General features: G+C 40.5%; 1 pseudogene; it reads right to left on the reverse strand.

Moving 5' to 3' along the window:
- Positions 1-32,654: 32,654 nt before the first annotated feature.
- On the reverse strand, positions 32,655-41,219 carry LOC114272231 (tetrahydroberberine oxidase-like; annotated as a pseudogene).
- Between the last annotated feature and the right edge of the window lie 30,870 nt (positions 41,220-72,089).

Genomic DNA, 72,089 nt, shown 5'->3' on the forward strand with positions numbered 1-72,089 from the left:
TTAGTACTCTTTGTTGTAACCAAGTGTTAACTTGGAAAGCTGTAAGCCCGTAGGGCATTTTGTTATGATGTTAACATGTAATACTTATGTAATGAAACCCTGATGAATAGAAGAATGTTGTTATTTCATATGTTAATGAATATTTTATTTGATGGGTTTATTGTTATTATTTTGAGGGCGTTACATTACTCCTCTTTTCCTTTTCCTTTCTTGTCATTTTCTTGACTCATTTTGTCGCAATTAGTCCCGTGAGTGAGTCCCAAAAATCTCCAAAATTTGGACCGGCATCTGCTGGCTCTTGTGATTCACCTGCCAGTATTGTAAATTCATTTTCATCCTCATAAGGATCAGTATGACCTTCATCTGGATTGCCGTGGCTGGTACCAGATTTCATGCTGGTATCATCACGGTTAAATGACTGAAGAAATTATTCTTTCATGTAGTCCATACTTTTGATGACTAATTCTTGTTCCGAATGTGCTGGATATTTTTGTCATAATTCATTTTGAATTTGGACCAATGGATTCTGGACTATAGGTGCAGCTGGGATAAGCTTTGGAGTAGCATCCCAGCAAGCCTGTGTATGACCTTTGATTTTCTGGAGAAGTTCTTGATGAGGTTTGGGATCATCCATTTTATTCCACCATTTATAAAAGAAAACTCGTTTTAAACTGGAAATTTTATTCTGGAAGTCACATTGGAAATCCCATTTCCAAATCCAGGGGATACCAAAGCGGATAACAAAATGGACTGTAGATTTAGACATAGATATGTCCTTGTATCCTGGAAGGTGGCTGTATGCAATCTGCCATTCTTTGAATGCATTGCAAACATCTTCTGGAAATGCATCAATCTGAATACCAAATTTATCCCACCAAACGAGAAACTAGTTTGGGAGATCGTTTTGTAAAAGTTCGGGAAGGACACGAATGAACCAAGAATGGTTCCGTGGGGGATTCATATAATAAAATGCTTGAGAAAAAGCATTAATATAATCCCAATAGCTGTAACGAGATTCCTTATTATGGATCTCAAGGGTACGGGTAACATGAGGATGCATGCCCTAGGCCGGCATGGGCAAGATCTGCTAGATAGTTGCTTTGCTATAATTAATTGGACTAGCTGTGCGATTAGGCTCAGCAAGAGTATGTTTGAAATTGACAGAGGTAGTATCAACAAGGATCTGCTCATAGATGTATCTGTACTGATCAAAGTGGGGTAATGAATGTTGAGTAGTCAAATACCTCCTTTTAATTTCCCATGGATCCTTCATCCATTGAATATCGAAATTTTCAATGTAGAGGACAGTTTCCTCAATGATAAAATTCTGGACATATGGTACTGGAGTGAGGAGGACATCTTTAGCCGAACGGCTTGATTCCCCTTTTTTTTACTGGAAGTGGCATATAGCCCTAGAAATTCTGTAGTGTAGGGGTTGCCCCTACCGCGACCCCGTCTGCCGGAGCATCGGCTCGTATTCTGCGTTAGGGACCTACAAATATTCGCGGGTTAGAAAGTCTAGAAGAAAATTAGTTTCGCCTCTGATATATTCAATATCAAAATCAAAAACTAAAAGTTGGCCCTGCCAAGTGGCAAAAATTTGTTTTTCGGGTAGATTTTTAACATCTTTTTTAAAAATCTGTTTTGCTGCAGAACAATCAACTCTGATTAAAAAATGTTGATTTAATAAATCATCCTGGAATTCTAAGACACATTTAACAATAGCTAAACATTCTTGTTTAATTGTCGAATAATTTTTAGCAGCTTGATGCCAAATACCAGAAGTAAATCTTAAAAGTTCTTCTTTGTCACTGTTGGGATTAAATTGTTTAATTATGCCACCATAACCGAAGTTAGAAGTATCAGTTTCTACAATTTTTTTCCATTCGGGATTTGGTAAAAAAAGACAAGGTAGAGGTTTAACTCCAGCCTTAATCTTTTGAACAGCATCTGTATGTTCTGGTCCCTAAGGAGGAGGATTTTTCCGAACTCTGGAATATAAAATAGATGCATCTGTAGCAAGGTTAGGATAGTAATCATGAATATAATTTAAACTTCCTAAAAATCTCTCCAATTGAGTTTTGTCTTTAATTTCATCTGGAAATTTAGATGCAAATTCCATGCTTCTATTTATGGGAATAATAGTACCATTGTGAATATTATGACCCAAAAATCTGATTGTAGTCTGAAAAAGTTGCATTTTTGATGCAGAAACAACTAAACCATTTTTAATAATGACATGCTTAAAAATGTTAAGATGTTCCATGTGCTGGTCAATTGATGAGGAAAAGATTAAAACATCATCAATATAACAAATGGAAAATTCTGTATAAGGATTAGAAATATCATTCATTATATGCTGGAATTCAAATGGAGCATTTTTTAAACCAAATGGCATAACATTCCATTCAAAATGCCCAAAAGGTACTGTAAAAGCAGTTTTGTATCTGTCTGGTTCAGCGATTTGGACTTGCCAATATCCTGATTTCATGTCAAATTTAGAAAATATGACTTCATCCTGAAGACGATCTAAAAGATCTTTTTTGTTGGGAACTGGATACCTTATCCATTGTAAGGCTTCATTAAGAGGTTTATAGTTAATTGCCAATCTTGGCACACCTCTTTCAATTTCTGCATTTTTATTAACATAAAAGGCTGTACAACTCCAAGGAGATCGACTGGATCGAATAAGCTTTTTCTGGAGGAGAGTGTTAATTTCTGATTTACAGAGTTCTAAATACTCTTTTTTCATTTGACTTGGTCGAGCGCGAGTAGGGATTTTCCGCTCATCATAACCTGGTTCATAAGGAAGAGAAACTATGTGTTTCTTCCTATTCCAAAAAGCATTTGGAATATCACTGCGGATTTCATGTTGAAATTCTTGTTCAAGTGATTTGATTTTTTGCTGGAAAGAAGACTGTTGAAGTCGTTGTTCCGTAGTTAAAAAGCTAATTTCCTTCTGGAGGAAATTAATTTGTTTTTCTTTGAAATTAAGTAGATCATTAATCTGATCTAATTCTTTTGTATAAGGTTCTGTAATGAATTCAAAAATAATCGGTTAATTATTTAAGGTTGTGTGTATGCCAATAGAATCAATTTTAGAAATTGGCATACGCAAACACAAAAATGGTGTTCCTAGGATTATAGCTTGAGACATATTTTTAATAAGAACAAAAGAAGTCGGAAGACATAATCCTTAATTACAAATTAATACTTCTGGAAGTTTATACTTGATATATAAAGAATTACCACTTGCACTTGTAAGTGATTGGGTTGTTTTATGAAAGTATTTAGTAGGAATTAATCCTTCCTGAATACAATTCATATCAGCACCGCTATCGACAAGGGCAATGGCATCTTTTATAATAAAATCGGGTTTTATCATAAAAGTAATTCTGATATACCATTTCTGAAAAGTAACTGTACTCATGAGCATGAGGTAATTAGGCTCTTTAGTTTCTAATACTGGAATAGATTCAGAAGTAGATTCATTAATTATGATTCCCTTTTCCTTATTCTGGATCTTACTATTAATCTTTTTAATTTCAGAATTAATAGTAATATTAGAAGTTTGCAAATGTTTGATTTCAACTTTTAAAGCATTGACTTCCATTTTTAAGTCCTGGATAGTTAAAGGCTTTGCTTTAGTAAGAGGTTGAAGTCGTTGAAAGACTTCCTTCACACTGTAATGTTGAGGGGGAACAATTTCCTCCTTTTTGTGATGCTGCAAACATAATTCCAAGAATTTTAATTTCATTTCTGGATTAGAAATCTGATCAGCAAAAGTAATCATATTTTGTCCTTCTTCTGTAAGGACATTGATACTGGGTCCTCCAATATCAAGTCCATTCATTTCAACTATAGCTTTCCAATAGTTGACTTCATCAGATATCTGATTTATGTGAGTTTTACATTCACAAATTTCTGAAGAGTTATCAGACTCATTCCCACTGTCTAAGGAGTATAAAGCTACAATTTCATCTTCTTCATTAAAAGAAGTGTCTGATTCATCAGAAAGTATTCTAAGAATCTGTTGCTGAATATCATTATCTATTGATAGGTCATTAAAAAAGGAATTAACACATTCATGACAGAATCAAAGAAAAATGGTTATAGCTAGATGCAAAAACTATTTTCATACTGATTTGAAACATTATTGCATTTTGAACAGATCATTTGGGAAATAAGGGAGAGAAAAAAAGGAATTAACACATTAAGGACAGAATCAAAGAAAAATTGTTAGAGCTAGATGCAAAAACTATGGGGCACACAACGTTATGTGGGTGTTTGGGAAGTGGGTTTTTATGTAGGTTTTTTTAGTTGTAGGATATTATTGGATAAATTTTTTTTGGTGTTTGGGAAGATAGTTGGGTTTTTTTTGTGGTTGGATGTGATGTTTATGAGAGAAAAAGTGAAATGATTATGGGGTTGGATGTGATATTTTGTTTGGATTTGTTTTTTTTTTTGGTTTTGCAAAATTTTTATCATTTAGTGAAAAAAATAAAAAAAAAAACCCAAACCTAAAACTTGCCAAACACCACCTATAAAACAACAAATTCACCTCAAGTCTAAGTGTGACGGGTTATAACATTTGAGGCACAGCCACGAAGTGAACTGTCACTCCTCGAGGTTTGCCTCATGCCCAGTTATGATCTGAACAACTACACCAGCTTCCAGTAAGCAATTAAAATTCTTTTCCCTCATAGTTTTGTTGATTTATTTCAACTAACATGCTATTTATAACTATGCAGCACATTCAAAGTTTTTAAAGCCCATTCAACTGTTATTTGACACCAGGAATTGCCAGATAAACTTTAATCAGTGATGCAGAAAATAATTCCTTACAAAGTCAAGGGACAACAAAGCCACATATGCCTGAAAGAAAAAAGAAATGACATTATCATGATGGATATGCCGGAATCATAAAATAATTATGTTAAGAATCTACCACCTGCATGCTCAACCAGAGTAGAAACAAGAATGGGTAGATCCTAGATACTTGCAAGTCAACAGAATGTCAGAATCTATAACGGTGCATTTCACTGGTTAATATCAAAACCTCAGTGTAATTGCAAGCTACCTGAGATTGGAGATGACCCCCAAATATATGTTGAATAAGGGTTGTTTCTTGAGTGCTAGGATGAAGGGCCTTCGCTCCCCGAAATTCATCTAGGCACACTGATTGCATAGCATCGATAGCAAACCTGCCAAATGAATGAACTTAAGGATCCATTTGTTTTGACGTAAAATGTTTTTGTCTAAAAAATTTAACTCATTTTCCGTTGTGCAGCTGAACCAAAAACAAGTAAAATATTTTTGAAGGAAAATATTTTTGCATCATTTTCTCAAAAATGACTTACCTTTAAAAATTTTGCAAGTCAAGTTTTACAAAGTTAACTCTCACTCACTACCTTTTCGACATGTTTAGCCTATTCAAATAAATATCTTAGCTCACTAAAAAATCATAAATGACACTTTATTGGATCAAAATTTCTCTTTTAGGCACTAAAATGTTTTTGTTTCAAGTGTCAACCAAACGCCGAAAACCAAAAAGAAAAATATTTTTTCTATGTAAAATAAATTTACAAGAAAAATATTTTTTTGTGAAAATATTTTAGGTTGAAACAAATGGAGCCTAAATCAAAATGAAACGTGTAAAATTTGTTATTGAAATCAGAAAAACTTTATCATATTAAACCAACACTGGCCATCAAATACACGAGGGTTCATGATAAAGTTTTCTTCATAGATAGAGACAAACTACGTTAAACTAGGAGTAAAGGAAGTAATAGGACCTCATGAACTCATGCGCATCCTCTTGTTTTCCATAGCCAAGGTCACCACCAATATTAGGTAACCGCGAGAGAATATTAATTGGTGAAAAGGGATGCCAACTTTCACTGGATCTTTCGACATGGGCTTGAAATTCACAAAGGAAGCACCAATCATTCCGTCTGTCTGAGCAACAAGAAACAACAAACAAAAGAGTGAGAAATTGTTTGATCATCCATAAAATATAGGCCACAAAACGTTCTGGTCTGCATTTACATTCTTTCCGATGGCCTTTCTCCAACAAATAGGCAACAAGGGGCCGAGTGTACACAAGACATTGTAGAACCACATTAGCAAAGCAGCTGCACAAATACAATTACAATATAGCACATTGTGAGTTAAAACTTGATACTTAAGCATGTGCACTTTATGCAATTGAAGCTCTCAAGCCAGTGAAACCATCTGAACAATAAGTTTAGAACAAATAATGGAATGGTAAACACAAACCTGTTTCCACAATGAAGAAGCCCACATGGAGGAAATCCTCGCTTGTCCCAATTAAATAGTTCCGCAAAATCCTCATAGGGGAAAAGAATCTGAAATGTTACTGCACATTACAGGTGTCCTTCCCAACCAAAAGGCATACTAAAATATATGAATATAAAGATCAATAAAAAGGAAATTACTTACCTCTTTTGACTGTTTGGTAATATTAACGGTTCCACTAGAAGGAACCAGTGCAACTGCACTAGAATCTCTCCGTCCATGCTGCATATATGTAGACTGCATTGATTTTACCTGCCCAAATAATTGAAAATCCTTGCATTTTGTCTTATGCCCAGATTTCCAATGGGAAGTTTGGCAAGCTCCGAAGCTGGGATAAAGGAAGAAAGATTTAAAACATTAAAAACTCGTATGAAATATATAAAGGCAAACCTAGCAACAAGTCACGTGCAAGAAAGCAAGAAGACAAGATCAAACTCTTATGACAAAGAAGTGGGAATTAAGATGAAGCAGCAATATATAAAACCATAGGTTAATTACAAAAGATCCTGAGGTTAATACCAAGAACAGAAAATAATACAGGAAACTTAAAGAGGAATAAATAAAAATAGAAAGTTCTGCCAAATAAGCTTATAGCAATAACCTCCTGAACAAAAAAACAAAAGCAAGACACACACTGAAATTTCTTCCGCGGGAGTCCCTTCTCAGGGTGTGTTAACGAAGGAACAAGAAAAGGTCCACATAAAAAAGAAATGTCTGCCCAGAAGGATCAAAATGATTAAGGTCCTTATTCAGACTAGTTGGTGATGATTGTTGACCAACCTAAAACTTCTAACTAGTAGCATTTTTTTCTTCTTTTTTTGATAAGTTCATCTAATCCAATATCAAATCCATACTATTACCTCAATAGTAAACAGTTATCGAGAATGGTTTTGTCTTCACTGTTCATCAAATTTTATAAAGCAAAATTTAATGTTTGAGGAAGAAAGGCAATTTAAACCTTTGGCAAAATATCACCGACAGTTGTACAAATAACATCAGTTATTTAAAGCCAGTAGTTTCCTTTTAAGGACATCCTGCCCCATGAAAACGCTTGTCTCTTCAATTTGAAAGAAGCCAATTGGATTGGGACACAATGATAAATCTAGGTTTTCAAATTAACCAGCTGAGCTGCTCAATAAGTAGCCAATCTGACTCTTGAAGGTGAGGGTAGAGCTTATCAACAGCTATGGCATGCTTTTAGGACATTAACTGAAACATAAACTTTAAACTTATTGACAAGTATAGCTAGTATTGTACTGCCTACATCATCACTTCTATTCAATATATACTTTGAAAATGAATTTATTTCTTTTTTCTCAAGTAACTCACACAGTGTATCTAGAAAATGTTTTGCACCAAATTACCATAGCACAGAATCTATAACCGTGGTTGGCAATCAAATTAAACAAATCAAAAAATAATCGTCGCCAACACATAAAATTCCCATCAAACTATAACTTACAGCTATGTACTTTAATACTTCTCTCATATCTTTGCCTTCTTTATAAAGGATGCATCCTCCTTTCTATCTCCATTTTGTTCAATTTACCTCTTTTTAGAACAGAAAAGAGAAATAAACATAAAAAAGAAACATACTTTGATACAGCACGGAGTAGTAATAGATCGTGATGCTCTTTCCAAAACCTTCCACTCTTCAATCCTGGGAAACGAGATACTATGCCATCTGGAAAAGAGGGAGTGCCTGGCTTTTCCGATGCAGCCTTCACCTAGCATTGTACAAAAAGGTTTATAGTCAAAATTTTAAATAAAATTACCACGACAGTTTTAAGATTCAATATATGATATTTCTAGATCTTCATTGAAGCAACATTTACATTTAAGGACTACTTGATAGATGTTGAGGAGGGCATACCATGATACTACCAATGGAAAGGTTTATAATTTTTTAGACTTCTGTGGAATGAATTAGCATTTCAAAATTAAGGTTCTACGCATTTTTCAATCCATGCCAATGTGCATACATGGATTGCTTCAACTAAGAGTTCAGCTTATTGTAATTCTTTTTCAAATTGAATTTTTTAAATGAAAAACACCAATGCTTAAGACTCATGTCACGCATCCTAGACCTATATGTTAGGAAGTTAAAAATGGAAAAACCAGGCTTTCACCATTTAAACACTATTTGAAATAAGGAGGGATAGGAGAACAACAATCCACACAAATCATAGCATTAAGATGATTCCCAAGTTGACCACCCTTTTAAAAATCCAAAGCTACAAAAGCACTAACCAACCAAGTGGAACTCTTTCATCAAGTATACAAAACTTACTTTGTCCCTTATCAGAAGTGACACTGCAATCCTACCAAGTACATCTTCTATCCTTAGTCCTTTGAGAACACCATCTGCAGCAAAATAATGAGTGAAAACAAAAAATTAATAGCAGACAAAAAAAAAAAAAAAAGAGGAGAGAGAGAGAGAGAGAAATTAAGGTCATAAAAGATGTAGAAAGAGCAGCAGAAAAACTAATTATAAGGGACAAACTGATCAGTGGGTGCACTTACTGATCACTTGTGGTAACTGATTACTAGTTTGAGAATCAATATCCATGGAGCATGGGCTTGGTATATCGAGAACCTTGGCTTCAGTCTCCGGCTCTTCAATATGAGTCTCATTTGCTTTTGTGTCACCCTACAATAACATCAAATAATAAAGAGAAACCATATGAGTTAAGTATTGCTTCATTGCAGTTAACTAAGAATGCAATTTATGCAGTCTATTTCGCTAGCAACTCTTTCATATAGAACCATATTTAGAGTTCGTAGCGATTAACTCACATAGGAAGATGAAATAAACAAACCGTCAAACAAGAATTAGGATGGTATGCTTTTGATTTTTGATTAACAAAATAATCAAAAAGAAATAAACCTAAACAGAAGATAAATTGCTTCATTTTTCTTTGGCTGGTCAAAAAGTATTTTGGAAATTCCAACCAAACCGTGCCAAAATATTTTTTTCAACATTAACATACCAACGAGAAGAATATGCAGGAAGTAAAACTTGTGAATGAACTTACAAAAACTTCTTTTTGGTATTCTTTGTTTAGTAATTTCTCCAGAAAAGAACCTTTTTCTTGATAAATTCAACCTGTCTTCTCTGCATCTCTCTATAATGATGTAATGGCGAAGAATCTTGAAATAACTGTGATCGGTTTGCAGCGTCAGGTGCTCTATTTGTAGCATCAACTGCTAAATCGTTCCCCACAACAATTCCCTTTGTCTCATTCATAGGAGTTTCAGCACTAACCACATTTGCACCATCTTGTGATTGAGATGCCCCTGGTACAGGGAGAGTTACAACCGGAAGATTCAGCTCCTGACAAATGACCTCTTGAACCTTCAAGTCCTTGTCATCAACAATAGCTTGCCACCTTCCATAGCCATGCCTTCACATCCAACCATATTAGTTATGAACATAGATTGTTAATATCTATCATATATAAACTGTGAGCACTTATCTTACGACTAATCCTATCAAAGTTTGGGCTTGTTTGGTGCAGCTTACGGAGTTTCTTATAGATTTTTAATTTCGGAAACTTGTGCCAGAATGTTTGGGGTTTGGCACTCACATAAAACATTGGGGGTGTGACATGCTATGGAAATGCGACTTGCCCTATAGTTCTGGAAAAATAGTGCACATGACACAAACATTTACTCATAAACACACAAGTACTTCCATAGATGCATAAATTCACATATAAAAAATGTATTTCTTGTCACGTCTTTGTATTTAGTCAAAATCCACTTTTGAAATTATTCAAGTACACAAGGCTTGAGCCTATCCAATGACCATTTTATTTCCAATATCAAAAAGCAACCAAAAAATGCTTGTCAGAGAAACATACATAAAATCAGAAGCTCATGGTTAACAATAAACATTAGTAAAAATAAACATATGAATGATAAGCAATACAATCATTTGCCATAGAATGTTATCAGCAAGAGTCCATCATATCAAAGATGTGGAAGCCAACATCCAAAAATGAAATTAAAATTCTTGGAATTATGTTTACAGCATCACAAAAAGGAGGAAATTCTTCCCCCTCAACATTACAATATGAAGGAAGTCTTTCAACGACTTCAACCTCTTACTGAAGAAAAGCCTTTAACTATCCAGGACTTAAAAATGGAAGTCAATGCTTTAAAAGTTGAAATCAAACATTTGCAAACTTCTAATATTACTATTAATTCTGAAATTAAAAACATTAATGTAAGATCCAGAATAAGGAAAAGGGAATCATAATTAATGAATCTACTTCTGAATCTATTCCAGTATCAGAAACTAAAGAGCCTGATTACCTCATGCTCATGAGTATAGTTACTTTTTAGAAATGGTATATCAGAATTACTTTTATGATAAAGCCAGATTTTATTATAAAAGATGCCATTGCCCTTGTCGATAGTGGTGCTGATATGAATTGTATTCAGGAAGGATTAATTCCTACTAAATACTTTCATAAAACAACCCAATCTCTTACAAGTGCAAGTGGTAATTCTTTATATATCCAGTATAAACTTCCAGAAGTATTAATTTGTAATTAAGGATTATGTCTTCCGACTTCTTTTGTTCTTATTAAAAATATGTCTCAAGCTATAATCGTAGGAACACCTTTTCTGTGTTTGCTTATGCCAATTTCCAAAATTGATTCTATTGGCATACACACAACCTTAAATAATCAACCGATTATTTTTGAGTTCATTACAAAACCTTATACAGAAGAATTAGATCAGATTAAGGATCTAGTTAATTTCAAAGAAAAACAAATTAATTTCCTCCAGAAGGAAATTAGCTTTTTAACTACGGAACAACGACTTCAACAGTCTTCTTTCCAGCAAAAAATCAAATCACTTGAACAAGAATTTCAACATAAAATCTGCAGTGATATTCCAAATGCTTTTTGGAATAGGAAGAAATTAATACTCTCCTCGAGAAAAAAGCTTATTTGATCCAGTCGATCTCCTTGGAGTTGTACAGCCTTTTATGTTAATAAAAATGCAAAAATTGAAAGAGGTGTGCCAAGATTGGTAATTAACTGTAAACCTCTTAATGAAGCCTTACAATGGATAAGGTATCTAGTTCCCAACAAAAAAAATCTTTTAGATCGTCTTCAGGATGTAGTCATATTATCTAAATTTGACATGAAATCAGGATATTGGCAAGACCAAATCGCTGAACTAGACAGATACAAAACTGCTTTTACAGTACCTTTTGGGCATTTTGAATGGAATGCTATGCCATTTGGTTTAAAAAATGCTCCATCTGAATTCTACCATATAATGAATGGCATTTTTAATCCTTATACAGAATTTTCCATTTGTTATATTGATGATGTTTTAATCTTTTCCTCATCAATTGACCAGCACATGAAACATCTTAACATTTTTAAGCATGTTATTATTAAAAATGGTTTAGTTGTTTCTGCATCAAAAATACAACTTTTTCAGACTACAATCAGATTTTTAGGTCATAATATTCACAATGGTACTATTATTCCCATAAATAGAAGCATGGAATTTGCATCTAAATTTCCAGATGAAATTAAAGACAAAACTTAATTGCGGAGATTTTTAGGAAGTTTAAATTATATTCATGATTACTATCCGAACCTTGCTACAAATGCAGCAATTTTATATTCCAGACTTCGGAAAAATCCTCCTCCTTGGGGACCAGAACATACAGATGCTGTTCAAAAGGAGGAGGATTTTTCCGAAGTCTGGAATATAAAATTGCTGCATCTGTAGCAAGGTTAGGTTAGTTATCATGAATATAATTTAAACTTCCTAAAAATCTACGCAATTGAGTTTTGTCTTTAATTTCATCTGGAAATTTAGATGCAAATTCCATGCTTCTATTTATGGGAATAATAGTACCATTGTGAATATTATGACCCAAAAATCTGATTGTAGTCTGAAAAAGTTGCATTTTTGATGCAGGAACAACTAAACCATTTTTAATAATAACATGCTTAAAAATGTTAAGATGTTTCATGTGCTGGTCAATTGATGAGGAAAAGATTAAAACATCATCAATTTAACAAATGGAAAATTTTGTATAAGGATTAAAAATATCATTCATTATATGCTGGAATTCAGATGGGGCATTTTTTAAACCAAATGGCATAACATTCCATTCAAAATGCCCAAAAGGTACTGTAAAAGCAGTTTTGTATCTGTCTAGTTCAGTGATTTGGACTTGCCAATATCCTGATTTCATGTCAATTTTAGAAAATATGACTACATCCTGAAGACGATCTAAAAGATCTTTTTTGTTGGGAACTGGATACCTTATCCATTGTAATGCTTCATTAAGAGATCTATAGTTAATTACCAATCTTGGCACACCTCTTCCAATTTCTGCATTTTTATTAACATAAAAGGCTGTACAACTCCAAGGAGATCGACTGGATCGAATAAGCTTTTTCTGGAGGAGAGTATTAATTTCTTATTTACAGAGTTCTAAATACTCTTTTTTCATTTGACTTGGTCGAGCACGAGTAGGGATTTTCCGCTCATCATAACCTGGTTACTTACCATTTCTGATATACCATTTCTGAAAAGTAACTGTACTCATGAGCATGAGGTAATCAGGCTTTTTAGTTTCTGATACTGGAATAGATTCAGAAGTAGATTCATTAATTATGATTCCCTTTTCCTTATTCTGGATCTTACTATTAATCTTTTTAATTTCAGAATTAATAGTGATATTAGAAGTTTGCAAATGTTTGATTTCAACTTTTAAAGCATTGACTTCCATTTTTAAGTCCTGGATAGTTAAAGGCTTTTCTTTGGTAAGAGGTTGAAGTCGTTAAAAGACTTCCTTCATACTGTAATGTTGAGGGGGAAGAATTTCCTCCTTTTTGTGATGCTGCAAACATAATTCCAAGAATTTTAATTTCATTTCTAGATTAAAAATCTGATCAGCAAAAGTAATCATATTATGTTCTTCTTCTGTAAGTAACCAGGTTATGATGAGCGGAATGTTTTTTAGCTGAACCAGACAGATGCAAAACTGCTTTTACAGTACCTTTTGGGCATTTTGAATGGAATGTTATGCCATTTGGTTTAAAAAATGCTCTATTTGAATTTCAGCATATAATGAATGATATTTTTAATCCTTATACAGAATTTTTCATTTGTTATATTGACGATGTTTTAATCTTTTCCTCATCAATTGACCAGCACATGAAACATCTTAACATTTTTAGGCATGTTATTATTAAAAATGGTTTAGTTGTTTCTGCATCAAAAATGCAACTTTTTCAGACTACAATCAGATTTTTGGGTCATAATATTCACAATGGTACTATTATTCCCATAAATAGAAGCATGGAATTTGCATCTAAATTTCCAGATGAAATTAAAGACAAAACTCAATTGCAGAGATTTTTAGGAAGTTTAAATTATATTCACGATTACTATCCTAACCTTGCTACAGATGCAGCTATTTTATATTCCAGACTTCGGAAAAAACCTCCTCCTTGGGGACCAGAACATACAGATGCTGTTCGAAAGATTAAGGCTAGAGTTAAAACTCTACCTTGTCTTTCTTTACCAAATTCCGAATGGAAAAAAATTTGTAGAAACTGATGCTTCTAACTTAGGTTATGGTGGCATACTTAAACAATTTAATCCCAACAGTAATAAAGAAGAACTTTTAAGATTTACTTCTGGCATTTGGCATCAAGCTGCTAAAAATTATCCGACAATTAAATAAGAATGTTTAGCTATTGTTAAATGTGTCTTAAAATTCCAGGATGATTTATTAAATCAACATTTTTTAATCAGAGTTGATTGTTCTGCAGCAAATCAGATTTTTTTAAAAAATGTTAAAAATCTGGCCCAAAAACAAATTTTTGCCAATTGGCAGGGCCAACTTTCAATTTTTTATTTTGATATTGAATATATCAAAGGAGAAACTAATTCTCTTCGAGACTTTCTAACCCACGAATATTTACAGGCTCCTAATGCAGAATAGGGGCCCAGGCTCCGGCAGACGGGGCCGCAGTAGGGGCAACCCCTACACTACAGAATTTCCAGGGCTATATGCCACTTCCAGTAAAAAAGCAAAATCAAGCCGTTCGGCCAAAGATGTCCTCCTCACTCCAGTACCATATGTCCAGAATTTTATCATTGAGGAAATTCCTCTACATTGAAAATTCCGATATTCAATGGATGAAGAATCCATGGGAAATTAAAAGGAGGTATTTGACTACTCAACATTCATTACCCCACTTTGATCAGTACAGATACATCTATGAGCAGATCCTTTTTGATACTGCCTCTGTCGATTTCAAACATACTCTTGCTGAGCCTAATCGCACAGCTAGTCCAATTAATTACAGCAAAGCTACTATCCAGCAGATCTTACCCATGCCGGCCTGGGGCATGCATCCTCATGTTCCCCGTACCCTTGAGATCCGTAATAAGGAATCTCGTTATAGCTATTGGAATTATATTAATGCTTTTTCTCAAGCATTTTATTATATGAATCCCCCACGGAACCATTCTTGGTTCATTCGTGTCCTTCCCGAACTTTTACAAAACGATCTCCCAAACTGGTTTCTCGTTTGGTGGGATAAACTTGGTATTCAGATTGATGTATTTTCAGAAGATGTTCGCAATGCATTCAAAGAATGACAGATTGCATACAGCCACCTTCTAGGATACAAGGACATATCTATGTCTAAATCTACAGTCCATTTTGTTATCCGCTTTGGTATCCCCTGGATTTGGAAATGGGATTTCCAATGTGACTTCCAGAATAAAATTCCCTGTTTGAAACGAGTTTTCTTTTATAAATGGTGGAATAAAATGGATGATCCCAAACCTCATCAAGAACTTCTCCAGAAAATCAAAGGTCATACACAGGCTTGCTGGGATGCTACTCCCAAGCTTATCCCAGCTGCACCTATAGTCCAGAATCCATTTGTCCAAATTCAAAATGAATTACGACAAAAATATCCAGCACTTTCGGAACAAGAATTAGTCATCAAAAGTATGGACTACATGAAAGAACAATTTCTTCAGTCATTTAACCGTGATGATACCAGCATGAAATCTGGTACCAGTCACGACGATCCAGATGAAGGTCATACTGATCCTTATGAGGATGAAAATGAATTTACAGTACTGGCAGGCGAATCACAAGAGCCAGCAGATGCCGATCCAAATTTTGGAGATTTTTGGGACTCACTCACGGGATTAATTGCTGACAAAATGAGTCAAGAAAAGGACAAGAAAGGAAAAGGAAAAGAGGAGTAATGCGCCACTTTGTCCTTGTAACGCCCTCAAAATAATAACATTAAACCCAACAAATAAGACAAGCGTTGATAGATAAACTAACCACCTTCTATCATTCATTAGAATTCCATTACATAAGTATTACATGTTAATCTCATAACAAAATGCCCTACGGGCTTACAGCTTTCCAAGTTAACACTTGGTTACAACAAAGAGTTCTAACTCGTTTACACATTAAGCCCTTGGCTTGAAATTACATGTAATACATCAAAAGTAAAACGACAAAACTATACCCGCCACTAGCCTCCCAGCTATGTCCTTGGAGGTGGCATGCTTCCTGCACCTGAAAATGATGTTCCCATATAGGGTGAGCCACAGCCCAGTAGAAATACACTAAACCAACCATGGACAATGACTAAAACATTAGCAATTGATAGTTGGTCAACACTGATACAATCACATAAATTACATATTTATGTCAACGACTTACAAGTCCCATTTACTTTTCATTTTCCCTTTTTCAACAGATAAGCATGCTAGCTCTATCATCATTTCCACAGATATGTATAAAAACTATATCTCACATTCAGATAAGCATAAAAGCTATATCCACAATCTCAACAGATATGTATATCAACAATATCCACAGATAAGCATACAAGCTGTATCCACACTTCACAACAGATATGTATATCAACAATATCCACAGACAAGCATACAAGCTGTATCCACACTTCACAAAGATAATCATATGAGCTCTATCTTCACTTCTCTAGACAAGCATATGAGCTCTGTCTACGGAGTACATCCCCTATCTCCTCCAAATACCTATCCGGTTTAGAGGTCCATCCCCTATCTTCCCCTAAACCGCGGAGTACATCCCCTATCTCCTCCTCTACACATAACGTATATAAACACATTGGTTCTATATACAATCACACAATACAAACAATTAATGTATTCTAGCAACTGTCAAGTTTCATAACACATTCCATTGATTAGTTTCAGTTTGCCTAATCAACATACATTGTCTACAACAATCACGACTATCCTCCACCGATAGCCCAAAGCAGTTATTTCTAAAACAGAAAATAAATGCACAAATGGATATTCAATCAACATTTCATTTCCTCATTTCTCATCAATTAATTATCCCAATTAATTAAACAATGTAATTAGGCCATTTTCCATAATTACCATTTCAACCCTTAGGTCCCATTTTCTTCAATGACTCAACAATCATTCCATTTTTTCATGCCAACCACGCATCTAGGTTTATTATGAATGAAACCCCGACTTTTGTATAATTGCACAAAAGCCCCAAACTTTCACAAAATTACCAAACCAAGCCCAACATCTCAAAATACCAAAATTCAAAGACAAAACCCATAGAGAGGAGTAGGATATCCCTACCTCAAATTCGGAGTCCCAAAGGAGAAGACGACAAAACCCAACGTGCTCCAAAACCTGAGATTTTCAGATTAAAATGAAGCCCTCGACGATCAACAACTTTTTTGTAAAGGCCAAAGGTGAGTAAATCACTCCTACTAGATCAAAACCTAGAGAGAAGGTAGAGTCTAGAGTGAGAGGCTCAACAATGGTGATTTTGGAAAAGTAAGAGAGAGAAGAGAAAGTGAAAAAGTGATTTAAAGAGTCACAAATTCGGGACTTTAACCCAGGTCTCCGCTCGAGCGTAAAACACCCCGCTCGAGCGGCCACTCACAACCTCCCGCTCGAGCGGCCAACCTCCCGCTCGAGCGCAGAATGCACTCGCTCAGCACTTTTGCAAAACCAGACCTCCGCTCGAGCTCCCAACCCTACGCTCGAGCGTACAACGCTGCACAGGAAAATACTGAAAAGGGTGTAATCTCCGCTCGAGCGCCAAAATCCCCGCTCGAGCGTACAGGCCAAAAATCTGGGCAACTAGTTTTGGTTTCTAAACTCAACCAACCTGAAACAAATCCGCCCAACACATCCTATAACTCAAATACGAAGTAAAAAGGATGTAAACAAGATAATAAACAACTACTAACATCCACGGACACATGTCCGGATCACGGTATAACAAGGGTAAACCCGGGATCGCTATAACCTCCCCCCCTTAAAGAATTTCGTCCCCGAAATTAAACACAAGTTTTCAAAAACAAGTTTTCCTCCATTTTAAACAATGTTACACTTTAACATTCAACAATTCGACCCATTACCGGTCATCCCATCCCTTAAACAAGAGACATATCACAATATGTAAACAACATATGTACTATTAACATGCACCAACATTATGCACTAACTTTCCAATGTCAACAATATATTCAACATATATAGTGTTACATCCAACTACCATATGAGGCAAGTTCCAAAACATGCTTCCAATAATCAAAACATTCTCAATGTTTTACAACTTAAGACATATATAAAAGCTCTTAAGTTCAACATAATGTAAAATTTAAATACAAGATCACACATCAACAAACAAGTCCGGATATTTCTCACGGACTTCCAACTCACGTTCCCATGTGGCTTCCTCCACTTCGTGATGTTTCCACAAGACTTTCACCAAAGGAATGGTCTTACCACGCAGGACCTGATCCCGCCTATCCAAGACCCGAACCGGTCTCTCCTCATACGAGGCATCCTCATCTACCTCTAAATCGGTCCAATCCAACACATGTGATGGATCTGGCTCATACTTCCGAAGCATACTCACATGAAACACGTCATGTACTCCGGACAACTGCGGCGGTAAGGCTAAGCGATAAGCAACCTCACCAACCCTCTCAAGGATCTCAAAAGGACCAATAAACCGAGGGGATAACTTCCCACTCTTCCCAAACCTCATCAAACCTCGCCTAGGTGATATCTTCAGAAAGACATGATCACCTACCTCAAACACCAAAGGCCTCCTCCTACGGTCGGCATAACTCTTTTGTCGACTCTGGGCTGTAACAAGCCTCCTACGGATAAGCTCAACTTTCTCCGTCGTCTCCCTAACCAACTCCGGACCCAACAAAGGTGCATCACCCACCTCGGCCCAACAAACTGGGGACCTACACGGTCGGCCATACAAGGCCTCAAACGGTGCCATACCGATGCTAGACTGAAAACTGTTGTTGTAGGCAAACTCTACCAATGGCAAGTGCCTGTCCCACGTCCCACTGAAATCCAGGACACAACCCCGAAGCATATCCTCGAGGATCTGAATAGTACGCTCGGACTGCCCGTCAGTCTGAGGATGATAAGCCGTACTAAAGGTCAACTTAGTGCCCAAGGCACTCTGCAAACTCTGCCACAACCTAGCAGTAAAACGAGGATCTCTATCTGAGACGATCGTCACTGGGACCCCGTGCAATCTCACTACGTCCCGAATATACAAATCGGCAAGATGATCTACCGAATCTCTCACGCGCATAGGAATAAAGTGCGCCGACTTAGTCAACCGGTCTACAACCACCCAAATAGCATCACTACCCCGCTGAGTCCTCGGAAGACCTACAACGAAGTCCATAGTGACATGCTCCCACTTCCACTCGGCAATAGGCAAGGGTTGTAACAAACCCGCTGGCCTCTGATGCTCGGCCTTCACTTGCTGGCAAGTAAGGCACTTCGATACGAAAACAGCCACATCTCTCTTCATACCCCGCCACCAAAACTGGCGACCCAAATCCTGATACATTTTAGTACCTCCCGGATGCACCGCAAGGCGCGAATGATGAAACTCTCGGAGTACCTCTTCTCGGCAAGCCTCCGGTACAAACAAACGGTCCCGGTATCTCACACTCAGGTCGGGATACACCGTCAAACCCTTCTCAACTGTCCCACTGGAGATCTTCTCTCGGAGGGATTCTACCTCAAGGTCACCTCTCTGTGCCTCTAACACTCTAATCACAAGTGTAGGCTGCGCAACAACAGAAAACAAGGCTGCAGCCTCGACAGATTCGCCCAGTAGCAAATCAAACTCGCCAAGTGCTCCCAACATCTCCCATTCCCGGATGGCTACATCACTAATGGTTTTCCTACTAAGGGCATCGGCCACAACATTGGCCTTTCCCGGATGATAATGCAACTCAAAATCATAATCCTCGATGAACTCCATCCATCTCCTCTGCCTCAGACTCAAGTCTCTCTGTGTAAACAGATACTTCAAACTCTTATGATCCGAGAATACCTCGAACCTCTCACCATAAAGGTAGTGCCTCCAGATTTTCAAGGCAAAGATCACAGCTGCTAACTCTAGGTCGTGTGTGGGGTAATTCTTCTCGTGTATTTTCAACTGACGTGAGCCATAAGCTACCACTTTCCCCTCTTGCATCAACACACAGCCCAAACCCTCTCGTGAGGCATCACAATAAACCGCATAACCCAACCCTCTCTCCGGAATAATCAACACCGGAGCGGTGGTCAATCTAACTTTCAGCTCTTGGAACGACTTTTCACAAGTCTCACTCCACTCAAACTTGACTCCCTTCCGAGTCAGTCTCGTCAACGGTGACGCTAACCTGGAGAAATCTTTCACAAACCGACGGTAATACCCAGCTAATCCCAGAAAACTGCGGATCTCAAACACACTCTTAGGCTGTGCCCAATCTTGCACTGCCTCAACCTTGGACGTATCAACAGACACCCCTTCCCCGGATACCACGTGGCCTAAGAATTTGACTTCCCTCAGCCAGAACTCACACTTCCCAAACTTGGCATATAGCCTATGGGCTCTAAGCAACTCAAGCACCACTCTCAAGTGTTCCTCGTGCTCCTCCTCAGTAGGCGAATAAATAAGAATGTCGTCCACGAAGACGACCACAAATCTGTCTAAGAACTCCCGAAAAATCCGGTTCATCAAGTCCATAAAGACTGCCGGTGCATTGGTAAGCCCAAATGGCATCACCAGAAACTCATAATGGCCATACCGCGTACGGAATGCCGTTTTCGGAATATCCTCATCCCTGACCCTCAACTGGTGGTAACCCGATCTCAAGTCTATCTTAGAGAAACAACGGGAACCCTTCAATTGGTCAAACAAATCATCTATACGGGGCATAGGATACTTATTCTTAACCGTAGCCCGATTCAACTTCCGATAGTCAATACACAATCTCAAGGCACCATCTTTCTTTTTAACAAAGAGGGCCGGCGCTCCCCACGGCGAAACACTAGGGCGAACAAAACCCTTATCTAGCAATTCCCGGAGCTGAACTTTCAACTCAACCAACTCTGCTGGAGCAAAACGGTAAGGTGCCATAGAAATCGGCGCCGTACCAGGCACTAAATCAATAGAGAACTCTATCTCTCGGTGAGGTGGCAAACTAACAAGATCTTCGGGAAAGACATCCGAATACTCACAAACCACCCTTGGCAACACACTCTGAGTCTCAACACACTCGCTACTCTCAAGGCTAGCAAGTAAACCACTAAGCTCACTTCGCCCTCGCGAATCATACCCCGGTGGCAAAACACTACCAACCCGGTCTCCCAAGAAATGGAACCACTCCCCGCTCAAGGTACACAATGTAACCCTCTGGCGGTAGCAATCAATAACAGCCCGGTATGACGATAGCCAGTCCATACCCAAAATAACATCAAAACCCTTCATGGGCATGACAACAAACGGAAAAGGAAGCCTATAGTCGGCGACCTCTATATCACATCCTCTAACACCCTGTTTCAGGATCAACTCACCGCCCAAAGGCGATACCACACATATAGGAGATGCTAACTGTGCTAACTCCAATTCCAAAACAGATGCAAATGCAGCAGATACAAAAGAATGAGATGCACCCGTGTCTATCAACACATTAGCAACCGAGTTGCAAAACAGAAAAGTACCTCTCACTACTGATGGAGCTGGTACTAAATCCTGCGCGGTAACCGCATACACGCGCCCCGTAGGCCCCTGGTCTACCTGCTCACCTCTCGGAGCAAAAGACTGCTGCACAGACTGGGATGACGAAGCTCCCAGATTGGCCCTCGAGACCTGCACAGACTGAGCTGGCTGAAAACCCTGCGTCTGCCTAGAACCAGACGCTCCCGAAGTGGCACTCAACTGTGGGCAAAACCTCTTCATGTGCCCAGGTTGTCCACACTGATAACAAATCAAGAGCTGCCCCCTGCCCAAACTCTGACTCGGCGGTCTAGCTGAAGAAGAAGCAGCTTTCTGACCCCCACCCTTCTGCGGGCAAACAGAAACCTTGTGACCCAGCTGGCCACACTTGTAACAGGTGAATTCCCCCTGACCACCTCTCCCGGAGCCTGCACTCGGCACTGGGAAGGTCGATCTAGCAACACTACCCTGCGACTGCTGAGGGTTAGAACCCCTCTGCCTCCTGCCATCACCCTGACTATCCTGGCTCCTCTTGGAGCCTCTCTGGCCCTCATCCTCCTCCTGCATCATAAGCTCCACATGAGCTGCAGCGTCCACTAGGTGTCTATACTCTCGAATATAAGACCCACCAATTCTCAACTTGAGGCCCCGCCTCAACTTCCGCTCAAACTCATAGCAACGGCGTTCCTCAGACGCCACCAGTTCAGGTGCAAACCTAGACAGACTGGTAAAAGTAGCCTCAAACTCGGCCACTGACAAGCCCTGCTGATTAAGCCGGCTAAACTGATCCCTCAGCTTCTCTCTAGCTGCTGCAGACAAAAACCTCTCCTGAAAAGCATTCACAAATGCCTCCCAAGTACCACCAACACGAGCCTTCTCGTATTTCCACCATTGACCCGCATCTCCCTTCAGTTGGAAGGATGCCAAGGTCACTTTCAGTGCTCCGTCCTCGATGCCAAGCATCTCAAACGTCTTCGTTGTCTGTTCGAGCCATTCATCTGCCTTAAGCGGCTCTTTAGGATCCCCGATAAACTCGTCCGGATTACACCGAAAGAACTCCCTCTTCAAGAAGGAAGGCCCTGTCTCAACTGCCTGATTCCCAGCCCTAAGAATACCCAAAGCTCCTGCTAACTCTCTGGCCAAGGCACCCATAGCCTGCTGACCTACTGGCTCGGCCACATTGGCCTGCCCCACTCCCTCCTGCACTGCCGGAATCTCACCCTGTAACGGTGCTTCCTGCCTCGCAGGTCTACCACGCCTAGCACCTCTTCCTCGTCCTGACATCCTAATAAAGGCAACACAGAACGTTAGCACATTCATAGGTGTGCCGAAACTAAACACTCACGTCCTAATGCATGGACAAGTGTAATTCACTCCACATAAGCACATAAACACATAAGCACTTACGAATTTCATTTCCGGATAAAGATAGTCCCGAGACGTTACTAGAGTTCCGGTTAGAAATAGCATTGATCAAGTGTTTTTCCAACAAGACTCCTAGAAACTCAAGGATCCACTCTACATCCTAGAAATTAAATCCCATACCCACATAGTCACATAAGCATGTTATCAAATAAACACATAGCATATGGTACTACATCTAAGTCTCTATCAAGCGAGACAAACCCATTGTGATCCTAATCACTTCCCACGTACCCAAAGTATTCGAACCCAGTACGCTCTGATACCAAGTTGTAACGCCCTCAAAATAATAACATTAAACCCAACAAATAAGACAAGCGTTGATAGATAAACTAACCACCTTCTATCATTCATTAGAATTCCATTACATAAGTATTACATGTTAATCTCATAACAAAATGCCCTACGGGCTTACAGCTTTCCAAGTTAACACTTGGTTACAACAAAGAGTTCTAACTCGTTTACACATTAAGCCCTTGGCTTGAAATTACATGTAATACATCAAAAGTAAAACGACAAAACTATACCCGCCACTAGCCTCCCAGCTATGTCCTTGGAGGTGGCATGCTTCCTGCACCTGAAAATGATGTTCCCATATAGGGTGAGCCACAGCCCAGTAGAAATACACTAAACCAACCATGGACAATGACTAAAACATTAGCAATTGATAGTTGGTCAACACTGATACAATCACATAAATTACATATTTATGTCAACGACTTACAAGTCCCATTTACTTTTCATTTTCCCTTTTTCAACAGATAAGCATGCTAGCTCTATCATCATTTCCACAGATATGTATAAAAACTATATCTCACATTCAGATAAGCATAAAAGCTATATCCACAATCTCAACAGATATGTATATCAACAATATCCACAGATAAGCATACAAGCTGTATCCACACTTCACAACAGATATGTATATCAACAATATCCACAGACAAGCATACAAGCTGTATCCACACTTCACAAAGATAAGCATATGAGCTCTATCTTCACTTCTCTAGACAAGCATATGAGCTCTGTCTACGGAGTACATCCCCTATCTCCTCCAAATACCTATCCGGTTTAGAGGTCCATCCCCTATCTTCCCCTAAACCGCGGAGTACATCCCCTATCTCCTCCTCTACACATAACATATATAAACACATTGGTTCTATATACAATCACACAATACAAACAATTAATGTATTCTAGCAACTGTCAAGTTTCATAACACATTCCATTGATTAGTTTCAGTTTGCCTAATCAACATACATTGTCTACAACAATCACGACTATCCTCCACCGATAGCCCAAAGCAGTTATTTCTAAAACAGAAAATAAATGCACAAATGGATATTCAATCAACATTTCATTTCCTCATTTCTCATCAATTAATTATCCCAATTAATTAAACAATGTAATTAGGCCATTTTCCATAATTACCATTTCAACCCTTAGGTCCCATTTTCTTCAATGACTCAACAATCATTCCATTTTTTCATGCCAACCACGCATCTAGGTTTATTATGAATGAAACCCCGACTTTTGTATAATTGCACAAAAGCCCCAAACTTTCACAAAATTACCAAACCAAGCCCAACATCTCAAAATACCAAAATTCAAAGACAAAACCCATAGAGAGGAGTAGGATATCCCTACCTCAAATTCGGAGTCCCAAAGGAGAAGACGACAAAACCCAACGTGCTCCAAAACCCGAGATTTTCAGATTAAAATGAAGCCCTCGACGATCAACAACTTTTTTGTAAAGGCCAAAGGTGAGTAAATCACTCCTACTAGATCAAAACCTAGAGAGAAGGTAGAGTCTAGAGTGAGAGGCTCAACAATGGTGATTTTGGAAAAGTAAGAGAGAGAAGAGAAAGTGAAAAAGTGATTTAAAGAGTCACAAATTCGGGACTTTAACCCAGGTCTCCGCTCGAGCGTAAAACACCCCGCTCGAGCGGCCACTCACAACCTCCCGCTCGAGCGGCCAACCTCCCGCTCGAGCGCAGAATGCACTCGCTCAGCACTTTTGCAAAACCAGACCTCCGCTCGAGCTCCCAACCCTACGCTCGAGCGTACAACGCTGCACAGGAAAATACTGAAAGGGTGTAATCTCCGCTCGAGCGCCAAAATCCCCGCTCGAGCGTACAGGCCAAAAATCTGGGCAACTAGTTTTGGTTTCTAAACTCAACCAACCTGAAACAAATCCGCCCAACACATCCTATAACTCAAATACGAAGTAAAAAGGATGTAAACAAGATAATAAACAACTACTAACATCCACGGACACATGTCCGGATCACGGTATAACAAGGGTAAACCCGGGATCGCTATAGTCCTCCATTAATCCAGCACTGCTTTCCAGCTTCATATAACGACAAATCTACTTTCGGCTAAAGTAGATTACTTATCATACCAACTGGCCATCCAGCTGGCTTTTGCCGACACTAAGTGATAAGGGAATCTTGAGGAGATAAGATAATCGACTCCACCACTAACCGGGACACGCCACTTGTCTCGCTCATCCTTATTCATTATCTTTTATTTTATTATATAAGGGATGCCTCACCCTTGTTGAAGGCACGCTTTGAATTTTTAAGTTTTTCAGTTTATAAGTCTGTACTGTAACGCCCTCAAAATAATATCATTAAACCCATCAAATAAGACATGCGTTGACATATAAACAAATCCACCTTCTATTATTCATTAGCGTCTCATTACACAAGTATTACATGTTAGCATCATAACAAATGCCCTACGGGCTTACAGCTTTCCAAGTTAACACTTGGTTACAACAAAGAGTACTAACTCGATACACATTAAGCCCTTGGCTTGAAGTTACATGTAATACATCAAAAGTAAAACAACAAAACATGTCCGCCTCTAGCCTCCCAGCTATGTCCTTGGAGGTGGCATGCTTCCTGCTCCTGAAAATGATATTCCCATATAGGGTGAGCCACAGCCCAGTAGAAATACACTAAACCAACCATGGACAATGACTAAAACATTAGCAATTGATAGTTGGTCAACACTGATACAATCACATAAATTACATATTTCTGTCAACGACTTACAAGTCCCAATTACTTTTCATTTTCCCTTTTTCAACAGATAAGCATGCTAGCTCTATCATTATTTCCACAGATATGTATAAAAACTATATCTCACATTCAGATAAGCATACAAGCTGTATCCACATTCTACAACAGATATGTATATCAACAATATCCACAGATAAGCATACAAGCTGTATCCACACTTCACAAAGATAAGCATATGAGCTCTATCTTCACTTCTCTAGACAAGCATATGAGCTCTGTCTACGGAGTTCATCCCCTATCTCCTCCCAATACCTATCCGGTTTAGAGGTACATCCCCTATCTTCCCCTAAACCGCGGAGTACATCCCCTATCTCCTCCTCTACACATAACGTATATAAACACATTGGTTCTATATACAATCACACAATACATACAATTAATGTATTCAATTAACCGTCAAGTTCCATGACACATTTCATTGATTAGTTTCAGTTTACCTAATCATCATGCATTGTCTACAACAATCACGACTATCCTCCACCGATAGCCCAAAGCAGTTATTTCTAAACAGAAAGTAAACGCACAATGGATATTCAATCAACATTTCATTCCTCATTCTTCTCAATTAATTATCCCAATTAATTAAACAATGTAATTAGGTCAATTCCCATAATTAACATTTCAACCCTTAGGTTCCATTTTCATCAATGATTCAACAATCATTCCATTTTTCTATGCCAAACATGCATCTAGGTTTATTATGAATAAAACCCCAACTTTTGTAAAATTACACAAAAGCCCCAAACTTTTACAAAATTACCAAACCAAGCCCAACATCTCAAAATACCAAAATTTAAAGACAAAACCCATAGAGAGGAGTAGGATATCCCTACCTTGAAATTTAAGCCACAAAGGAGATGAAGACTCCAAGATCAACTTGCTCCAAATCCAAACTTTTTCAGATTAAATCGAAGCTCTCAACACCCTCTATCTTTTTAACAAAGGCCCTAGGCTAGATTCACACTCTAGGGAGATCAAATCTTAGAGAGAATATAATTTTAGAGAGAGAGAGTGTCGGATTAAGGGTTTGCTCAAAGAAAAGAAGTGAAAAAGTGATGTTTTAGACGCTGCTGTCCGCTGATATAAAACACTCTCGCTCGAGCGAAGGATTGGTCGCTCGAGCGACCAGACACAGAAAACTCTCGCTCGAGCCAAGAAGTTCTCGATCGAGCGAAGAAAAACCCAGACCGCTCGAGCCACGAAAAGCTCGCTCGAGCCAGAAACTACAACTCTCAGGTCCAGAACCGGGGCAACACTACTCTCGCTCGAGCGACAAACTCCTCGCTCGAGCGAAGGACCAAAAATCTGGGCAGCAACACTAGGCTCCCAAGCACAACCAACCTGTAACAAACCTGCCCAACACATCCCATAACTCAAAATACAAAGTAAAGAGGATGCAAACTAGGAAAGAAACAACTACCAACATTCACGGACACATGTCCGGATCACTGTACAACAAGGGTAAACCCGGGATCGCTATATGTACTCTCTCTCGGTGTGTAATTTTCTTTCAATCGTTTCAAGTATAATAAAAATAGTGGCAGTACTGATTGTAAGTACTTCTTACTCTTCTTTTGATGTATGTCTGTTTATACTCTTGTTATATTAAATGATATATTAGCTTTTCATATTGAAAGAAGAAATAATTTTTTAGAAAACTTTTTATCTATTTGGCCTAATGACCCTTGGGGTCTCCAGCAATTAGAAGAAACTAATCGACAAATTAACCAAGTCCAGTTGCAAATCCAGGAACAAATCTGCCTCTTGGCTGCGGCCGTCAGGCCTCCCCCTCCAGCATAGTAAATCATGAGACCATATGTGGCATAATTAAAATAAAATAAAATAAAACTATAAGTAATATTATTCCTGGGTTAGTGCTTAATGATGGGTAGTGCAGTGTTAGGGTTAGTGGGACGTCACCCAAGTCGCGTAGAGGTTAGACCATTAGCGGTGATTGCGGTTAGGTCATTCTCATAAGTCGTTGACAGACGTGCTAGCTTTACCCTGTGTCACAAAAATAGGAACACCGTTTTTTTTTTTTAAACACACACACGCACACAAATTAAGTAAACAAACAAACCAAATTTTCTAAAATTGAATTTATGCACAATTTGTGTATACAGAATCTTTTTATATAATACACCTCATATTTTCTTAGTTGATGATTCAAATTATTATTATTATTATTATTATTATTATTATTATTATTATTATTATTATCAAACAGTTGAACCCAAACTTATTCAAAGGAATAATAATAATAATACTAATACTAATAATAATAATAATTCTTCCCATAATACCATATTCAAAGGAATATTCCATGTAGCTTTTTATTAAGTGCTCTATGTTTTCCCCTTTTTCCGATGTGAAACAAAGCCCCAAACTTATTTTATGATTTCCAAAGAAAAACATTGAAGGTTTTGAAAACACTGAAAAATAAACTATAAATTTGAAAATCCATTTTGAAAATTCCCCAACAGGAAGTATCTTCTAATTTGAAAACAAAAAAAGAAAAATTAAAGGAAGTGAAAAAATTTTGATTACTGGATTACTGGATTTTTGAGTGTTTATGATTACTGGATTCTTATGTTTATGATTACTGGAACAGGAAGTATCACTAAATGTTTATGATTACTGAAGTATCACTAAATGTATGATCCAAAATACAACACCAAATAGTTTGAATGTCAAAACTTACAATTAATGTAGTTAGCAAACACATGAAACTAAACACAGCCTAAACCCATTTCATTAATCCCTGAAAACCATTTCATAGAAACCTATTTCAAAACCAAAATATAGAGCCCAAACATACAAACCGAAATCATACAAACATGAATATGTTGGGTAGGTGAATATATTGTATTTTCAAACATGAATGTTTGATATAATTCATAATGGTATGGTTCTTGGTGGATTTATAGATAGTTTAACCTTTGCCGTGATTGAAATGCTTAATGTCACTTCAAACACCAAAGGAAGGAATAATCTGAATAAAATATTAGTTTAGTGTATGGTGTCTTTAGTTTTTTGTGTTTTCAAAATCAGCTAATTGCTCAAAGATTTATTGGGCTGATTCCATTAGCCTTCTGAATTTGGAAATTTGAACAAAATTCTTGTACTAATTCTGCAGGGAAAAAAACATAGCAAGAAAACAAAAAAGACGCAAACTCAATCCCAAAACCAATTAAAATTCCTCCTTTTCCTCTTCAATATTATACAGTGTGCTGAGTGATGTATCTAATAAGTAGTTTCATGAATTGGTTTTTCAAATAGAATTGAAAATACCGATCTAGACTTGTGATGGATCAGCTAATTGATCATCTCGATATCCCTATTCTCCTCATTAGTTGCTTTCTCTACTACTTGGAATCCCTCGAAAATGTCACTTCTCTAAGCCTGATCTCTGTCGCAATGGTATGGGGTTGGTTTAGACTGGTATATGTCTTGGTATGTGCAATGAATGTAACTGTGTGCCACTACAGTGATTATGGAAAAATGTGGCAGATCCGTGGCTTGATTATGTAAGCAATCTGACTATGAACTCTCTGTGAATCCTAAATTGCATCTTAAAATGTGAACAACATGAATGACATGATAGAAACTTGTAGATTCTCATGAAACTATCTAATAGATGTGCAAGTCGGTCGTAACCCTTATTGGATTCGGCAGTCAGCAGTGTCATATTTGGTCTCATATTTGTGATAATCAAAGAAATATTATTCTAACACTGGTAGAGAAGTGCTAAAAAATATTTCAGCTAGACTAAGTTGGAGCAAAGAAGTCCTGGGGCTCCAAGTTTTCTTTCTATTTTTATTTGGGTTTTGGTTTTTGTTTTGTTATTCAAGTGTATAGTATGGAAAACTTGTTTTGTTTTGTTATTCATTCAACACAACTGATTAAAATATAAAAAATAATAAAACGAAAAAGAAAAAAGATTTTCTAGTCTTCAAAAGAAATTTTCTTTTTGAAAATCTAGTTTAACATGGATCATCACTTCCCTTTATTCAAATTCAACACATGGTTGCTTTTTGTCTCATCAAATAAAAATTTGTAACTAAGGTTTTGTTAAAAAATATTCTGCAACAATACAATTTAATTAAATAAAATAATTGACAGATATACAACACATATCCATTTAAGATGAGAGGATAGTACTTGTTTGATCTCCTCTCATTAAAAACAAACACATATCCCCTTGTAATTCATAAATTAAAGTCTTACTGTTACACATATCCCCTTGTAATTCATAAATAAAGTGCACCAACATGTTTTCGTGTTGATTCTAGTTTTATGTACGCTGACAAATGGGTACTCAAAATACATAAATAGAAATACATAGAAATACATAAATACCAAAATACAGAGATTTGAAAATTTATTTCAAAATCAAAACCGAAATCATACAAACCCATTTCAAAATCAAAACTGAAAGCATTCAAACCCATTTCAAAATCAAAACTGAAACCATGTCAAAATCATATGTAGAATTCATATGCAAAATTCTTCTTCAGTTTTACTCAATAGCAAAGCAATATATCAGTTGGCTCAATATCAAAGCAAAATCCAAACGTTACCAAAGCAATAACAAAAGAAAAACAATAAGAACCAAAGTAATGAACTAACCGAGCAGCCGAAGTGAATAGCCGAGCAGCCAAAGTGATGAAGGCAAAAGCTGAGAGAGGAAAACAAAAAGTTCAAGAAGAAGAACAATTACCCGAAGAAGAAAAATTCAAGAAGAATACTAAAGTCATGATTTCAATACTAAATAATAATACTAAACTCGTTAAAGTTATGTTTTCAATAACTCTATTGAAGCCAGCAATTAAAAACTATAGTTAAGAACCCAGAATTTCATCCAAATAACTCAATAATCATCCATAATTTTTTTTGAACCCATAATTTCTTTTGAACCCAATATATATATCATTCAAATAACTCAAAATCCAAACCCAAAAACAGAAAAACAGAAAAACAGAGCAAGGAAAATGTGAGCCAGACGATACACAGAGAGGGAAATGGAACCACTTAAATTGTTATTTCCCCAACTTCTGATCCTTTTGATGCTCAAAAGTATTTCTTATCCATGCTTTTTTCTGAAAAAAAACAAATGCAATTGAAAGAACATTTTAGCTCACTGATTGGGTTGTCAAAACATTTGTATCACAACAAAAACTTCTATTATTTTCATTTTTTTCCCCCGAAGGCAAATGAAATCAAATTATGAATCGGATATATGACATAGAAGTTGATTTCACAAAGGGATTATCTCATTCCTGATCAACATATTCTTTTTCAACCTTCTCAAATCAATTTCGCATGTTATCATCAAATGCTATAACAATATATACAATACACACCTCACTATCTGCTTCTCTCAACTCTGCAGCAGTATTTGTCTATCCTTCATTCACATTAATTTTCTACAAAATGGTATAGCCAAGCTAAGCTTCACATCTCATCAGAGAGTAGGAATGGCAAGGTAGATAGAGGGTATGGGAAGACAGATGCTAGACAGAGGGTATGGGGGAGACAGAGGGTATGGGGAGACACAGAAATGTGTTGGGCGGGAAATGTGAACCATCCAAAGCAAATCTAAACCATTGATATAAACTTGGGATTAATCTCAGCCATTGGATCAAAATGTATCTCACATACATTTTTGACATAAATTCAAAAACCTTTGTGACTTATTACATAGATTTTATTCACATTTTACTATTTTTTTCTTTTTCTTTTTAAATTCCTCCCAATTTTTTTAGCCAAATACAACATTAAAGTACTGTTTTTATTCATTAACAATTTAAAGACCCACATTTTTTTTTTCGATTAGTAAAAGATTAATTATAAATAGAAGAAACACCGGCCATGTTAAAAATAAACCAAACAAGGCAGGTATAAAATATTTTTAAGCTTTTTAAATATTATTTCTAACCTCACAAAAGACAAAATGATGTTAAAATAATAAGTGTTTTTGATTTATTTTTTATTTTTTTATTTCTTTCACCAAATTAATTTTTAATTTTTTTTAAAAAAAAAGCTTAAACAAAATTTTAAAAATCAAACTAAACATGACATCCTATCTAATTGAACAATTAAAATCTAACTACAACTTAAAAGTCATAGCTACCACCTCCAATAACAATCACAAAAAATAACTCGAACTTCCAACACGGACCAAGTCCAACCACACAAAAAATACGTACAACCCTTATAACTCCAATAACTACTACAAAAATTACGTAGTTTTGCAGAGAAAAATGAAACGAGAAGGAAAAAGTGATAAAATTTTAGTTTTTATTTTGGATAAATTATCAATAGGTTTTAATGGTTAGATTTAATTTTTATTAAGTTTTATTGAAAATAAATCTTAATAAAATCCTCGAGAAAAATAATTTTGTGACAATTTTTACTAAAAATTGATAATTAGTGATTTTTTTATCACAATTTTTATAAATTGTTGCTAAACTTTGCAATTAGTAACGTTTTTTTGTGATGAATTTTTCAATCTTTCGCTGAAAGTTAAAAATTAGTGACTTTTTTTGTAACACTTTTTTTAAATTGTCGCTAAAACTTATAATTAGTGATATTTTTTGTGATAATTTTCAAACTGTACCTGAAAATTAACAATTAGTGACTTTTTTTTACTGATGTTTGATGAAAAACGTCATTAATTCTCACATGACCTATTGAATAATAAGTCCACCTATTACTTTCTTCTATAAATTATATCTCAAATCCAAAATCTATACACAACTAAACAAATGAAATCATATTACACTTCTTGTTGTATAAATGCAATTCACACTAGTAAACTTTATTGGACATGAACCACTAAGTTTATTGAAAAAAAGAAAAAGAAAAAAAAAAGAGATCATAAAAAAGTAATCCCACAAGTAATCACAAACTGAAGTATATGGTATAGATTATGAATCTGATCCACACACTTTATTTTCTACCCAGTCTTTGAAATACTTTTTTTGACTCGTAGTTATTTAGGACAACATAATAAAATGTAAATCATACTTCCTTTGCCCAAGATTCCCTAATCACCATTCTTCCTCCATGTGGATGGAATGCTTTGTTCATTCCTAAAGAAATTGCTAGCATCAACCTTGCTCTTGACTTGCACCAATCTATCGAAATTGTTCTTGAAATATTTGGAGCCCCAAATGCTTGTTTGTGCATAGCTTTTGTTTCCCAATTTGTTTTTCACTCCCACATCAAGGTCTCTATAATTCATATATGCAGCTCTCGGAAACTTTGAAATATAGGGAGTCATGTAACTATAATGCCTTCTAATCCAACTTATATGCCTTTTGGAAGCTTCTTCTCCTTCTTCTTGCCAATACACCAAGTGTTAGATTTGGTAATATTCCCAACCCTATGTGGGAAAGGAATTGAAGACTTTGAAATCTCATCCATTTTTCCACCATATGGGCTAAAGATCATCTGAGCCGTCTTTGCCTCCTCTTCGTAAAACTTTTTCCAAATTTTCTTCCACCCGGTCACCAGAATGAGCTCCTTCACATAGTCTGATTTTGCTTTGAAGTACAACATTGGAACGCCCCAAATTTCTAGCCTAAACGATAATACAACAATCATGGCTCTTTCAAGGAAAACCGAATATAAATCTCCAAACTTACATTACATGATACAATAGTTCTTCATGCAACAATACATTAATCCAACAACAAGTAAATAAACAAATAAATACCCCCAAGGGTTTACAAGTTTTCAAGGTTTGAGCTGGTTACACAAAATGGTTATTCAAACCCACACACATACAACTCTTGGTTTACACACAGAGTCACAGAAAAATGAGAGTCTCGTACTCTTAACACACATTCCCTCGCCTTTAGTGAGGCAGCATCACCACATCTTTTCCTGCACCAAAATCCCGTAGGGTGAGCATAAAACCCAGTAGGAAATCCTTAACAAGTATATACATTTTATACAAGGCTCAAGAGATGAAATGCACATGGCATGCTATACCCTTTTTGAAGATAAATCATATTTTCATCTTTTGAAAACCATCATGCTCAATGATGTCATGCAATTTCAATTGTTCAAAACTTAACAATTTATTTCAAGGGCGGTAAATACTACTCTGGTAATCCCTAGGTGTAGACACCTCATTTTTGACCGACCTTAAGACTCAGATGTCACCGACTGAGCGCATGTTGTGCTCGTTTCGAGGTTTCGGGGTTCTCGACTGAGAGCCTCGCCTCTGGACCTCGGGACCCTTTGTACTTTGACTCGATCCGTCGACCAAGTCTTGTTTTCTCTTCCCGAAGGGAGGGAGAGGTCTTGTAGACCATCTCTCAGTGGTCGCAGGCTACTTTTCGCGGTCATAGGCTACTGTTCGCATTTGGAGACTAGTTTCTGATTTTCGGAGCCGTCAGCCATGCACCTCGGCTCGGGGCCGCTTAACATTCTCTGTTTGGCACGGTTTTTGGAATACACCTTGTTTCCTCTGTCTAGAGGGACACTATGATCCGAGAGACCACGGTCGTATGCCACTTTTGCGGTTGTACGCCACTTTTGATGCTCGACAACTGGTTTTCGGGGCTCCCGGCCGCGCGTCTTGCCTCTCAAACCCTCGTCTTGTATCCGTTTTGGTTTGTCTTGGGTACAAACCTTACTTTCCTTTTTTGGGAAGTGATACAAGGGTGGGAGACCAGTTTTTTCCTTGGAGACCACTTTTCTCTCCGCCAGCCGATTTTCTGGTCGGGAAATTGGTTTTCTTGGTCTTTGGGTCACATTTTCTAGTTTCCCACCCTACCATTGGCTTGCTTTCAGTGTGGAGACCACCAATTCCCCTGGCCGACCACCTTTTTGCCTGGGAAACCACTTTGGGTGGTCGGCCGACCACTTAAAGTAGCAGACAAACCACCTTTTCTGGTCGGCAGCTTTCCCCCTGTTTTGTCAGACTGAATGGATACCAGCTGTGCCAGCTGGAGAGCATAGATTGTATCCTCCATACACGTTGCATCCAAGTTTAGCTTCTCCAAGAAGCTTGAACCCTTTTTTTTTCTATAAGAGAGGGCCTCCCTCTCCTTGGTCGAGGTTCTGAATTTTGCCTAAAGCGCAAGTGTGTATCTCCCTCTATATCTCTATATTTGGTGCCTAGAGTGTGTGTTTTTCTTCACCTTTACACTACAACTCTTAACCACACAACCATTGAACTAAGGCTCTTGGAGGACCTTTTTTAGAGGTTGAAAAGCTGGTTTTTGGCTGAGAAACTTGCTGGTATTGCAATGTTTCAAGGGTAACCTCTTTTCTCCCATTTTAAGCTTTGTCTTGATCATTCTCTTAGCCATACTTGCACGCTTATTTGAGCTTTGTTTTCAACTAAAAAAAAGCTTCATTTTTGAGCAATTAACATGTTTGTTTAAGGCCTCTTGGGTGTTGAGGGTCTTCTACCCTCTTGCATGCCTTGTTTGGCCTTGTTTTGTGCCATGCCTTAGGGCCTTTGAGATAATCCTTGCTTGGCCTTTTAACCACTGAAATATAGTGGATTTTCAGTGGCAGGTATGTGGTTTCGAGGTCCTAAATTAGAGAGGGGTGACCCTCTCTCTTTTGGTTTTGTTTGCTTGCATTTTTGGCCTATCAAAGGAGCATGTGTCCCTTTACTTTTGAGGCTTGGTTCAGGAACTTTTTTGTGACTTTTAGGACCTACCTTAAGTCTGTCCATGGCTGGTTTGGTCACCTTATGCATGCATCTACTATGTGTAGTGTAATCCCATTTGTGGCCCATCAAAGTAGCATGTCTTGATAGCATGTATTGACTCCATTTCAGTGGGTTTTTTACCATCATTTGGCATGTCATAACTCTATGTAAAGCTATTTTGGTTGTCTCTTAAGTGGCTCATATACTTGTAGAACAAATCTTGTTGACTAGTTTTGTTTGCATGATGTTTTGGCTCTTTATTCTAGCACATTTTGGCTGTGCTCCAACATGATTTTGTTCATATTTTGGGCTGCCTTAGCTCTGTTTTGAGGCTTCTTGGTCGAATGATGCTTGCCATGTATGCTTATAGTGTAATAGCCTTGACTAGTTTTGAGTTTTGAGGTCTCTTGCATGCTTAACTTGAGATATTTGCATGTTTTGGCATCATTGGGAATGTTATTTCAGAGCATGTAGGGTTGCTATAATTCCATATTTTCCACTCTTTAAGTACTCTTTAGAGTTGTGTTTTTATGCCCTATTTGTGAGCCATTGCATGACCCCCATTTTTGTGCCTTTCAAAGCCATCATCCCAACTCATTTTGCTACTGTTTTGGGCTGCATAGGGTCTGTTTGGGGTTTGGTTTGGTCATTTGAGCATCACCTTGCATGTCTGTAGTGTAATATGCTTCACTAGCTTTTGATACTTGAGCCTTTCAACATGCATTGTGTGAGTTGTTTGCATGATTCGAAGTCATTTTGTATGCCATTTCAGTGCTGGTACACATGCCATTGCACTCCATGTTTCATCTTTTCAATGCTCTTGGAGAGTTGTATTTTGTGCCTTAGACTTGAGCCATTGCATTATGCATGTTTGTGTGTGTTTTGGTGCCTTGAGTCCATTGTGCATTGAGTATGCCATGTGGTTGCATGATTAGACATTGCATTTGTGCATGCCATATTCATTGCATTGTGCATGTTAGTTACCATGTGCATTGTGTATGCAAGCGTTATGAGCATTGTGTATGCCATGTAATTCATAGCATTGTGTATGCTAGTCGCATGTTTGCATGTCCATCCCTTGCATGTTTGCATGTCCAAGTTGTATCGCATTAGGTTGCATACTTGAAATCGCATTGTGCATGCCATGTTTGCTACATTGTGTTTGGGATAGGAGTTAGCCCAAACACAGGAAACGAGGGGCGTTTCATACTCGAGGTGATGAAATGTGCCTCAATTCCTAGTTGCCGACACTCTTGACTATACATGATGGAGTTTTAGGCCTTACGTGTTTGTATGTGCATTCATTCCATATTGAGTTGTGCAACTCGGCCCCTCGGCCATCATGCATAGAGATGCGTGATTGGTGGCCCGAGGGTCGAGACCTACACTCCCTTGAGCTTATGTAATGATAGGGAGGGTGGTCGTGCATACATGTGTTACAAATACATTGCCACACCCCTTTCTTGCCCTCTGTTGCAAAAAACCAGAAACCAGCAGCAAAAACTGGTCGGCCGACCAGATAAAGTGGCTGGCTGACCACTTTTTCTGGTTTTCACCACAAAAACTGGTCGGCAACATCCCTACATATTCCTAAGGTGGATTTTCATCTCTCTGGAGCTTGGTTCAAGTTTCTGAGATCAATTGCAAATAGAGGCAAGTTGGGGTGCCGCGAGGGATTTTCGAACAAGGCGACTCGAGCATGCATGCATCCTTTGTCATCCAAAACAGAGCTAAGGCAGCCTACATTATATAGTTTATACGCTTGTTTAATTGCTAACTTAGTTAATTTGTTAATTAGTTAGAGTTGTGTAATAATTAGCTGTAGCTTGTGGTGTAATAACTAGTTTAATTAGATTAGCTTAGATTAGCTAGTCGGTTCTATATTATTCATTCGGACCCTCCTCCGAGAGGGCAATGTTGTAAATAAGTGTGCGTGTGTGTGATGTATGTCTTCCAACCCCCCGTCTTTCTCCTTTTCATTTACTAGCTTTTGATGGTTAGTTTTAGGGCACGTTTCAATTAGCATACTTACGCTCGCATGTTTGCATTCATTCATTCGTCTTGCATGCACCAGGCTCAGCGCATCATACTAATTGCATCGTATTTCAATTCTTATTTGAATACATGTATCGACTGTTGCATCTCATATGCCATCTTAGAATAGCTGAGCCCATCTTAGTTGCATTTTGCATTTGTTGCATTAGGCATTTCAGCATAGTTAAGATTCATGCATGATTTCTAATTAGCTTCTTTCTTTGGCTTGGAGTACACTGTAAGTGTTTATGCTTTAGCATCCTTGCATGCGTGTGAGTGACTGCCATGATAGCATGCTTGCCATGTGGTTATTTGCTTATGTGATATAAACTGCCTAAATGCCTGTGGGTGAAGGTTGGATTACTTGAATTGGAACGATTCATCGAATGCGAGTTTTAAGCCCACTTGAGAGTGGCAAAATCATGTTTTTCTAAGCCCACCTGAGGGTGGCAAATTCACGTCTTAGCCTACTTGCGAGTAGTACCTTCAAACCATTTTCAAATAAACAAACATGAGATTTTTTGTTCCAATTTGAGCGATCTAGTCTATACTTGTATGATGTGCGCATCATGTAGTAAATTCTAGGCTAATAATCGGAATAAGAACACATGTGTTTTCAAAAACAAGATATCATGCTTAGTACAGGCCGATCTTTGATCGGGCAAGCGGGGGTGCTCATAGATGACCTTCCCCAATCGTACCCAAGCTCCCGAGCCGAGGCAACTTTGGTGATGACGGACACGAGTCAGGGTTTCCTAAATTCCTCAAAATAAAACATTTAGGTGGCGACTCTGTATCTGGCAAAACAGTCCATGTTTGGCACTTCTTTCTAAAAATCAGTTTTCCAAAACGATTTGCCGGATTTGGACTCTTTGGTGATTTATCAGTCTTGCATTGCACTTTCCGAGACTAGATTCAGAACCGTGACATTTGAGTCCGAACTGTAGAAGCATAAGGCCCTCGAGGGTGCGTCTACACTAGGTCGGTGTCTACAAGTAGACTATACAAGTACTACCAAATTGTCATTTTTACCGATATTAACCGGAAGGCTCGACATCTATCCGCGTGGGTTTTCGGTCTTTCACCCCGGACTCTCAGGCTAACTTATTCAATATCATCTACACCACCTATCAAGGCTTATCAACGTATTTACTCCAAAACCATTTCATGAAAACTTGTTTCTCAACATTCTTTTCTCAATGCAAGTTTTCAAATCAACTTTCAAAGTTTAATGTAATCAAATGAATTGTTATGCCAATAACACAAAATGAATATAAATACTTTTATTCCAATTCATTATCCAAGGAATAACACAATTCTCTCTTCTCAAGTATCCTTAACAATTAGTCATTTCAAGACTATTTTAACGTTTTGAACAATAATTTCCAAAATGAACAACAATTTTGATATTCTCTGAAATTCATCATTTATGTAAATATAAATAAGAAATTTTCCAAATATCTATTTATTTTGACACACAAAATAAATATAGCAATATCATTCATGGACTTTCAGTCTCTTTTAAAAAAAAAATCCTCAAATTCTAGGTTTTCTCACAAAAATTATACAACTCAAATCTTTTGAAAAAAAAACTTTCTAAAATCATATTTTCTTCAATCAACGAAGATCAAAACCCATAAGATCATTTTAAAAGAACAAGTGACAGACCTATTTTCAAAATCGCTCAACTTCTTGAATCAGCAATCAATTTTCAAAGCTATCGAAAGATGATTTCGAAAATCATATAGATCTTGCAAATATATATATATATATAACTCTAAGAAAATCTTTACCTCAAGTTTTGAAGAAGAAATGAGAAGAAACCCCCAAAATCAACGGTGTCGAAACTTGATCTTCACCGCACACAATGAAGCCCTCGAGATGATAACCCACTTTGATGAAAAAGTAATGGCAAAACTCAAATGAATCTTGAGAAATCAAGGTTTTTGATCTAGTTTGTGTAGAGAAATGTAGAGAGAAGGGAGAGGAAATGTTTTAGAGAGAGAGATATACAAAAGTGATCTGAAATATCAGATTCACGAATTGATATAACATGGTCTGTTCGAGCGTGGAAAGCCCCACTCGAGCATCGAATACACTTTCCTAGCATTTTTGCAAACAGGTCAAACTTCTGAAACCGAACATTCTCTACTCGAGCGCATAAACGGCCGCTCGAGCAGACAAGAAACTTCGAATGCATTTTTCATTTTTGCTTCGGTGAGCTGACCGGGCAGCTCGACCCCCGTAAGCTGTATAGGATGACTTGACCCCCGACATACTCAGCGAAGTGGCAAAACATGAAAGAATTAACTTCCGATACAACTCTGGAAGGCCCAATTCGGGTTTGATTCGAATAAAAGGTTTGGAGAGATTACTTATTCCAAACACAACACTTTAACCCGATAACCAAAAATAAGGGGAATACAAGGGAAACTACGATACGTAACACTGTTCAAAACCATACCAACTCGAGCTCGGAACACCACAAGAGACGGATCAAAATCGGGATCACTACAAACACAGATGTTTGAGTCCTATTCAATAAGACTTCAAGGGGTTCTCCATTGGTAAAACCATGAAAATAGAGGATCGATTTGATCCAGCTCATTTCAATGCAGTCTTGTTTTGTCAATCCCAACTCAGGAAGCTTTCTTGCATCAATGGGACGAGCTTGTCAACTCCACCAAGGTACCAAGATTGGAATGTATATAGCCTGGATTGTTTTTTTTCTTCCCATCTTGGCTTGAATTCACTCTCCTTACGAGGACTCTAATGAATAATTCTTGAGGGAATTTGTGGGCAATGTATTGCCACTTATGAACAAGATTGGTTGCATTTTGCTCTAAAGTCCTGTCAAGTGTGAAAATAGTGACAGGATATGGAACAATCACTAACTTTACTTTCCGTGGTAGAATGACTCCAAAACTAGCCCCTCCACCTCCTCCATTAGCCCAAAAAAGGTCTTCACCCATGGATTTTCTGTCAAGAATGTTGCCATTAACATCGATAATGCGAGCATCGATGACATTATCAGCAGCAAGGTCATACTTTTGCAACAGCGCGCTATTCTCTCCTCCACTAAAGTATCCACCAACACCAATAGTAGGGCAAACACTGGTAGGAAAAGCTAGGGTTTTACTTTTCTCAGCAATTCTATAATAAAGTTCCCCCGTAAGCGTGCCAGATTCAACCCAAGCAATGTTGCTTTCAGCATTGATAGTGATGGACCGAAGGTTTTTGAGATCAACAATGACAAAAAGGACCTCAGAAACATAAGAAAGACCGTCATAGTCATGGCCACCACTTCTAACCCTAATTTGCATTCCATGATTTTTGGAACAATAGGTAGTTGCTTGGATTTGCAATTTATGCAATGGTGTGATAATAACTAGAGGTTTTGGTCTATGAATCTCAAATTTTGTATTGAGAATTGCAAGATAGATAAATATGAAGAGTTGTTTGGAGTGTAAATTAGCTTTGAGAATGAGGTTTTGTTTCGAGAGTGAAGGGAATAACATTGGAGAAAATCTTCATCTGTGTGAGCCCATGAAATTGAAAAAAGAAGAACAAAAACAAGATAAAGCAACAAGGTGGTGGTAGTCTTCATCTTTGTTGTTTTCTGGAGTTCATGCATAGTAAGAGGATACATGTTTTCCTATGTGTAGACCGCCCGAGCTCGCTCCGCGCGCCCCCCTTTTAGAGAGGGCGCGAATTGTGTACTAGCTACTGCAATTCGGACTCCTGTCACGGTTCTGTATCTAGTTTCACAAAGTGCAATGTAAGACTGATAAATCACCAAAGAGTCCAAATAAGGCAAATCATTTTGGAAAATCGATTTTAATCAAGAAGTGCCAAACATGGGCTGCTTTGCCAGATTACAGAGTCACCACCTAAATATTTTGTTTTTGAGAAATTTAGGAAACCCTGATTCGTGCCAAAGGCCACGTGCCCGTCATCACCAAAGTTGCTTCGACTCGGGAACTTGGGTACGAGGGGGGAGGGTCATGAAATGAGCACCCCCGCTCGCTCGATCAAAGGATCAGCCTCTATTAATCATGATATGTTGTTTTGAAAACATATCTGTTCTTATTCCGGTTATTAATCTAACTTACTATGTGATGCGCACAACACACAAGTATAGACTAAATCGCTCGATTTGGAACAAAACATCTCATGTTTGTTTTTGAAAATGGTTTGAAGATGCTACTCACAAGTAGGCTAAAACGCGAATTTTGCCAACAAAGAAGGTGGGCTTAGAAAAACATGATGTGTCACTCCGTAAAGTGGGCTTAAAACTCACATTTTGATGAATTGTTCCAATTCAAACAATGATGCCGTCATCCATGGGCATTCATGCAGTTCAACAATTAAGAAAATAGCCTCATGGCAAGCATGTTGTCATGGCAATCACTTACACGCATGCAAGGATGCTAAAGCATAAACACTCACAGTGTACTCCAAGCCAAAGAAAGAAAACTAGTTAGAAATCAATGCATGATCCTAGCTATGTTAAGATGCCTAATGCAACACATGCAAAATACAGCTAAATAGGCTCGGCTATTCTAAGATGGCATATGAATGCAACACTCGATAACATGCTTCGAAACACATATTCGAGTAAGTATTGAAATTCAATGCAGTTTGAATGATGCGCCGAGCCCGGTGCATGCAAGACAAATGAATGATGCACGCATGCAAGCATAAGGATGCTAATTGAAATATGTCCTAATCTAACAACTGAAAGTGGATAAGTAAAAGGGAGAAAGACATGGGGTTGGAAGACATTCACACACACACGCACACTTATTAGAACATTGTGCCCTCTTGACGGAGGGTCTGAATGGAAGAGAGCTAACTAACTACGCTAATTAAGCTAACTATTACAAGCTAACTAATTAACTACCTATTCTAGCTAATTAATTACAACACAATTGAATAACTAGCTAATCTAAGCTAATTAGAATATTACAAACCAAATGAATTAATTAAACACTTTAACTAATTAATTACAACACTTGCATGAATGAAATAGCTAACTTATTCTAAGTTAACCAAAGCGATTAAATGGACTCAAGGATGAGGGACATGCATGCTCGGTTGGCTTCCTCTCGGAAATCCACTACTGTGCCTCATGATGCCTCTGTTTGCACTATTTTGGACTTCTGAAAATTGTGCCAACTTCCAGATTGCTTTTGATACCTCTCAGGAATTCACTGGTGGTTGATCGGCCAGAGGGGATGCTAATCGGCCAATAATGATGGCAGGTCGGCTGCCCTAGTGGCCGTTTGGCCACTTCTCCGTGCAATATCTCCTTTTGCTGCAACAGAGCACAAACAGAGGCATGGCTGTGTATTTGCAAGAGAATGTGTGTGCAACCACACTCTTATCATGTCTCAAGCTCAAAGGAGTGTAGTGCTCGGCTCTCAAGCCACCAATTACGCATCTCGATGCATGATGGCCAAAGAGTCAAGCTTGCACAATGTTGATGAATGCACAAATAACACATAGGACTCGAGAGGCCTCCACCCTATCATGCACAATCAAGGGGGACGGCGACAAAGAAATGAGGTGCGTTTCATCACTCCAAGTATGAAACGCCCCTCGTTTCTCGTGTTTGGATTAACATCCGATCCAAACACAATGCAATGCAACACACATGCAAACAACATGCTTATCTATCAATGCTAGAGTGGTATGCACAAGGCTCTATTATGTAAGCAATGCATGCATGGCAAGTTTAGGAGCTAAGGCATCAAGGCAAGTGAAGTGTATCACACATGAAGCATATACTACATTCCTCAAATGATCAAACCTACCTCATGCCACAACAATGGTAAAATCATGCTAGAAATGAGGCACCAAAAGCTACAACAACATGTTCATGCATTGGCTAGCAAGCCATACATTAAACACAACTCTCAAACACAATGAAGAAGCGATAAATAAGAGAGTATGGCAGAGATATAGGCATTGAAATCGCATACCAAATGATGTTATATCACACAAACAACACAAGCATAGCATGCTAGAGGACTCAAGCATTAAAGCTAGTGAGGTACACAACACTAGGACTATGCAATACTATGCACAAGCACCCACACCAGTCCCAAAACAAAGCTCATGCATGCCAAAACAGTGGCCAAAACTCAACAAAACTTAAGCACAAAAAGCAAGGAATGCATACTCAACTCATGGCTCGTAAGCAAGGCATAAAGGCACAACTCTTAAACACAATTAAAGGGTGATGAATATGGGGGTATGACAAGGTTATATGCTCTAAAATCATATGCCAAATGATGACAAAACATGCGACCATTGCAAATATAGCATGCTAAAGTGCCGAAAACTCAAGACTAGCTAAGGCACTTACACCATAGCCACACAAGGCAAGCCCCAAAGGGCCAAGATCACTCAAAACAGTCCCAAGGAAGATCAAAGCAATGCCAAAACATGCATGGAGTAGAGCTAACACATGTTAGAATGGGAGGCATAAAGCATGATGCATGCAAGGCCAACGAGTGGGATTACGCTACACATACCAAAACCAAGCATGGGGTGACTTCACCAACAAAAATTAGAGTTGTAACATGGCAAAATAACACCAAAAACATGCTGAGATGGTAGCCCTAAAAGCTTAGGCAAGCATGCATACATATTGGCTCATAAGTGAAGCATAAGGCTCAACCCTCAAACACAACAAAGGGATGATAAATGTGAGAATATGGCAGAGGTATATGGTCTGAAATAACATGCCAAATGATGCCATGCCATGCAAAAAGCTCAAATATGACATGCTAGAGGTCTCAAAGCTTAAGGCTAGCAAAGCCAAATGCACTATAGCTACGCAAAGCCAAGCATGCATGACCAAGACCACTCAAATAAGACCTAAAGCATGTTAAACCAAAGCCAAAAATGTACTAGAGTAAAGCATACACATGCTAGATCAATAGGCCAACACACCAAACAAGATAGGCTAGTGAACAAGCTTGCACTACAAGTGCATAAACCATGCAAGAGGTGATCTTGTCAACCAAAATCAGAGCTAAGGCATGCCAAAATATGAGTAAAAGCCTGCTGGAGTGGAGCTAAAAACATGCTAAAATGGTGGTCCAAAGCATAGAGCATGTTAGGCTAACCAAGAGGATTGCACTACAACTACATGAAGCATGTAAGAAGCAACCAAACTAACCCAAAATACAGTTATATCATGTTAGAATAAGGCCTAAAACATGCTAAGATAGAGCCTTATGAAGGTAGAAAAGCACGCCAAAGTGTTAAGCCAACAACACATGCAAACAAAACACAAGAGAGAGGGGACCACCCCCATCCATTTTGGGTCTCAAAACCCACTTCCCACCACTAAAATTCCTCTGGAATTTAGTGGTTAAAAGGCCAAAACAAGGTGGCTTGAAAGGCCTTAAGAGATAGAACAAAGCAAAGGAAAATAAGCCACCAAAGGGAGTAAATCACCCCTAACTCAAACAAAGCCTCAAACAAACATTTCAAACACTTAAAAACAAGAGTTTTTGCAGTTGAAAGTAAGGCCTAAAAGAGCATGCAAGGATGGCCAAATACTTAAGCAAAATAAGGCTTAAAGAGGGTAACTACTCACCCTTGAAGAACAACTTCAAAACCAGCCATTTCTGAGGCCAAACCAAGCCAAAATCACTCCATTACAACCTCTAAGAACCTCAGCTCAAGAGTGAAGGTGTTTCACTAGGTGCTTTAGTGTAAAAGTGTGAAGAAAACTCACTTTAAGGCACAAACTAGTACAAATATAGAGAGAGAGGGATATGTTTTGCCTTGATGAAAATTCTAAACCCCTGGAAGGGGAGAGGAGCCTCCCCTTATATAGAATCACAAGCCTCAAGCTTGTTTGACAAGCTAGAAGCTTGTTACAATCCCTTCATACACGTGTATGGAGGATGCCTTCTGTGTCCAACAGCTGGCACAGCTAGCACCAAAATATCTACAAAAGCAAAGAAAAGGGCCTTGGCCAAAAAATATGGCCGACAGGCCATCAGTGAGGCCGATCGGCCACCACTGATGGCCGATGGAAAGAGGGCATGACCGATGGGCACGGGGCCTAGCCGATGTGTTGTAGGGCTGGCCAGCAGGCCACCCTCTTCCCTCAGAAACAAATCCACAAGCTCTTGGTCCACAACCAAGCACAAAACAGACAAGTTGAGAGGCACCAAGGCAAGGCGCACAGCTGAGACCTTCAGGAACTCAAAACGAACACGAGCCTGGATGATCATCGAGTGTTCAAACGATGACGTTCAAGTCTTGAGAATCATCAAAAATGGGGTGTCTACAGTTACCCCTCTTTGACAGAACTCGAAAGTCATGAGTTGACGGGAGTGAACGTCAAAGCCTAGAGATTACCCATTTTTGACAAGGCCAAAGACTTAGACAAACATACAAAATAACAATACAGAGATGCGCCCGCAGGCTGGGGCAAAATGCAAATGACATGCACAATGCAGAACATAACTTATGATTATGCAAAGAGGGCTGTAAAGAAATATCATGCAATTGTTATGCAAAGAAATACTACAGCAAACTCGTACATAAGCAAGTAAGTGAACACGCCACGCATTGGAATTACAGGTCGAACTACATTTCATAAAGGAAGGATGTAAGAAAATTATGCAATCTTAACTACGTCTCACGCAAGAAAGACTAAAAGCGACTATTAGCAACACCCAAAGCCTCAAACGAAACACCTCCTAGTGTATCAAACGCGAAAGGAGAGGCACTATGCAAGAAAGCGCAGTCATCCAAACCCGTGTCAAACGCGAGAGGAGAAAGGTACGTCCAAACGCATGTCAAACACGAGAGGAGAAAGGTATGTCCGAACGCATGTCAAACGCGAGAGGAGAAAGGCACATCCAAACGCATGTCAAACGCGAGAGGAGAAAGGTACGTCCAAACGCATATCAAACGTGAGAGGAGAAAGGTACATCCAAACGCATATCAAACGCGAGAGAAGAAAGGTACATCCTAACGTATGTCAAACGAGAGAGGAGAAAGGTACATCCCAACGCATGTCAAATACGAGAGGAGAAAGGTACGTCCTAACGCATGTCAAACGCGAGAGGAGAAAGGTACATCCAAACGCATGTCAAAGGCGATCGGAGAAAGGTACGTCCTAACGCATGTCAAACGTGAGAGGAGAAGGTACGTCCAAACGCATGTCAAACGTGAGAGGAGAAAGGTACGTCCTAATGCATGTCAAACGCGAGCAGAGAAAGATATGTCCAAACGCATGTCAAACGCGAGCGGAGAAAGGTACGTCGAAATGCATGTCAAGCGTGAGAGGAGAAAGGTACGTCCTAACGCATGTCAAACGCGAGAAGAGAAAGGTACGTCCTAACGCATGTCAAACACGAGAGGAGAAAGTCCTAACGCATGTCAAACGCGAGAGGAGAAAGGTACGTCCAAACGCATGTCAAGCATGAGAGGAGAAAGGTACGTCCTAACGCATGTCAAACGCAAGAAGAGAAAGGTACGTCCAAACGCATATCAAATGCGAGAGGAGAAAGGTACGTCCTAACGCATGTCAAGCGCGAGAGAGAAAGGTACGTCCAAACGCATGTAAAGCACGAGAGGAGAAAAGTACATCCTAACGCATGTCAAACATGAGAGGAGAATGGTACGTCCAAATGCATGTCAAACGCGAGAGGAGAAAGGTACGTCCAAACGCATGTCAAGCGCGAGAGGAGAAAGGTACATCCTAACGCATGTCAAATGTGAAAGGAGAAAGGTACATCCAAGCGCATGTCAAATGCGAGAGGAGGAAGGTACGTCCTAACGCATGTCAAACGCGAGAGGAGAAAGGTACGTCCTAACGCGTGTCAAACGCGAGAGGAGAAAGGTACGTCCTAACGCATGTCAAATACGAGAGGAGAAACGTACGTCCTAACGCATGTCAAATACGAGTGGAGAAAGGTACGTCCTAACGCATGTCAAATGCGAGAGGAGAAAAGTATGTCCAAACGCATATCAAACGCGAGAGGAGAAAGGTACCCAAGAGAGTTCAAGGGAACAGGAATGATGTCACCTGGAGTTCCTCTGACTGAAATACATACAACATCGTCTGGTTGTGCTAGCTTCAAATGAACCGTGCATACAATATCGTGCCTGCACAAAAAGAAACTTTGATAGGTACAATATAGTAGAAACACATGCTTTACGTTACATCTAGATATAATTTCAATACAAGATAAACACGTGCATATATGATGAAAACGAAAAGGTGCATAACAATGCAAGGGAGACGTGCATAACAATGCAAGTGAAAAATGCATAATAATGCAAATAAAACGATGCATAACAATGCAAGTGAAAAGGTGCATAACAATGCAAGTGAAACGGTGCATAACAATGCAAGTGGAATGTGCATAACAATGCAAGTGAAATGGTGCATAACAATGCAAGTGAAATGGTGCATATCAAAGCCAACCTTGCATACATGACAAAATGCACTAACACAACACATTCAAAGGCGATTCATCGATTTTGTGGTATACAAATGGATATGGAAAAAGGATACACTTTGTTCGTACTGAGTGCCACGCACTGGAAACACAATTCAGAGCTTCCACGAAAACTACTTTTGCTCAAAGGTGTATTTTCTTGAACTTTCTTGAGAGATGAGGGTACAAATCAACAGAACAACCCCAACCAAGGGCATTGGAGGTCCATCGGCCACAAGAGGGAGCCATCGGCCACCCATCGGCCACCAGGTAAGCTAATTGTCCAATAATGTGGCCGGCCGGCCAACAATTTGGCCGATCGGCCAAACATGGCAGATTCGAGGCAATTTGGTCCATTTGCCTCGGGTCTTTAAGCATGGGGTTTGGAACCTCATTTCTTCACTTCCTCAAGGCCGAAAAACATTTCTCCTCTCATTCTAGACCATTTCCCCCTTTTGATCCATGCTTTCTACGCGTTTCCAAACCTTCCACAAACATTCGAATCACAAAACCCTCATTGTTTTCAACATTTTGGACCGATTGAAAAGTGGTTTCGGTGCCTCTTTCTTGATTTCCTCATTTGGGGTTTGTTTCCTCCCAGTCACCCTTGATTTTCGTGCCCTCTTCCGAGCTTTGACCTTTTCTTCCATTTTTTGCCCCTCGGAGTTGACTTTTTGTTGACTTTTGGCTTTCTCACTTATTTTCCACATCTTTGACTATTTTCTCATTTTTCTTGAGATGGCGGATGACATTCCACATGATGGGGCTCCTCTGGGGATGGAGATGGATCCCAAGTTTCAGCCTTTGCCGCTCGGCATTCGACCCTTCGATCCAGCGTCTTATGACCCTAAGGTACATGTGTTGCCCCCCTTCGGCATCCGCCAGATCAGGAGATTCACGCGAGGTGCACCAAAGGACCTCATGCTACGCGAGCCGGAGTTACACTTATCCTATGGCGCCGCTAAGGCAACCCTTCCTCTTTACTTTCTACAATGTAGGTCATATGTCTTGGATAGCCAATATTACTCTTCATTTGATTAATCCAAACACACTTGTACATCACATGCCTAGTTCATTCTGAGAACATTCATACATGATACTTCTGTCAACTCGAACATATGTACAAACTGCATTTCTATCAATTCCGAACACATACATACACTGTATTCCTGACACTGCTTTGCATCTGTTTATCTTGGACACAAGGAGATTCTCATGCCTTCCGGGGTTATGGGAACATCATTGCACGAGACTGGTACATGGAGCTACCCGATGATGTTCGCCACTCTCACTGTGAGTCGGCCTCTTCTAGGCACCTTAATGGAGAGGTGGTGGGACACCACCGATTCCTTCCACCTTTCTACAGCAGGGGAGATGACGATGACTCCCTTCGACTTCTCTATGCTCACCGGCATAGGAGTAGGGGGTGATCCGATCCCTTACGACACTAATATGGGCGAGTGGGATGTCGTTTAGATCTTTTTGCTAGTGCCTCACCCACCTCTCTCCCGACCAGGGATGGTGCGATATTCGTGGTTCGCCGACTAGTTTAGGGGGGAGACGCCGACGAACCACGAGGAGTCCGAGCACTACGCCCGGGGGTTCCTCATGTTCTTGCTTGGCACTACTCTATTCGCCGACCGGGCGAACACCGTTGGCCTCTACCTCTTGGGTGCACTGGTAGACTTGTCTCGCATCCGGCGCTATGACTGGGGCGGCGCAGGCTTGGCCACACTGTATGGATACATGAGTTCCTCATCTCGCCAAAGCGGGCACCTGCTAGGAGGCTACTAGAGAGCCTGGGAGGTACATCTTTCCCTTCTGCTTTACAGTCCTGCTTTACATTATCTGTACACCATGCACACTGCATAACACGCAATCTACTTTACACTAGTTGTACACTGCACACACTGCACAATACACTGCACGTCATTCTCTGATTTCTGCTTTATCTGTATACTGCTTTACTGATAAACATACTCATTATTACCCTTTCACATTCTATAGTTGTGGGTATATGCCTACTTCCCGAGGCTTGCCCCAGAGCCAGAGGTAGAGACACTTCTCACGGTTCCATATTCACATAGGTACGATGTGAGATGCGAGCGGAGGCCGCGAGAGTCTTTCTCATCCTTCCGTTGATATTTTGACACTGTAGCCGCAATTGAGGTATTTCAAACCTTACAGTTCATCTGAGCTTTGCTTTATATTTCACTTTCAATAGCAGATAACAACCTGTATATCCGTTATTTACAAATCACCTGGCAGCCATGGGCCATGCTGCCTGACGTAGTTAGAGACCGGTTTATGGGCCCTTAGGAGACTTCCTGATTCTGGGTTTTGCTTGAGGGTCCGGTCTGTCGAGCGTGGTACTTGGGTGAACGCTTCCTGCGACAGAGCCTTGGTTTACCCGAGCTGGTGGTTTCGATGCCGCCTCCTTCGCACGTGAGGTTTATAGAGAGGTACACCCCGCAGGAGATGATCGATTTCACGATAGGTTGGGATGCTGACTTCTTCAGTCTCGACGGCGGCTACACCGTCTTCATCCAGACATATCTCATGCAGCCTCTGGCCAGTGTTTGCTAAGGTGAGAGAGAGAGACCTGTAGCCACAGCAAGAGGAGTGGGGGGGGATCCAGGGCGACCCAGGCCCATGGTAGGAGAGGTTTCCAGAGGAGACAGAGGGCAGAGTGGCCAGACCTACCCACTACTATGACATGCCAAGGACGGGCTGGAGAAACTTATCAGATTCCCATCGCTCCTCTCCCAGCTAATCATGAGCTCGTTGGAGTTCGAGGCCCGACCCCGGTATATACTATACTTTACATTCTGTACATTCATTTAATTTCAGTTGATATTCCTCAGATTACTAATTACCTCAACACTTTTGCAGACTTCCATAGAGTACACTGGGCAGGCTCTGGAGCTGTTGGCTTCTCTGATGGGGATGATATAGATGAGCATGGACCTGCTCAGTATTTACGATATTCCAGTAAGTTCTTTCAACCTCCGTCCCAAAACCCTTTATAATTTGCTCCATACTGATCTGATGCATCACATTATCAATACTACATTTGATACACAACACTCATATACCACTCACAGCACCGATACACTGCATCTCATATACTAGCCACGACCCTCATACACTGCAATCATTCACCGCTCATGGCGTTCATATACTACTCACAACATTCATACACTGTAATCATATACTGCATTTGATACCATACTCAACTTTGCATAGCACAACTGATGCATTTGCCAAATTGTTCTTTTCAGGTCCCATTCCAGATACCAGCCACAGCAGGCGCCTCAGCGGGACCTTCAGTGCCTTCTCGAGCAGCAAGGGGAGCGAGGCGAGGGACTCCAGCGCACAGCCAAAGTAGAGCTAGGCGTGCTCACACCGGGAGTAGTTCGCGGTAGCCTGCCCCAGATGATGATGAGTCTGACGAGGAGGTAGTGAGTCCACAGTCAGAGTCGTCTCAGGATGGAGATGAGGTTGGAGATGGTTTGGGTTCAGACTCAGGTAGCGGAGCTGACGGTGGTAGTTCTGGGCCATCGTCGAGGAAGAAGACGAGGAGGGCTTCCCACTCTTGAGGCGACTGGCGCCGATTCAGATGTTTTGTTTTTTGGTTTATTTCTCTTTTTGCTTATAGTTTTTGCACATTGTACAGCCTCAGGCATTTTTATGTTCTCTAAAACTTGTACCCTTGCAAAAAAAGAAAAGAAAAAAAGAAACCATGATGGAATGAAAATAACTTTTTGATTGAAAAAGTGTTACATTTTACATTGTAAGCATCACATCGCATCGCATCACACAGCATGTAAATGAGATTGAACTTTGTTTGAAAACTACACACTTGAATTGCATTGTCTTAATCAGGTAGCGAACCAACTGACAACTGAAAGAACAAAACAACTCGATAAGCAAAACCAGGTCTTGACATGCTAACCAAATGTGAATACAACTCGATAAGCAAGACAAGAACTTAACAATCAACGCAAAATACAACTCAATAAACAAAAATGCAACAACTCGATAAACAAATTGTAGTAATACAGGCACGACTTCACAAAATCGTCACAAAAAACCATTCGAAGTGGAACAAGACACAAATTCTCAACACTTCCAACACATGGACAGCTCAGAGAACAAAGGAGGGGCCATCGGCCAAGGTAGGAGGCCACCGGCCACCATAAAGAGCTATCGGTCACAAGAACTAACCGATCAGCTATAAAGATGGTTAGTCGGCCATTAATGCAGAAAGTGCCCAGATTGTTGCCACCTGTCTTCCACTCAACACCTTCTCTTCTACAAAAGCCCTAGCTTCTTAGTTTCTCTATTTCAACCCTGTTTTTGCCCCAAATGGAAGTATTTCTTGTCCAAAACCTCACAAATTGGATTGCAAACTTGGATGGCTCGGAAAAGTTGAATTTCTGGGGTTTCAGAATAAATGCACTATTCACGTTGAGCCGCACCCCGCTACGTTTTCCGTTCCTCCATGTCGCGGCTAGGTGTTGGAATCCGGTAACTCATGTTTTTAGCTTTGGTGGACAAGAGATATGACCCACTTTTGAAGATTTCTAAGCCTTGATGGAATCTCAGCGAGATGAAGAGATCGTACCCCAGTTCCGTTTTGGCCACATCCAAGCCTTAGGACGGATGTGTGGGCTTACTTTGCATGACACTCGGTCTTTGATTCACGACGGGGAATTAGACATCCCTAGCTTGATTCATCGGTTTTTTGATGCCGGTGATCGTGGCAATCATCACTAGCAGGGTTTTCGGCGACATGCGCTTTGCTTGTGCATGTTGTCTCATTTCTTGCTTGCCCCAGGCTCTGGTGGGTCTAGCGTCCGTTTGATTGAGGTTGCCCAAGGCTTGAAAGAGGGCAAAAGCTGCATTGCCAGGACACTAGTTGAGACACTGATGGGTTTGGATGCCTTCCATTGCCGGGAGACAACCAGATTCGCGGGGAGTCCACTACCATTGCAGGTAATGTTTCCCTCCCTATTCGCATGTGTATTCCTCACATCACTCGACCCTCAGGCCCTATTTTTTTTTTTTTCTCTCAAAACCCTTTTCTCACTTTTCTCTCCACGTACACCTCTCTATTCTTTAATCTCTCACTTTTCTCTCCATTGCAGGTAATGTTTCCCTCCCTATTCGCATGTGTATTCCTCACATCACTCGACCCTCAGGCCCTGTTTTTTTTTTCTCTCAAAACCCTTTTCTCACTTTTCTCTCCACGTACACCTCTCTATTCTTTAATCTCTCATTTTTCATCCCTCCCCAGATATGGTTGATGGACAAGTTGAGAGTGGTGGACTCATGCCCAGCATATTCAACACGCGGCTATTTCTTCCGGCGGCGTCTAGTCAATGCCCCAGATGAGGGATGGTGGTGCGAATGGATGTGCAGTTTGTCCGCTGTCAACATTGCTTGGCATTGCCCTTGGCTTGAGCTGCCGGCAATGAGCTACAGCATGTCTTGCCAGCCGGGCATTCAGTTGATTGGCCTGACACATTGTGTCTTTTACTTCCCATTCTGATTCCGACACCAATTTGGACATGATCAGACTTGCTCGAAAGAGGGGATAGAGTACCTTACTGTATTTCAAGTCCGAGGCTCACATCTGGCTCGGTATGCCACTGCATGGAGGATACGTGAGCTTCTGGCCCCTGCTCCCACTTTCAATTGCACCCTCTCTGATGAGTGCATATCTTGGCTTGATGAAGTGGCACAGGTTGGGCCTACTTTGGCATCTAAGGCTTCCACAAGCCTTGGCAGGGGGCGTAGGAACACCTGACTTATCCATGCCTCGAGTTTATTGCTTTATCAGTACTTTCAAGTTTTCTTTATGAATGTAATAAAAAGAAACTTCAATTTGTGTTCAAGAGTATGAGAACTCTGTACTGAAATCAATGTAATTGAAGGTTGTGGGTACTGAAAATTTTCCGTTTGGTCCAAAAATGGTCTAAGTCGTAAAAAGAATAATTTGAGCAAAATCAACTTTTATTAAAACTTTTCAAAACCATTTTTGATATGGATCAAAACTGGACACGCCCGAGATCTATCACTGAGATGTATAACCCCGAATCCCATCAACTGGAAAGTTGCCCCTAGTCTGAATAGCACTGCACTGGAGATCACAACCGAGCTCTTGAATGCAGAATAGACAAAGATGACCAACATGATCACATGGAAAAAGTCGATTTGGAAGTGTTTATGGCTGGACTTCAGAATGAAGTTGCCTACGTATCCCAAAGATAGGAATCAAGCCTTACGTAGTTCGGTTCAGGTTCACTTGTGTATTAACCCTCTCCTTTTGCGCTCTAACTTTTGCCAAGGCTGCCCTTTCTGGGTTTTTAACCTTGCGAGCTCAGTTTTTATTATTTGAAATTTTTCATGCTCTGACTTTTGCCTAGGTCGCCCTTTCAGGTTTTCGGCCTAGCGAGCCACTCAAGGATAGTATTTCTTCAACTTGTCCATGTTGATCGGCTAGGAGAACTCAAGGCCACCTAAATCCACCAGAATGACAGCTCCACCCAACCAAATAGACTTGATGATGTAGGGACCAGTCCAATTGGGTCTGAACTTGCCTCTAGGGTCGTGGATAAGAGCTCGGTTGTCTTTGAGCACTAGATCCCCTTCTTTTAAATTCCTAGACTTAACCTTCTTGTTGAAAGCCCTGGCGATTCTTTGTTGATAACCCTGGACGTGATACAGTGCTTTCAGCCTTCTCTCGTCAAACAGCATGAGTTCTTCGAATCTGCTTTGCTGCCAATCTGCCTCAGCTATCTGGCACTCAGCCATAACTCAGAATGACGGAACCTCAACTTCGATAGGCAGAACAGACTCCATCCCATAGACCAAGGAATACAGAGTTACCCCAGTAGGAGTTTGAATTGAAATCTGGTAACCCCAAAGAGCAAATGGCAGCTTATATAGCAAGTCCCTCTAGGTTTCCACCATCTTCTGTAGAATGTGCTTGATGTTCTTGTTGGCGGCCTCAACTGCTTCGTTGGTTTGCGGCCATTATGTAGATGACTTATGGAAAGCCACGTTGTACTTCTCCAACAGGTCGATCACCTCCTTCTTGAAATGGGAACCATTACCCGAAATAATCTCATTTGGGACCCCGTAGCGACAAATAATGTTGTTCCTGATGAACTCAGCGACATGCGATGCCTTCAACACCACGTAAGATTGGGCCTCAACCCACTTCGTAAAATAGTCTATCGCTACCAGAATATACTCATGCCCGTTGGACCCCTTCGGAGTGACAGCCCCAATTACATCAATCCCTTAGACTGAAAACGGCCATGGCGAAGTCATGTTGTACAGCTTTGACGGCAGAATGTTCATGCTGTTTGCATGGATCTGACATTTGTGGCATCGCCGGACAAAGCCAATATAATCCTCCTCCATGGTTGACCAGTAATAACCCTGCCTAACGATCTTCCGGACTAGCATCACCCCACTCATGTGTGCTCCGCTCTCTCCTCCATAGATGGCCTCCATCAGGCGCTTGGATTTTTCAGCATCAACGCATAGCTTATGCATCCCGAGATGAGCCCTCTTATACAGTTTACCCCCGCAGATGATAAACTGAGCAGCCATTCTTCGAATTGCCCTCCTATCTTTGGTATTTGTCCCTGGTGGATAAGCTTCCTTTTCCAAGAAGTTCCAGATGTCGTAATACTAGGGGTTCTGATCTTGTACCTCATCTATGGCAGCAATCAGCTCACAGGGCAGCACAAATTTATGTTCAATGATGATCGGGCACATCTAGACTCCAAAATGAATTTCAATTCATTGTTCGACACTTTGAACCGGAGTTTGAAAGCTAAGGGTATGCGGGAATTTTCGGGCACTATCAGCAATACCCCTATCCCATACCCGTACTGGTTTGACGCTCCGTCAAAGTACATCGTCCAAGTCTCTTCTTCGACGTGCAGAATGGCCTCATCTGGGAATAGATATTCTACTGCTTTATCCCCTTCAACTAGTTGGTCGGCTAGGAACTCTACTACCGCTCTCCCTTTCACTGACTTGTGCATCATGTACTTCAAATCAAATTCGAAAAGCAGAAGCAACCAATGGGCTAGCCTACCTGTAAGTGCTGGTTTCTCGAAGAGATATTTGATGGGATCTAACCTCGAAGCCAGTATTACAGAGTGAGCTAACAGGTAATGTCTCAACTTCCTGGTAACCCATACCAAGGCCAGACAAACCTTCTCCAGCGGAGTGTAGCGGGTCTCGTAATCCAGCATTTTCTTGCTCAGGTAGTAGATAGCCTTCTCCACTTTGTCCTCAGACTCCTGTGCAAGCATGCAGCCCATTGTCGTTCGATCACTGATAGGTACAGAATCAACGGTTTCCCTAGCTCAGGTGGTGACAACACGGGTGGGTTCTGTAAATATTACTTGATCTGCTCGAAAGCAACTTGGCATCGGTTGTCCCATTGGAACTTCTTTCCTTTCTTCAGGAGACCAAACAGTGGTTCACAAGTCAAGGTTAATTTTGCAATAAATCGTCTTATAAATTGTACTTTGCCTACAAAGCCTCGTACCTCCTTTTCAGTCCTTGGTGGTGGCATTTCTAAGATGGCCTTGATTTTTGAAGGATCGACCTCGATACCCCTTTGTGTGATCAAGAACCCCAACATTTTCCTTGCTGTAACACCAAATGCACATTTCTGAGGATTCAGCCGCAACTAATACTCTCTGATCTGTTGGAAGAATTTCTGTAAGGCGGTGTAGTGGCCCTCTCTTACTTTGGACTTGACAATCATGTCGTCCATGTACACCTCAACCTCTTTATGGATCATATCCTACAAAATCGTGGTCGCAGCCCGTTAATACGTAGCCCCAACGTTTTTCAAGCCAAACGGCATCACCCTATAACAATAGATTCCTTAAGGGGTGGTGAAAGCAGTCTTCTCCCTGTCTTCGGGTGCCACCGAAATTCGATTATAGCCTGAAAACCCATCCATGAACGAGAGCAGCGCATGCCCAGCAGTGAAGTCCACTAATTCGTCGATATGTGGCAAAGGAAAGTCGTCCTTCGGACTGTCTTTGTTCAATTCCCTGAAGACCACACATACCCGAATTCTGCCGTCCTTCTTCGGCACTGGAACTATATCGGCCAACCAAGTTGGATACTCAGATACTAACAGGAACCCTGCGTCGATCTGCTTAGTGACCTCTTTTTTTATTTTTAGAGCCCAGTCCGGACGGATCCTTCGGAGCTTCTACTTAACAGGTCGGGCCTTTAGGTCAAGAGAGATCTGGTGCTGTACAATCTCAGGATCGATTCCAGGCATATCTTCATAGGACCACGTGAAAACATCTTTGAAATCTTTTAATAAGGTGACTAAGCGCTCGCGCTCTTCAGAGGACAATGTGGACCCGATCTGGACCAGCCGTGGATCCTTCTCAGTACCAACGTTAATTAAGGTGATTTCAAACCAAAGGTTTTACAAACCTCTCCTGCTCTTGATCAAGCAAATATTTCAAAACCAGAGGAATTTCTTCCTCGTCGTTTTCATCAAAATTTTGAAAGTCTTGATTAATGCAATAAATTAAAGGCATAGAAAAGTGCTCGTAAGCCACAGCCGTACCATTCTCATTAATAACATCCAGTTCGCCTGATTCCTCTGTTACAACAGACTCAAAGGAAAAAGAAAAAGACAACCTGGACAGGACAGTGGCATCAGGGTTATCACCCCCAAGAATATCGGACTCAGACTCCGAAGAGCTGGAATCTGATTCCGACTCCACAGACACAGTGGAATCAGATTCTGGCTCACTACCTGACCCAGAACTGCTCGATAAAAAGCCCTTCTCGTATTGCCAGATGAGGGAGGTGCGATGGATGCATCAAGAATGCCTCAAGATAGGCCTACAGCCGCTTTATCCTCGATCATGGAAACTGAGAAGTTATCTCCCAAGCACTCCGGTGCGATCTAAGGATCTGAGAGGAGACAAGCCAGTGCTATCCCAATCTCAATTTCTGTGCTCTTGGAATCCTCCTCCTTGCATTGCTCAGCCTCAGCTTGTGGGTCTGTCTGCTCTTTGGCAACTTCATCCCCGGACAATTGAAGATCAAAAAAGATTTCAAAGCCAGGCAAACCCCGCTTCTCTGAATTCAACCAGGGCTCCGGAAAGCCGCAAAACAAGAAGCCTTCCCCCTCCCGGACAAAGCGCCCGTTCAGGGTCCCCTGGATAGGCATGTGCACCAAGTCCTAGTGCTTCCTGGCTTGCTTTGCCTTGGCTCTTCCAGCCATCTCCCTTCATTTCCTCGTCCAATCCTCTTTGGTAGGCAGATAACCTAATCCAAAGGTATACGGGTTATGCGACACTTTGGCCAACGCTGCGATGCCCTTCCAGCCACTTCACCCTAATCCCATCCCGAGGATGTGCTGAAGCTTGTTCATAAAGTAGACAGACTGTGCACTGACGTATAGCCCCTCATTAACAGCTAGCATGTCCTGTACAACCCGGGCCTCAGCCAGGGTGAATCGTGACAGAAATACATCTTTCGCGCCATGTTCAATCTCCAGAACTGGTGTAGAAACCTTTGGCAGCGGATGTATCGAAGAATTTCCAAAAACGATTGCCACCCCTTTCCCGTGGGGGTACTTCAGCATTTGGAGTAAGGTGGAAGAGACGACCTTCACTTGGTGTAGCCACGGCCGCCCAAGGAGTATATTGAAGGTTGCGGGAACATCCAAGACATGAAACTCAACATCTTGCTACCCCGGACCAAACTGAGTCTTAATCCGTACGGTCTCCGTCACCTCTCGGCTGGTATTATCATAGGCCCATATTACCTGGGCTGTAGGCACGAAATCTACAGGCTTCAACCCGATAGCGTATGTCGTTCTTGACAGACATACATTGATTGCAGATCTCGTGTCGACCAAGACCATCGGTATCCACTTCTCTCTACACTCCACAGAGATGTAGAGTGGTCTGTTATGGTCTGAGCCCTCGGGTGGTAGTTCTTTGTCAGTGAAGGTCAAGGTCGGGGAAGCTCCTCCCGGGAAAACCAGCCTTACCAACTGTTCGGGTGTGGTATTAATTGAAAGTTTCGCCTTGTCCATGGCAGAAAGGACAACTTGTCTGTGAACCCTCAAGGCCTTAAGCAGTCCCCAGATGGAGATGTCTACTTGGATTTTCTTAAGCTGCTTTAGTGCAGCCTCCTCTACCAGCAGTTTTTCCTTTTGCCTCTCTGCTTCTTTGTCCTTCCCGAACACCTCTAGCTGGTCCAAGTGTGGGGGTTTGAAATGCAGCCCCCTCCTGGTCATGTGGTCAACCTCTTCAACATACCAAGTGTCATCTGGTTGGTTCTGCCCTCAATCCTCGTTAATGTGGGCAAGACATAAGTCGTCGGCTTCCCACCACATGCCGTTGGCAACTGACAGACAGTTGTTCGGCTCCGTTGTAATTGTTTCTGCGCTCACAACACATTTCGTCCCCGCAGGGGCTTTGGCCTTCCTAGCCCTCTCAAGATCCTCGATCTTTTCTTGCTCAAGATGCTTCAATGCAGCCTCCTGTTCAGTATCTACCATAATCAAACTGCCCAAATCCCCAGCAAAGTTCTTCGCACCGGTGCTCTCCGACGATTTTTCCTGATTCTCGGCCATTCCGGCCACTGCTGATATTCCAGCTTCTAATTGCCCCTGTTCTGGCTTAGACACCTCAACAACATCTGGCTCGTGTAGACACCCCATTTCTGACCGACCTTAAGACTCATACATCATCGATTGAGCGCTCGATGATCGCGCATGTTTGTGCTCATTTCGAGTCAGAGTGACTTGCCTCTGGGCCTCTGAACTCTTTGTGTTTTGGATTGGTTTGTGGACCATGCTTTGTTGACCTTGCCTGGAGGGAAGGAGAGGCATGTAGACCACTTTTTGTAGTCGTAGACTACTTTTCCCTCTTGTAGGCTAGTTTTTAGATTCCAAAGCCTTCAGATGTGCGCCTACATTCTCCTCTTGGCCTGGTTTTCGAACCATGTCTTGTTGCCTTTGCCTAGAGGGAAACAGAGGTCTGTAGACCACTTTTTATGGTCGTAGACCACCTTTCCCTCTCATAGACCACTTTTTGTGCTCGTAGACTAGTTTTTAGGGCTCCTAGCTGTGTGCCTTGTCCCGCAGACTTTTGTCTTCCTTCCTTTTTGGTTTGGTTTTGAACCAAACCTTGTTTTTCTTGCTTGGAGGGTGGAATAAGGGGTGTAGACCAGTTTCTCTCCCTGAAGACCACTTTTCTTCCCTGGCAGCTAGTTTTCTGGTCCACTAGCTGGTCTTGGTGGTCTTTGGACCACCTAAAGTGGTCGGCAGCCTTGCCACCACCTTCCTTTCTTTGTGCAGACCACCTCTTCCACCCTGCCGACCACTTTTTCTTTGTGCAAACCACTTTTTCTGGTCGGTTGACTAGTGGGAGTGGTCGGCACACCACTTGAATTGGTCGGTACCTTTTCTGCATTTTTCTACAGATATTTTGTTGCCAGTTGTGCTAGTTGTTGGGCATAGAAAGCATCCTCCATACACGTGTATGGAGGGATTAGTTAAAGCCCTTAGCTTGTTCAACAAGCTTGAAGCTTGGTTTTCTTTATAAGGGAGCCTCCTCCCTCTTGTCTCAGGTTCAGAATTTTGCATTAGGGTTATACATATATCTCTATCTCTATATTGCTCTATTTGCTCCATATTTGTGCTTAAAAGTGTACTTTCTTCACACTTTTGCACTAAAACACCTAGTGAAACACCACACTCCTGTTGCTGAGGTACCTGAGGGTTTTGTTTGGACTCAAGAGTTGGTTTTTAGCCTAGAAAAGCTGCTGGAGTTGCTGCTTTGAAGTTGTTCTTAAAGGGCGAGTCTCTAGCCCCTTTAAAGTTTTGTTTTTGATTAAGTCTTTGGCCCTATTTGCATGCTTCTTTTGGCCTAACTTTCAACTGCAAAAAGTTCTGATTTTAAGAGCTTAAAGTGTTTGTTTGAGACCTCTTTGGTGTTAGGGGTGGTCTACCCTCTCTTGTGTCTTGTTTGGCTTTGTTTTGTGCTATCCTTTTAGGCCCTTGAGATCATCTTCTCTTGGCCTTTTAGCCACTGAAATCCAGAGGATTTTCAGTGGTAGAAATTGTGTTTTGAGGCCCCAAATGGGTGGGGGTTGTCCCCCATCCTCTTCTCTTGTTAGCTTATGTTGATGGCTCATCAAAGTAGCATGTTTGTTAAGCTTGTTTTGGCTCCATCTCAGCCTATTTTTGGCCTTAATTTTAGTATGGCATACCTCTGTTTTGGCTTAGATTAGGCCACCCTTGCATGCTTTATACACTTGTAGTGCAATTCCACTCACTAGCCTAACATGCATAATGCTTTGGACCATCATTCTAGCATGTTTTTGGCTCCACTCCAGCAAGCTTTTACTCATGTTTTACCATGCTTAAGCTCTATTTTATGTTTTTTTGGTCATGCCTGCCTTGCTTTGCATAGTCATAGTGCATTCTAGCTCACTAGCTTTGAGTTTCCAAGTCACTAGCATGCATTGCTTGGGCTATTTGCATGATTTAGCATCATGTGATATGTGATTTCAATGCATGTAGTGTGGTCATGCCCTCACATCTTTCACTCTTTCAATGCTTTGGAGGGTTGGTGCTTTATGCCTTAAACATGAGCCAATATGTATGCCATCTTGCCTGAGCTTTTGGGCTACTATTTTAGTGTGTTTTTGGTGTTATTTTGCCATGATACAACTCTGTTTTTGGTGGGTTAGAGCATCCCTCATTTGCTTCTTACACTTGTAGTGTAATCATGCTCATTGGCCTAGTGTACTTGGTGTTTTTGGCTCTTCATGCTAGCCTGTTTTGACTATACTCCATACATGTTTTAGCATTGTTTTGACATGCCTTAGGATTGTTTTGGGTGCTCTTGGCCTTTTGGGGCTTGTATTGCATAGCTATAGTGCAAGTGCCTATGCTAGTTTCAAGCTTTGAGCCTCCTAACATGCTTCATTTGTGACATGTGCATGATTTGGCATCATTTGGAATGTAATTTCAGAGCTTATGTCTTTACCACACTCTCACATTTTCCACTCCTTCAATGTGTTTGAGAATTGTGCCCTTATGCCTTGTTGATGAACCATTACATGAGCACCATTACCTTGCCTTTCATGCCATCATTTTAGAGTATTTTGGCCACTGTTTTGGCATGATGTAGGTCTGTCCATATTCGGTTTAAGTCCATTGAGCATTGTATTGCATGCCTCTTATGAGATGTTCTTTCCTAGCTTTGATGCCTTAAGCTTCTAAACTTGCCATGCATGGATTGTTCATATGTTGGAACCTTGTGCATGCCATTCTAGCATTCATAGAAGAGCATGTTGTTTGCATTTTGTTACATTGCATTGTGTTTGCATGTTGTTACATTACATTGTGTTTGCATGTTGTTGCATTACATCATGCTCGTGTTGCATTGCATTATGTTTGGAATGTTATTGCATTGCATTGTGTTTGGATCGGGTGTTAATCCAAACATGAGAAACAAGGGGCGTTTCATACTTGAAGTGATGAAACGTGTCTCATTTCTCGGTCGCTGATGCTCTTGATCATGCATGATAGAGTTTAAGGCCCTTATGTGTTATTTGTGCATTTATTAACATTGAATTGTACAAACTTGGCTTCTCGGCCATCGTGCATTGCGATGCTCGGTTGGTGGCCCGAGAGTCGAGTACCGCACTCCTTTGAGCTTAAGAAATGATAGGGAGGGTGGTTGTGCACACATACCTTGCAAATACATTGTTGTGCCCTTTCTTGTTCTCTGTTGCAGCAAATTAGAGCTTGGCAGGATTTTCTGGTCGACAGACTAGAAAAAGTAGATGGCCGACCACTTTTTCTGGTTTGCAGCATGTTTAGGTGGTCTACAGGTGGTCTACAACACCATTAAGTGGTCGACAGCCCTCCTGGAGGTCTCCATGTTGGAGTAGAAGCTATCTGGAAGCTTGTGCAGTGTTCTGAGATCAAATGCAAACAGAGGCAAGTTGGCGCATAGTAATGGATTTCCAAACGAGGCGACCGAGCATGCATGCACTTCTCGCCCCGAGGCTCCTTTTAACTGCTTTGCTTAGCAAGTTTGCTATTTGGTTCTGTACTTAAGTAGTTAATGCACTTAGCTGTTCATTTGTGTTTGTAATTAGTTAACTTGTTAATTAATTAGTTTCGCTTTGTAATAATTAATTTAATTAGCTTAGATTAGCTAGTTAGCTTATTATTCGGACCCTCCGTCGAGAGGGCAAATTTTGTAATAAATGTGCGTGTGTGTGATGCATGTCTCCCAACCCCACGTCTTTCTCCCTTTTATTTACCAGCTTTTGATGGTTAGTTTTACGGCATGTTTCAATTAGCATGCTTATGCTTCGCATGTTTGCATTCATTCATCTGTCTTGCATGTACCAGACTAAGCGCATCATTCAAACTGCATTGTATTTCAATACACTTTCTTGAATACGTGTTTCAGAGCATGTTATCAAGTGTTGCATTCATATGCCATTCTAGATAGCCGAGCCTATTTTAGTTGCATGTGTTGCATTAGGCATCTTAACATAGCTAGGATCATGCATGATTTCTAACTTGCTTCTGTTTTGGCTCGGAGTACACTGTGAGTGTTTACGCTTTAGCATCCTTGCATGTGTGTAAGTGACTGCCATGAGGCTATGTGCTTATGTGTTTAACTGCATGAATGCCTGTGGATGAAGGCTTCATTACTTGAATTGAAACAATTCATCAAAATGTGCGTTTTAAGCCCACTTGGAGTGGCAAATCATCATGTTTTAAGCCCACCTTGTTTGGTGGCAAATCCGTGCTTTAGCCTACTTGAGGGTAGCAACTTCAAACCATTTTCAAAAAAACAAACATGAGATGTTTTGTTCCAAATTGAGCGATTGAGTCTATACTTGTGTACTGTGCGCATCACATAGCAAGTCTAGCTAATAACCGGAATAAGAACGCATGTGTTTTCAAAAACAATATACCATGTTTAGTATAGGCCAATCTTTGATCGGGCGAGCGGGGGTGCTCATTTCAGGACCTTCCCCTCTCGTACCCAAGTTCCCGAGCCGAGGCAACTTTGGTGATGACGGACACGTGACCTTAGGCACGAGTCAAGGTTTCTTAAATTTTCCAAAACAAAATATTTACGTGGCGACTCTGAAATCTGGCAAAGCAGTCCATGTTTGGCGCTTTTTGATTAAAATCGATTTTCCAAAACGATTTGTCGGATTTGGACTCTTTGGTGATTTATCAGTCTTACATTGCACTTTGTGAGATTAGATTCAGAACCGTGATAGGAGTCCGAGCTGTAGTAGCTAGAAACAAAATTCGTGCCCTCGCGCGCGAAGCAAAGTTCGGGCGGTCTACAGCTCGTCGCTGAGCCACCCAGTATTTTCTGCTGACCAATGTTTTCAAATTTGGACCGGTGAGCGAACCAGAAAAGGGACCGGGTGGATGGGTCACCGGTTCAACCGTCAGGTCAAAGCGGTCGAACCGTGATTTCATAATTAATATTATATAATAAAAAAATATAATTATAAATTATAAATAAAAAAATATATATATAAATAATCAAATAAAAATAAAAATTATTGCATAGTATTTATTAATAATATTTAATAAAGTCATAATTGATAAAAAAAAAAAAGTCACTTATTTTAAAGAAATTAAATTTTTTAAACATTCCCTCCAAATAAATTGATTGAATGCTAGATTTAATTTTGGAGGGAAATGAAATTTTCAACTCTCCCTCCAATCAATATGTTTCAAATAATTTGATTGAATCCCACATAGAATTTTGTAGGTTCCCTTTGAAAAATCTTTTCCTATAAATAGGAATAGACTTTCATAATCTTCTTAAGCTTTTAATGATACTCTTCCTTATGAGAGGAGACTCTTGAAATAAGAATTTTTAGTCAAAATTTTGAAATATATTTATATATATATATATAAGAAAGAAAGAAAGAAAAAAAAAAAACCGAAAAAAAATTAAAAAAAAAAACCGATTTGACTCTCCCGACCCAGTCCGGGTCACCGGTTTTACCAGTTCAACCACTGGGTCATCGAGTTTTCCCAATTTTGGCCCCACTCCGGGTTTAGGGGGTTGACCGGACCGGAACAAGGCTCGGTTCTCAGTCTAACCGGTCCGACCGGCCAGTCCGGTCCCGGTTTGAAAACAATGCTGTTGACCCATCCAAGTCAAACCAGTTGATGTTCACATCCCCTGGGTCCTGTTCGTTGAAGAACTGCAGATTGGCAATATCCTTTTCCAACTCTGCTAGGTCATCTAACCCCTGACCAGGTCCATCGTACCAAACCACACTGATCTCTGCCTCAACTGACAACTCTACCCTCGGCTTAGCCTGGTCTGTTGATGTGATGTAACCACTCGGGTTGTACTCAAAGCTCCCAGACCCCTCGGGCTCCGAATCAACATTCCCACCTACCTCCAAAGTCATCCCAGTTTTGTCTTCGACGGTCACCACCACCGCTTCAGGTTGGGTTTGGGAGGTGGTCAACATGCACAAGTCTGTGCCGTGTGGGATGAACACCTCAGGCTTGGGTAGGTAGGAGGGTGTGATATATATGCTTGGGTCATTTGGAATGGTCGTGGTTTGGATCAGGTTGATGTGTTTGGGTGGTGGAGCTTGGTTATGTGGTGGAAGTGGGTTGGTGGTGACATTCAGCTTCTCTGGAGGCGCAATCACCTTGTATAAGATCCTGGATCTCGTGACGCAGTCTATAGACCTGGTCGGTGTCATGACCATGCTATTGGTGAAAGGCACAGTATTTGGCCGGGTTATGAGAGGAATGAAGTTTGTCTAGTATTGGCCGCGGCTCCAGGGGCTTCAAATGCCCTTTCCTGATTAGAACCCCCAGAGCTTTGGACAGAGGCATGTACAGTGGAGTAAAGATTCTCTGGCCTCGGGGTGGATATCTGGCTATTTGTGAGCTGGTTCCGGACGCACCAGTGAAGGGTGTAGCTGTAGGTGTTTTTGGAGTGGTGGTGGTGACCATGCCCACATCAGAAGTTTTGGCAGGTGCAGCATTACTCGTGCCTGCATTCGAACTGCGTGTAAATGCCCTATTAGGCTGTTCCCTGTCTTGGTCGATCAGACCCTGCTTCATAGCATCCTCAATCTTTACCCCAATCTCGTGTAAGTCCGCAAAGGCGGGGAGGGGTAAGACAATCATTTTCTGCATCAGCTTGGGTTGGAGGTTACGCACAACCATCTTTATCTGATCCTTCTCCAATGGCCGAGTTGTCATCATGGAGGCCTTGGCCCTCCATCAAGTGACAAAGTCAGAAAAGCCTTCTTTCGGCTCTTGCCTGGTTGCTTCAAGATCATGGGTTGTGACCTGAATCTGGGTGTTGTATGAATATTGTGCGATGAAGGCTTCGGCCATCTCCTCCCAGCTCCTTTTCACTGAGTCCTCTAGCTTGGCATACCAAATGGCCGCAATACCCGACAGGGTCCGGCCGAAGAGTGATAGTTTCTGGAGTCTTGTCAAGCCCATCAGGCACAAAATATCCGAGAACAGCCTCAAATGAACCATAGGGTTGCCCGAGCCGTCAAAATGGTCTATGTGGGGCATCTTGAATCTGTCCGGTAATGTTATCGCTGAATCTGTGTAACCATCCTCTTTGTCTGGAATGGAATTGACCCCCTGGGCCCATTTAAACAGCTTTTCAAGCTTGCTGATATTTAGAGCGGTTGGGTCCGTCTTAGATTCAAACGGTGTATCTATTGAGAAGGCTGGTGTCTTTGAAGTCTGTGGTAGAACTGGTGGTGGGACTAGCCCTGTTGGAGCGTCCGTATCTTCCTGGACGTTTGCAGTATCCCCGAGCGTTGGAACTCTAGGTGGGGGTGGGGGTGGATGCGAAGTAGATGCTCCGGCTTGTTGTGGTTGCCGCTATTGCTGAAGTCTGGCAATCAGCTTTGTCTGTTGAGCCACAACCTCTGCCTGACACGCGGCAAACTCTGCCTGGCGGGCAGCATCCCGCTGCATGGCTTGCATGGTCTCTTGGAGCTGACGCATCATGTCCTCCACACTTGCCATAAAGTGCTAATCTAACTGAACAGGTGTATCTCTCTCTGTGGTAGAAACGGAAACCTCAGCCCGACTACTCACTGGTGGGGTGGACAATGATCATTGAGCCAACAACTGCTGTACCGATACTCTCTGCCTAACTGCCCTCCGTCTTATAACCGGGGGTAATGAAAAGAACACTGCTTGTCCATCAACTAGATCCTCGGATCGATGAAGCCTTCTACCTCTAACCCAGAGTGCTTTAGGGGAAACTGCCTTTTCGGAGGCAACGATGCTATACTACCTTGCAAAAAGATAACTAAAGCAAAATAAGGAAACAACAAGCAGAAAAACGAACAACATTTCGGCTTAAATAAACACAACACACAGTTGATAATCACAAGCTGAAAGAACTGTTCTCAAAGCTGCCCCCCTAAATCACTGCCTCAAATTTGATTCCCCCAAATACTGATGTCCTCAGACTGATACTCAGACTTGCAAATTGATACATGCGTTCCTGTAGAGACACACTCTAAAAGCACATAGCAAGCAAGTGAGAGCCAAAACACCCCTATGGAGGGGTAGGCTTTCTCTGTCCTATCTTGTCAGGAGCTAGGGTTCCACTACACATGCAGCGGTTTTCAAACAACCAATAATCGGGTAAGCAACCTGTCCTAGTTTGGAATGGTCTTTATGGCTGCCGATATGCACTAGGTCGAATGGTCAAAAGGGGTGCCTCTATAAAAATCGAGGTTTGTGTTCCCATCGTGGCAGAGCCCGTAACCGGTCAGCCTTATGGAAGGCTTTTCCAAGCAAGCCTCCGAAAAACCGTTCAGGAATAGTAGACGGCAAACACGGTGTCCTAGGCGCACCAATGCAAATGCAATGCAAAGAAACACATAAGTGTAAACAAAACAGCATATTATGAGTTCGAGTCAAGTTCTCTAAATCCCCAGCAGAGTCGCCAGAAACTGTAGACTGCCCGAACTCGCTCCGCGCGCCCCCCTTTTGGAGAGGGCACGAATTGTGTTCTAGCTACTACAATTCGGACTCCTGTCACGGTTCTGTATCTACTTTCACAAAGTGCAATGTAAGACTGATACATCACCAAAGAGTCCAAATCTGGCAAATCGTTTTGGAAAATCAATTTTAATCAAAAAGTGCCAAACGTGGACTGTTTTGCCAGATTACAGAGTCGCCACCTAAATATTTTGTTTTTGGAAAATTTAGGAAACCCTGACTCATGCCAAAGGCCACGTGTCCGTCATCACCAAAGTTGCCTTGGCTCGGGAACTTGGGTAAGAGGGGGGAAGGTCATGAAATGAGCACCCCCGCTCGCCCGATCAAAGGATCGGCCTCTACCAATCATGATATGTTGTTTTGAAAACATATGTGTTCTTATTCCGGTTATTAATCTAACTTACTATGTGATGCGCACAACACACAAGTATAGACTAAATTGCTCGATTTGGAACAAAACATCTCATGTTTGTTTTTGAAAATGGTTTGAAGATGCTACTCACAAGTAGGCTAAAACGCGGATTTTGCCACCAAACAAGGTGGGCTTAGAAAAACATGATGTGCCACTCTGCAAAGTGGGCTTAAAACTCACATTTTGATGAATTGTTCCAATTCAAACAATGAAGCCTTCATCCACAAGCATTCATGCAGTTCAACAATTAAGCAAATAGCCTCATGGCAAGCATGCTGTCATGGCAATCACTTACACACATGCAAGGATGCTAAAGCATAAACACTTACAATGTAATCCAAGCTAAACAAAGAAAACTAGTTAGAAATCAATGCATGATCCTAGCTATGTTAAGATGCCTAATGCAACACATGCAAAATGTAGCTAAATAGGCTCGGCTATTCTAAGATGGCATATGAATGCAACACTCGATAACATGATTCGAAACACATATTCGAGTAAGTATTGAAATTCAATGCAGTTTGAATGATGCGCCGAGCCCGGTGCATGCAAGACAAATGAATGATGCACGCATGCAAGCATAAGGATGCTAATTGAAATATGTCCTAATCAAACCACTGAAAGTGGATAAGTAAAAGGGAGAAACACGTGGGGTTGGAAGACATTCACTCACACACGCACACTTATTACAACATTGTGCCCTCTCGACGGAGGGTCCGAATGGAAGAGAGCTAACTAGCTACGTTAATTAAGCTAACTATTGCAAGCCAACTAATTAACCAACTATTCTAGCTAATTAATTACAACACAATTGAATAACTAGCTAATCTAGGCTAATTAGAATATTACAAACCAAATGAATTAATTAAGCACTTTAACTAATTAGTTACAACACTTGCATGAATGAAATAGCTAACTTAATCTAAGTTAACCAACGCGATTAAATGGACTCAAGGATGAGGGACATGCATGCTCGGTCGGCTTCCTCCCGAAAATCCACTACCGTGCCTCATGATGCCTCCGTTTGCACTCTTTTGGACTTCTGAAAATTGTGCCAACTTCCAGATTGCTTTTGATACCTCTCGGGAATTCACTGGTGGTTGATCGGCCAGAGGGGATGGTAATCGGCCAATAATGATGGTCGGTCGGCTACTCTGGTGGCCGATCGGCCACTTCTTCCTACAATTTCTCCTTTTGCAGCAACAGAGCACAAACAGAGGCATGGCAGTGTATTTGCAAGAGAATGTGTGTGCAACCACACTCCTTATCATGTCTCAAGCTCATAGGAGTATAGTGCTCGGCTCTCAAGCCACCAATCATGCTTCTCGATGCATGATGGCCAAAGAGTCAAGCTTGTACAATGTTGATGAATGCACAAATAACACATAGGACTCGAGAGGCCTCCACCCTATCATGAACAATCAAGGGGGATGGTGACAAAGAAATGAGGCGCGTTTCATCACTTCAAGTATGAAATGCCTCTCGTTTCTTGTGTTTGGATTAACATCCGATCCAAACACAATGCAATGCAACACACATGCAAACAACATGCTTATTTATCAATGCTAGAGTGGTATACACAAGGCTCTATCATGTAAGCAATGCATGCATGGCATGTTTAGGAGCTAAGGCATCAAGGCAAGTGAAGTGTATCACACATGAAGCATGTATTACAATCCTTAAATGGTCAAACCTACCTCATGCCACAACAATGGTAGAATCATGCTAGAAATGAGGCACCAAAAGCAACAACAACAACATGTTCATGCATTGGCAAGCAAGCCATACATTAAACACAACTCTCAAACACAATGAAGAAGTGATAAATAAGAGAGTATGGCAGAGATATAGGCATTGAAATCGCATACCAAATGATGTTATATCACATAAACAACACAAGCATAGCATGCTAGAGGACTCAAGCATTAAAGCTAGTTGTAGACGTCCCCGAACGTCCTGGGAGGATGAGTCCCGTTCTGTTCGTTTGTGGGTCACTACAGTTCGGACTCAAATTGTCACGGTTCTTCATCTGAACCAAAGAGTCCATATCCGGTAAATCATTTTTGAAAACAGATTTTTTGTAAAGAAGTGTCAAACATGGACTACTTTGCCAGATACAGAGTCGCCATCTAAATATTTATTTTGGGAGAATTTAGGAAACCCTGACTCGTTGCCTAAGGCCACGTGTCTGTCATCACCAAAGTTGCTTCGGCTCGGGAACTTGGGTACGATTGGAGAAGGTCAGCTATGAGCACCCCCGCTCGCCCGATCAAAGATCGGTCACTACTAAACATGATATCTTATTTTTGAAAACACATGTGTTCTTATTCTGATTAATTAGCTAATCTTTACTACGTGATGCGCACTGCAAAACAAGTATAGACTAGATCGCCTAATTTGGAACAAATCATCGCATATCCGTTTGTTTGGAAAATGTTTTGAGGTTTGCTACTCGCAAGTAGGCTAAAACACGAGTTTCGATGAATTGTTCCAATTCAAGCAACCCAATCTTCACCCACAGGCATTCAGGCAGTTATATCACATAAGCAGTTAGCCTTATGGTAAGTATGCTATCATGGCAGTCACTCACACATATGCAAGGATGCTAAAGCATAAACACTTACCGAGTACGCCGAGCCAAAACAGAAACTAGTTAGTAATCAATGCATGATCCTAGTTCATGTTAAGATGGCTAATGCAACACATGCAATAAGGCAACTAGAATAGGCTCGGCTACTCTAAGATGGAATATGAGATGCAACATATAGCATGTATTCAATTTGGAATTGAAATATAATGCAGTTAGCATGATGCGCCGAGTCCGGTGCATGCAAGACAAATGAATGAATGTAAACATGCGAGCATAAGTATGCTAATTGAAACATGCCCTAAAACTAACCATCACAAGCTGGTAAATAAAAGGGAGAAAGACGTAGGGTTGGAAGACATGCATCACACACACGCACACTTATTACAACATTGCCCTCTCACGGAGGGTCCAAAAGAATAATATAAATCACCTAATTAACTAACTCACGAGCTAATTAATTAATTACAAAACCACTTAACTAATTAACAAATCAATTAGTCTACCAAAGCAGAAAAACAGCCTCGGGAAGAGGGATGCACGCATGCTCGGTCGGCTTTGGTCGGAAATCCATCGCCATGCCACAGTTGCCTCCGTTAACACTACTCTGCTCTTTTGAAAACTGTGCCAACCTCTGTGACACCTTTGAAACATCTTGGAGACATGTTGAGAGGCCATCGGCCATGAGATGGGAGCACCGGCCAAGTGAAACAGGTCATCGACCAAAAATTGTGCTCTCGGCCAAAAATGAATAGCCGGCCGGCACTGAAGATGGCCGACCGGCCATCTCTTCCTGCAGAATCCTGTTTGACAGCAGCAGAGGGCAAATAAAGCATGGCAATGCATTTTCAAAGCAATGTATGCACAACCACCCTCCCTATCATGTCATGAACTCAAGG

This window comes from Camellia sinensis, chromosome 9 (genome assembly GCF_055761805.1).
Source record: "Camellia sinensis isolate YWXY chromosome 9, ASM5576180v1, whole genome shotgun sequence".
Taxonomy (NCBI): domain Eukaryota; kingdom Viridiplantae; phylum Streptophyta; class Magnoliopsida; order Ericales; family Theaceae; genus Camellia; species Camellia sinensis.